The sequence below is a fragment of the Rhinopithecus bieti genome, unplaced genomic scaffold, assembly GCF_001698545.2.
Source record: "Rhinopithecus bieti isolate Rb0 unplaced genomic scaffold, ASM169854v2 scaffold_34281, whole genome shotgun sequence".
Classification (NCBI taxonomy): Eukaryota; Metazoa; Chordata; class Mammalia; order Primates; family Cercopithecidae; genus Rhinopithecus; species Rhinopithecus bieti.
In genome coordinates, this window is record NW_016814762.1 from 1,390,072 (window position 1) to 1,446,771 (window position 56,700).

The 56,700-nt window shown below is 51.8% G+C and overlaps 4 protein-coding genes across 16 annotated transcripts in view; 2 read left to right on the top strand and 2 right to left on the bottom strand.

Moving 5' to 3' along the window:
- The window catches only part of HSD11B2 (hydroxysteroid 11-beta dehydrogenase 2), an 11,201-nt gene extending 10,263 nt beyond the window's left edge, over positions 1-938 (bottom strand). Inside the window, exons 1-2 of the mRNA XM_017852192.1 lie at positions 858-938; positions 146-333 (exon numbers count right to left, since the gene is read on the bottom strand). Coding sequence (XP_017707681.1) covers positions 146-333; positions 858-938 — 269 coding nt within the window. The remainder of the gene's footprint in view (positions 1-145; positions 334-857) is intronic.
- A 13,875-nt stretch (positions 939-14,813) lies between these two features.
- Positions 14,814-37,181, top strand: ZDHHC1 (zDHHC palmitoyltransferase 1). 9 transcript variants are annotated; one of them, XM_017852333.1, is made up of 14 exons: positions 14,819-15,108; positions 22,131-22,273; positions 23,586-23,632; positions 23,955-24,063; positions 24,971-25,216; positions 28,124-28,365; positions 32,139-32,240; positions 32,651-32,775; positions 32,864-33,022; positions 33,271-33,383; positions 36,050-36,132; positions 36,322-36,415; positions 36,540-36,600; positions 36,707-37,181. In XM_017852333.1, exons 5-14 carry the CDS (start codon positions 24,971-24,973, stop codon positions 36,988-36,990), a joined length of 1,509 nt encoding a protein of 502 aa, XP_017707822.1. In that variant the 5' UTR covers positions 14,819-15,108; positions 22,131-22,273; positions 23,586-23,632; positions 23,955-24,063; the 3' UTR covers positions 36,991-37,181. The 9 variants fall into 9 exon arrangements, with proteins under 9 accessions (XP_017707823.1, XP_017707827.1, XP_017707825.1 ...); XM_017852336.1 differs by lacking the exon at positions 23,955-24,063 and having other exon boundaries at positions 14,818-15,108; positions 36,520-36,600; XM_017852332.1 differs by lacking the exon at positions 23,955-24,063.
- Positions 37,182-38,053: 872 nt separating this feature from the next.
- On the top strand, positions 38,054-41,807 carry TPPP3 (tubulin polymerization promoting protein family member 3). Of its 2 annotated transcripts, none has more exons than XM_017852341.1 (4): positions 38,054-38,209; positions 40,504-40,696; positions 40,984-41,137; positions 41,254-41,807. In XM_017852341.1, the coding sequence occupies exons 2-4, from the start codon at positions 40,509-40,511 to the stop codon at positions 41,440-41,442; spliced, it is 531 nt and encodes a 176-aa protein (XP_017707830.1). In that variant the 5' UTR covers positions 38,054-38,209; positions 40,504-40,508; the 3' UTR covers positions 41,443-41,807. The 2 variants fall into 2 exon arrangements, with proteins under 2 accessions (XP_017707830.1, XP_017707831.1); XM_017852342.1 differs by lacking the exon at positions 38,054-38,209 and adding an exon at positions 40,307-40,425.
- Positions 41,808-46,961: 5,154 nt separating this feature from the next.
- LRRC36 (leucine rich repeat containing 36) overlaps positions 46,962-56,700 on the bottom strand; it is a 59,147-nt gene continuing 49,408 nt past the window's right edge. The window contains exons 10-14 of one of the 4 annotated variants that reach the window (XM_017852300.1): positions 56,411-56,576; positions 54,949-55,094; positions 53,078-53,201; positions 49,844-49,958; positions 46,962-47,298 (exon numbers count right to left, since the gene is read on the bottom strand). In XM_017852300.1, coding sequence (XP_017707789.1) covers positions 47,073-47,298; positions 49,844-49,958; positions 53,078-53,201; positions 54,949-55,094; positions 56,411-56,576 — 777 coding nt within the window. In that variant the 3' untranslated portion in view covers positions 46,962-47,072. The remainder of the gene's footprint in view (positions 47,299-49,843; positions 49,959-53,077; positions 53,202-54,948; positions 55,095-56,410; positions 56,577-56,700) is intronic. The other 3 variants (XM_017852303.1, XM_017852302.1, XM_017852301.1) reach the window with 3 other exon arrangements.

Consider the following 56,700-nt stretch of genomic DNA (forward strand, 5'->3'; position numbering starts at 1 on the left):
CCGCCCCGCCCCCTCGACCAGATTCGATTTGGAAAAAGCCGGAACAAAGTCCCAAAGTTGCTGCGCTCGAGGAGCCGCCTGGCTGCAGCACCCACGCGCCCGGGGCTGGCAAGCCGCCGAGCTCAGGTGAGCACATGCCACTCACGCTTGTTCGGGACACCTGAGGACACGCACAACGGGCATCCCAGTGCCCTTTGCTGATCGCACCGCCGCGGCCGCCAAGCCTGCAGGAACACCGCGGGGAACCAGCCGGTGCTCACCTGGTCTCCGCTGCCGCTGCCGCCAGCGCCCGTACACGCGCCGCACTCCCACGTGGTCCGCGGCGCCAGGTCCCTGGCGCACACACCCTAAGGTGCGCTCACCCCTGAGCAGCTCGCGGCCACAAAACCCGCCTGGGACAGGGGCTAGCGGGGAAGCAGGACGACAGCTCCAGGTTCTTGGAGTCTCTGCCCCATCTTTCCCTTTCCTTCCAGGGCTTAGCCCTGGGGTCGCACGACCCCACTTCCTGCCTCACAAATGTATGTGTGTGGGGGTCAGTGGGGGGTGGGGTGTCAGAGGAAGCACCTAGGTCTCCCATTACCTATGGCCCACCCCCGCCAACCCCAACAGTCAGACCAGAGGGGCGTCAGTGAAGAAGGCAGCCTCTAGGACAGGGTGTTCCCTGCCTTGCTCCCCTGAACCCCGGGGGGTAAAATAAGTGGTATGAGTGTGGGTGGATTTTTCTGCCTGCCTGTGTGAAGGTCTCCATGCTTGTGTGTGGCCCAGTGGCCCCCCACCCTGCCCACCCCCGTGTCTGGCACCCTGTGCCTAGCATCCATGCCAGGGCTCTGCCAGGCACTGGGAGTTGGTGCCAGTACCTGGCTGCAGGCTTGATGATGAGAGGAGTAGGTGCAGCCCTCGGCAGACGGCTCCCTGCTTCCCGTGGGCCTCCAGGCCATGCTCAGTGCCTCATCCCTGTCCTCCCAAGGCCCTGGGAGGCTGCGGACTCCCTGTCACACCTCCTAGTCCTGTTGCTCATTCTCTCTTAGGTGCCCAGGCTCTGCCAGGGTTTCAGGGCGATGCCTCCTCCAGTGCCCTCTCTGCCACCAGACACAGCCCCCTGGTGGGCCAGGGAAATCTCAGGGGGGTGCTGGGAGCCAGACCCACCTAAAGGGAGAGGCTCTGGGTGGAGGACCAATTTGCCCCAAGTCACTCCTGTGCCTCCACCTATCCATCCTCCTAAGGACGGATGACAGGCAAGCCCTGGCCCTGGGAGGCAGGACTTGAATGAAGAGGGTGCGTGTGCCTGACCTTGGGTACACGACCTTGTGTGCCTGTGTTTGTAAGCACTTGTGTCCATGGGACTCTGTGGCTTGTCCAGGCCATTTGGTTGTGTCACTCCCTATGCTGTGACCCTGTGTGTGCAAGTGAGTACGTTTGTGTGTGTTGGGTGTGTTTCTGGTAACTCTCTGTCCTTCAATCTGGGTCATCCTGCCTCTAGAAACTCAGGAAAACATTCCTTTTCCAAAGTCGCTGACTCCTGTTGGGGTGAATGTATGGCCCAGGCTCAGGGACAGACACAGCGCTCCTGGCCTGACTTCCTGATTTGAGCTGTAGAGCTTGGATTGGCCAGACCCCCCAGCTTTAGCCACCCCACCAAGAGTCTGGCTGTGGTTTCTCCAGCCTCAGTCCATTGGAGTCTTCCCCTTGGAGTGGGGAAGGGAGTAGAAGCTGAGATGAGGGTCCTGGGGAGCCTTCAAGGTCAAGGCGACACAGATAGAACCAGCACTTGCTAAAGCAGGAGTTGAAGAGAAGGGGGATGGGGCAGGAAGGCAAAATAAGGGCAGAGACAGAAGCAGGGTCCTACACTGTCCTGGGAAGGAACCGCAAAGGCCACGATGGGGAGAGAGACTTGCTGGGAGGCGATGTTGGGATTTGCGTTTAGCTGAAGAGTATAACGTGGTTAGGATGAGGAAGGGGGTGTTTCCAGCTCAGCTTCTGGAACCTCATGCCACCTCAAGCAGAGCCATTAGTCTTACAGGATTTGGGTCTTGGTGGGACTAGACCATCTGCCATATTTTTATGTAAACTCCCCCCACCCATTCATCCTACTTCCTAGCCCAGACCTCCTCCTTCTCAGAACCTATGCTCCAACTCCCGTGGCCTCCTCAGCCACTGACCCCTTATCCCTCATTAGGTGGAGACGTTCTAGAAGTACAAGGTGGTTAGGGCAGTCATGGCTGGGAGAAGCTGGCCCAGCCCTGTCTGAGGCCTGGTGCCAAGTTGTGCCTGCCTAGGGGCAGAAAACCAGCCTCTGCTAGAACCAGGAGTCTAGGCTGTCAGGGGCTTCCAGGGAAGTGAAGCGGAGAGGGGCAGTGGGCAGGAGCCTCAACAGATAAAGCAGAGTCTGGCAGGGCAGAGGAATGAAGGGTGACCAGGAGCAGAGCCCCTGAGCCACTCAGCCCCTAAGCCCTCAGCCCACAGACTCCCTTAGTCCTTTGTCCTAGCCTCCACCCCACCTTGGTCAGAAACCTGGTTAACCAAACCCTTAGCACGCCCCAGGCTCTGGAGGACAGAGGGGTGGGCAGGCTGGCTCTGGTCTCCTCCCTCGCAGTCCAGCAGCTCACTGGCACCCTCTGCTGGCCGTGTAGGGAGAGCACGGCTCTGAAGGAGATAAAGACCAGGTAATCGACTGACTGCTGGATTGAGGAGAGGGGAACAGATGTCTAGAGTAGGGGGTACCAAGTGGCAGACTCCAGGAGCCCTCACGCTCTGTCCTCTGACTGTACTTGGGTTCCTGGAGCAGAGCACTCAGCACTGACTTGTCACCTCCTCCTCCCTTTGCAGCTCAGAGGCTGCAGATTTCCAAGGAGCCCCTGCCCTGCACTCTGCTTCACGCCTTCACTCCCACCACGCCTCCTCTTGGCAGAATGGCAGAGGGTCCCTCTTCCTGCCAGTGGCCAGGGTCCTAGACCCCATTGCTCCCTGTCCTCAAAAACAGCAAACTTGTGTTGAGTTCCTACTGCGTGCCAGGCCCTGTGCTGGGCACCACAGATATAGCAACTGATTACTGGCCCTAGCAGCAAGTGTACTGGTGCTAGCCTCACCCATTGGAAACCTCAAGCCCGTATCCCTTTGCACAAGCATCTCTCTTGTGGCTGGGCACGGTGGCTCACGCTTGTAATCCCAGCACTTTGGGAGGCCGAGGCAGGCGGATCACCTAAGGTCAGGAGTTCAAGACCAACCTGGCCAACATGGCGAAACCCCGCCTCTACTAAAAATCCAAAAATTAACCAGGTGTGGTGACACATGCCTGTAGTCCCAGCTACTCATGAGACTGAGGCAGGAGAATCTCTTGAATCTGGGAGGCAGAGACTGAGATTGCATCACTGTACTTCAGCCTGGGTGACAGAGCAAGACTCTGTTTCAAAAAAAAAAAAAAGCGTCTCTCTTGTGTTTTCTCGTGTTTTCAGCTGCATTTCTCTAAAGTTGTCCATAATCACCATCACCATTCTCCCCTCCCGACCTTTGCCTGGGACCAGCTCCCCCTCCTAATCCCCTAGTTCCCAAATCCCATAGACCCATCTCTGGCTTCAGCTAATTTGGCCTCTTCAAAGCCTTGGCCCTGCTGGCATCTCTTTCTCCTGCCCCAAGCCCTGTCTCCCTTGGGTGCCTGCAAAGCCATGGCTGCCGGGTTTCCTCCTACCTCACTGCCTCTCCTTCTCAGCCTCCTTCTCCAGCTTCTCTTCCTTGTGGGTGAAGCTGTGGCTGTGGAGGCCTCACTCTTGGCCCTCCCCACACAATGAGCTCATCTTTCTATTCACATGCTGGCGACCTCCCTGCTTGCTTTCTGGCCAAGCCCTCCCTTTTGACCACAGGCCCACATGTCCAGCTGCCCCTGGACACTTCCCTTGGACACACATAGGCCTCTCAGCCTCAGCATGTCTAACGCTGGTGCTGGCAGTCATTGTGCCCCACCACATCCTCAAACTTCATGCCATGCAATGGCCTCCAAATCTCTTGCTGTGTCCCAAGCCCTGGGTTGGGTGCAGATACCTCATCATAGCCTTTATAGTAGTTGCCATTATCACTATTTTACATTCAAGGGAACTGAGGCTTCCAGAGGCGAAGGGAATTGCTCAAGCTCTCAAGCTCAAGTCCATTTGCATTGGAGTCTTGGACCAGCCCCAAGATTCAAACTCAGGTGTACCTGAAGCCAAAGTCTGGGCTCTTGAGAACTGTGTTAATACGGGGCTGTGTTGGTCACCCATAGCACCTTAGACTTCATCCTGAGGGCAAAGGAGAGCTTGGAATGGTTTTGAGCAAATGATCCATTTCCCAGGTGGTCAGGAAATGGATCTGGGGAAGAATGGAGGCTGACTAAATTATTATCACTTTTAAATTTTATTATGATTATTACTTTATTATTATTATTACTTTTAGTTAGCGATGGGGTCTTGCTCTGTTACCCAGGCTGGAGTACAGTGGCACAATCACGGCTCACTGCAGCCTTGAAGTCCTGGGCTCAAGCAATCCTGCCATCTTAGGCCTCCATAGTAGCTGGGACTACAGGTGCTCACCACCACACCTGGCTATTGTTTTTTAAATTTTTTGTAGAGACAGGGGTCTCACTGTGTTGCCCAGGCTGGTCTTGAACTGCTGGCTTCAAGTGATCCTTGAGGCTGGTAGTCTGCATCCAGATGACGGACAGAGTAGAGGTCTGTTCAAACAAACTGAGCTCGAGGCGCCCCTGAACATGCAAAGGCTGAGCCCCAAGACACGTGGAAGCCTGTGGGCTCCAGCACGTTGCTCCCGTAGCATGGGAGCCCTGGAGGTTGCCGACTCCCCTCTGAATACCCTAGGCATGAACTGAACTCCCCCTGTCCCCACCATTTTTCAGAGCTATCCCACCTGGGCTGGGCACCTGGAAACCAGGCCCTTCAGTTAAGGAACTGAAGGAAACCTCCCCTCCGGTTACCAGAGAGAGGGGCCAGTAAGACACAGAAAGCCAGGAGCATCACTTGTGTTTTCAGCCTGTGTCTGGCACCCTCCTCCGAACTTCTACTGTCTCCAGGGTTAAAGGCAGATGTTTGGGGATTAGGGTCCTTGAGTTTGCGAAACAGAGAGAGTGTGCTCTGCAGGGCTTTCTGGACCAGTCTCAGAGGGAAAGCAAGCCCCAGCTGAGAGCATGTGGAGGGAGAGCTTGATTGACTCTGGATGAAATCCTTCTAGGATCTGTCTTGTATCCTCCAGTGTGACTGTGTGTTTGTGGCATGCCAGCCCTTGTGCTTAGCTTGCTTGGTCTTTATTTTATTTACTATCCTCACATCATCACTATGAAGTAGGTACTATCATTATCCTTATCCTATACATAAGGATAAGGCTACTGACCTTTTACTATTTGCTGCTCGATTAAAAACAAGTGTCCCAACGATGGAATTAAGGCAACTTGGTTGTTAAATCTCATTCCAAAGCTTGTCTCCTTACAGCTTCCATCACCCCGATTCAGGCCTTTTCTTGGCAGAACAACTGCAAAAGATACAAAAATTAGTTGCTGTTGGCTGACTGTTTTAATTTATTTGCATATACATAATTCAGCCCCACCCCTGGTGGCTAATACGCCCCCTGGGGAAGCTGTGGCTGTCTTCGGATTGCTGTTGGGGAGGCCTGTGTGTGTTGTTTTTTTTAAATAAACTGAAACCAGATGGAGGGGGGTTTTGTTCACAGCCTTGCCTACAATTTTCTCCAGCGAATTCCTTGAAAAGTCAACCACCTATGAGTGGTGCCTCTGCTCCGTGGAGGTCCCTCACTGCTGGTATGCAAATACCGAGCAGGGTTGATATTTCTCAAAGAAGAAGAAAAAGAGCTTCTTGGCCTGAGGGCTTTCCAGAATGTGGGGTCATCTCCTGGTTGCCCCCAATTTTAGGTCTGTACTTACAGTTATTGTCCTCGCTTTCCTTCCCCCTCATGTTGGGAGTGGGCTGGGGTAGGGGAGCCTTGGGCCGGGCTTGAGTCAAATCACTTAGACAAACCACTTGGTATAAAAATGTGAATTCCAGACCCCCACCTACACCCCATTTGCAGCACTGACCTCTGGCATGAGACCCCAACTCTCCAGTTTGTTTAATTTTTGCAGTCAGTGGAGGGGTTACTCTCCTAAAGGGGCCCGAGCCACTCCTGCTTCCATCCTGGGAAACCAGAAGCTGGAGGTGGTTATCGAAATATTTTTAACTGCCAGCCACGTCCAAGGCTTTGTAATGCCCCGGGAGCCCTCATTAAGCGATTCCTTGTTCAGAGAAATGAGGTGAGTATACCCACTGGTCACCCTGCCAGAGGTTTAGTATTTTTTCTTTGGAATGTGAATTGGGCATTGTCGTAGTGAAGTGTGACCCAGTCCCCAGGCAGGGGAGAGCACTTTTTTCCCAGCTCTGACCTTCATTCCTAGCCCAGAACACCTTTCTTTTGGATCCCAAGCTTTTTCAGATAATTGTGTCAGGTTACATAAGGCTCTGAGACATGAACACTCAAAGGAAATTCCGGTGAGAGCAGGTCTGAGAGGTTCCGGCACATAATTTGCTTTAAAGTATTCGAGGAAAAACTCAGGTGTCTGAGGCCAGCCCATTTTTGAAGTAAAATAAGAGCAGCCAACAACTTTGCATGGATGTGCCATTCCCCACAGAAATGAGCGAGCAAAAAGACAGATTTCATATTGAAAGGAAATACCCCTCCCCAGGGAGCCTCCGCAGGGGCAGGAGGGGCCTGGTGGGGAGATGGGGAGTCAGTTGCAAGAGAACAGCTTGGACCAGGCTGCCTTTGGAATGGAAATCTTCACCAGCCAGGATCACTTTTTTCCCCCCTTTCTGCATCTTAGGTGACACGTGGTAAATACAATACTTCAGTTTTCCAAGAAACATAAAATAAAAACTGAATTACTGGCAGAGACGCTTAAAAATCTTTGGTTCCTAGGACTCCGCGGGCACATTTTCCACACACCATGATTTTTATTTCATTTGCCTCTGAGGGGCGGCCCTCCAGCAGTTCTGTTGCATAAGGTACTGTTTCCAAACACCTTGTCCCCAACTGGTGACACAGAGTAAGTTTTATCTAGGTCTGAGAAGAGTTCTGGAAGAGTGACATCGTGTTCCAAGTCGCACCGGTTACAATCAACAGTAGGAAGGTTGCCAAAGATCTCACCAAGGAAGCTGAGAGAGTATTTTAAATACTAAAGGGCGCTTCTTTCTTAAAGCGTGAAGTGGTCGTAAAACCACTTAACGGAAGAATATTAATGGAAGGAGAATGCCTCGAATGCAGCAAATTTTGCAAAAAGCTTTACAAGGGACATGGAAAAAATAGATTTACTATGTTGAAGACGTGGGAAAGTCCATTTTACACAAAATAATTTGGCTATTTACACAAGGCTGCACAGAATTCCTATAAGTAGCACTATCCTTTTTTATTCTTCATGTGTTTGACACACATTTCTTTCTTTATGATTATTATTTTTAGAGACAGAATCTTGCTTTGTTGCCCAGGCTACAGTGGTGCAGTCACTTATAGGTCACTGTAGCCGCGAACTCCTGGGCTCCAGGGATCCTTCCCTTCTCAGCCTCCTGAGTAGCTTGGACTGCAGGCATGCGTCATCATGCACCGCTATTTTAAAAATTTTTTGTAAAAGATCTTGCTATGTTGCCCAGGCTGGTGTTAAACTCCTGGGCTCAAACAATCCTCCCACCTTGGCCTCCGAAAGTGCTGGGATTACAGCGGGAGGCACCGTACCCGGCCTCAATACACATTTCTTGAGTGCTTAGTGTGTTCTGGGCTCTGTGCTAAGGAAGCAATAGTAAACAATACAAACATTATTCCTCCCCTGTGGGAGGAATAATAATTCCCTCCTCTTCTGTCTGACTGGAGGGACAGGCCCTTATCAGATCATTACACAATCAAGGAGACCCGGACAGAACGAGAAAGCAGAGTCCCATGATGCTATGGGAGTGATGGCCTCTATTCTGGGGACCAGAGAGGGCTTTCCCAGAGGAAGTAAGTTTCCAGGTAGTGTGAGCTTCAAATGAGAAGGCCGTGGGATAGACAAAGCTGCAGTCAGCCTGAGCCAGGGCACATGCAAGGTCTTGGAGACTGCAGTGGCCACAGTGAGGAGGAGGTTTCTATTCCAATTTCATGGTATATGGAAATACCTCTCCCTAAGGAGTGGGGAGTGTTGTTGAGGGTTGTAAGCAGGAAGTAAAAGAATCAACTTGGTGTGGGTTTTTTAAATTTTGTTTTTGTTCTAAGACAGCCACAAGTTGTAAGGAGAATGGACTGACAGGGGTGGGGACGGGGATAGGGAGGGCCCCAGTCGAAATCAAGAACCAGTCAGGAGGCCAGGGCAAGAGATGCTGGTGGCCATGAAGACAAGTCAAGTGGATGGGCTGAGTCATCCAGGGCCCATCGGAGAGGGTACTGTGACTCAGACGAAGTGGGCCCAGACAGCGAGAGCTGTGGCTGATAATCTCCCACCCAGTCTAATTTAATTAAATTTAATTCCACTCGTTGATGATTTGGACAGCATCGTTTCCTGGTAGAAAGACAAGGACGTTCTGGATGGGAGGCACCCATGATTGCTACCCATCGAGCAGTCTTTGGGTACTCTATATGCATGGTCACATTTTCAGGCCTCATCACAGCCCTAGGCAGTAGCTATTGTTACCTCCACTTCACATACAAGCAAATTGAGATTATTAAAGTTGAAGAATTTATGGCCAGGTGCAGTGGCTCACACCTGTAATCCCCAGCACTTTCGGAGGCGGAGGTGGGTGCATCGCTTGAGGCCAGGAGTTGGAGACCAGCTTGGCCAACATGGTGAAACCCTGTCTCTACTGGAAAAAAAAAAAAAAAAAAAAAAGCAAAACAAAACAAACAAACAAAATTAGCCAAGCATGGTGGTGAGCACCTGTAATCTCAGCTGCTCAGGAGGCTGAGGCAGGAGAATCGCTTGAACCTGGGAGGTGGAGGTTGCAGTGAACTGAGATTGTGCCACTGCACTCCAGCCGGGGCTACAGAGCAAGATGCCGCCTCAAAAAAAAAAAAAAAAATTATCCAAGGTCACCATCTTATAACTGGCACCATTGAGATTGAACCACTAACCTGCCCTGGGACAGGTGAAAAATGCCCAGAACCCTGGGGTCACACTGGCTCTAATTATGGACGTATCTGTCAGTTCAGGCCCAGGGTGGGATGAGCCAGCTTTGCCCCTGTGGAGTCTCCTCTGGCAGCTCCCAGGAGCCCTGTAAGTAAGTCAGCTCACACGTGTGTATGCATACCTGGAAAACCACAGTTGGCCTTTTTCTCCCTGTGGCTCTGGGCTGTTCTATCCTGGGCAGACCTGCCTTGCGAATCACTGGCTGCAGCTCTGGCTAGGAACAAGTCCTGCCCAAGGGGCTGACTTCTATCAAATGTGTCTCAAGTTTTCATAGAAATTGGCCAGGTTGGGGGAGGGGGTGTTGTTGGGAGGAGCTGGAACAACACAAGGTAAAGAGAACCCTGTGGGAAGAGGCCTGAGGGTGAAAACAGATGTTGCCGGTTCCAGGAGCTGCAGAATTGTCACAGAGGACAGGAAGGGGCGCCACATACCAGAAGCCTGCCCAGCAGGGCATTGGAAGCCACACTTTGTCATTTCAGTTGATCCTAAAGGCAAAAGGGAGCCTGGAATCTCTTAAGCAAGGTTGATGAGGTGGTGGTTTCACATTAGAAAGATTTCTCTGGCACCTGCCAGGCAACGTGTGGCTTTCCTCAGTCGGTGATGTCCTGCACAATGTCAGCTTCTGGACTGGGGACCACACAAGGATGACAGACTCAGAAAGAGCATGATCAGCTTGAGGTCAGGAGTTTGATACCAGCATGGTCAACCTGGTGAAACCCCAACTCTACTAAAAATACAAAAATTAGCTGGGTGTGGTGGTGCACGCCTGTAATCCCAGCTACTCAGGAGGCCGAGGCAGGAGAATTGCTTGAACCTGGGAGGTGGAGGTTGCAGTGAGCCAAGATTGCACCACTGCACTCCAGCCTGGGTGACTCTGTCTCAAAAAAACAAATGAACAAACAAACAAACAAACAAACCAAAAAGCATGATCAAACTGCCTGTGCTTTTCAAAAGCAGATTTGGGGTGAGAGAGTCATCTTCTCACAGAGCCTGGCCTGGAGTCACGCACAAAGACGCCAAGGGAGGCCAGGCGCCATGGTTCACGCCTGTAATCCCAGGATTTTGGGAGGCTGAGGCGGGTGGATGGCTTGAGCTCAGGAGTTTGAGATCAGCCTGGGCAACATAGCAAGACCCTGTCTGTACCAAAAGTACAAGCAAACAAACAAATAAAAACGAGCTAGGTTGATGGTGTATGTCTGTAGTCCCCAGCTACTCAGGAGGCTGAGGTGGGAGGATTGTTTGAGCCCAGGAGGCGGAGGCTGCAGTCAGCCAAGATCACAGCACTGTGTTCTAGGCTGGGTGACAGAGAGAGAACTCATCCCCCTGTCCCCCCAACCCCACTCCCCGCTCAAAAAAAAAAAAAATGTCAAAGGAATCTGAGCTGTCACTCGGATTTTTGTTTCAATTGAAAACAGCTTTCACTGGGCATATATATGTGCATTTAACCCTGTTTGCAAATCACTGTATCCATTTTGTATTGCTGCTGAAACAAATGACTGCCAATGTGTCATCTTGACAGTTCTTGAGGTCAGAAGTTGAAAATGGGTACCCCTGGGCTAGAGTTGAGGTAACAGCAGGCTGATTCCTTCTGGAAGCTCTAAAGGAGGGTCTGCTCCCTAGCCTTTTCCAGCATCTAGAGGCTGCCTGCGTTCCTTGGCTCAGGCCCCTTCCTCCATCTTCAAAGCCCGCAAGTGTAGCACCTTCAAATCTCTCTGACCTCTGTCATTACGTGGTCCTTCTCCCATCCGACCCTCCTGCCTCCCTCTTATAAGGGAGACCTTTGTGACTACATTGAGCTCACTCAGATAACCTGGGATAATCTCTTCCATCTTGAGATCTTCATCTCATCTGCAAAATCCCCTTTGATATATCATGTAACACATTCAAAGTTTCCAGGAATTAGGGCGATGACATCTTTGTGGCGCTATTATTCAGACTACCACCTCCTCTAACAAATAAAGAGAAGGAAGGATAGGAAGGATAAAGAGAAGGCAACTGAGAGGAGGATGGGCCGAAAGTAGGCAGGCTGATGTTAGGGAGAACTGGAGGCTGCTGCAGGCTCAGCAAGGAAGATGCCGGTGGTCTGGGCTGGGGTGGAGAGGAAGGAATGGACACAGGATGTGTTTCAGAGGGAGGGCAGCCTGGTTATGGGCACTATCTGGTTTAAGTGGGCAAGGACTAGCAGGAGAGACATGGGAAGATAAGCCTGAGTGTACAGATGGGCTGACTGGGTAGATGTTGGTGACCTTCAGAGGGCCAAAGGGGAGGAGCAGTTTTGCAGCAAGGACAAAGAGGGCATGAGGGGATGTGTTACATCCCAGACACCGATGAGACATCCAGGAGAGAAGCTCCTGAGTCAAGTGGATCCAGGGCCTTTTGGGTCCCTCCCCTTATTATGAGAATATATGGACTCATCTTTCACTTTGTTTTTAAATTTTTATTTGTATTTGCATTTATTTATTTATTTAGAGACAGAGTCTTGCTCTGTCGCCTAGGCTGGAGTGCAGTGGCACAATCTCAGCTCACTGCCACCTCTGCCTCCTGGGTTCAAGTGATCCTCCCATCTCAGCCTCCTGAGTAGCTGGGATTACAGGCATGGATCACCATGCCCAGCCAAGTTTTGTATTTTTGGTAGAGACAGGGTTTCGTCATGTTGCCCAGGCTGGTCTCAAACTCCTGACCTCAAGTGATCTGCCTGCCTCAGCCTCCCAAAGTGCTCAGATTACAGGTGTGAGCCACCGTGCCTGGCCCCGCCTTGTTTTTAAAAATATTTATGTATTATTATTTTATTTTATTTTATTTTTTTGAGACGGAGTCTCGCTCTGTCGCCCAGGCTGGAGCGCAGTGGCTGGATCTCAGCTCACTGCAAGCTCTGCCTCCCGGGTTTACGCCATTCTCCTGCCTCAGCCTCCTCAGTAGCTAGGACTACAGGCCACCCGCCACCTTACCCGGCTAGTTTTTTTGTATTTTTTTTTAGTAGAGACGGGGTTTTCACATGGGTTAGCCAGGATGTCTTGAATCCTGACCTCCGTGCATCTGCCTGCTGGCCTCCCCAAAGTGGCCTGTAATTACCAGGCTTGAGCCAGCCGCCGCCGCCGTATTATTATTTTTTTTTAAAGAGAATGAATCTGACCGGGCACAGTGGCTCACGCTGGCAATCCCACACTTTGGGAGGCTGAGTGGGCGGATCACCTGAAGTTCCAGGAGTTTAAGACCTAGCCCGGCCAACATGATGAAACCCTGTCTCTACCAAATAACAAAAATTAGCCTGGGGCATGGTGGCAGGCGACTGTAATCCCAGCTACTTGGGAGAATGAAGCAGGAAGAATCACCTGAACCCAGGAGGTGGAGGTTGCAGTGAGCTGAGATCGTGCCACTGCAACTCAAAGCCTGGGAGACCAAAGCGAGACTCTGTCCTCCAAAAAAAACAAAAACAAAAAAAGAGAGAGAGAGATTAAGAATTTTTTTTTTTTTTTTTTTTTTTTTTTTTTTTTTTTGTGACAGAGTCTCACTCTGTCACCCAGGCTGGAGTGCAGTGGTGCGATCTCGGGTCACTGCAACCTCCGCCTACTAGGTTCAAGCCATTCTCCTGCCTCAGTCTCCCGAGTAGCTGGGACTACAGGTGCGTGCCATCACACCTGGCTTATTTTTGTACTTTTAGTAGAGACGGGGTTTCACCACGTTAGCCAGGATGGTCTTGATCTCTTGACCTTGTGATCCGCCTGCCTCGGCCTCCCAAAGTGTTGGGATTACAGGCGTGAGCCACTGAGACCAGTTGAGAGATAAGATCTTACTCTGTCACCCAGTCTGGAGTACCGTGGCATGATCTTAATTCACCACAATCTCAAACTCCCGAACTCAAGTGATTCTATTCTCCTGCCCCAGCCTTGTAAGTAGCTGGGACTATAGGCACAGGCCAGCAGGCCTGCCTATTTTTTTCATCTTTTGTAGAGATGGGAGTCTCTCTATGTTTCCCAGGCTGGTCTCAAACTCCTGGCCTCAAGTAATTTTCCTGCCTCAGCCTCCTTAAAGTGCTGGGATTACAGGTGTGAGCCACTGCGTCCAGCCTCATCCTCCATCTTGATTTCTGGGTCATGACCTCTGTTTGACCCGAAGTTTTCCAATTCCAGATAAGAGTTAAGGAGTTAGCTTGTATTCTGAAGCCAGAACAGCATTGATATTTATCCCACATTGAGTTTGAGTTTATCAATCTTAAAAACAAGAATTTAAGTAATAGGTTATGTCACTTGCACAAGGACCCACGCACCTGTCATGTGACAGAGCAGTAGTTATGTTGCCTAATAAAACATACAATAAGTATGCTTGTGACTTATACATTTTAGAGATAAGGATGTTTTCTCTCCCTATCTGTCATATCTGCCTTGGAGATGTGCACAGGACAGATAGCAGAAAACAAAGTGTCTTCCTGTCTTTTGAGAAAGCCTGAGCTCATAGAAGATTCCATTCTGAGTGTCCCCAAGGAGAAGGGGAGAGGGGACTTTTAGGGAAACCAAGTTAGCAGGGAAGTCTCCCAGGTAAAGAAAGGGAAGGGAGGCTGCAGGTCCTGGAGCAGAGGAAGCAGGTGTCTGTCCCTGGCAGCCCCAGGGAGAGGCAGGGGCCTCATCAGGGATGGCCTCATAGAGCCCAAACCTGAAAATCTTTGTGGATGGGGGCAATGGCTGTGGCCTCAGTACCAGACAAAACTCTGACCAGAGGGTTTTTTGCTTGTTTTTGGTTGTTGTTTTTTTGCTGTAGGAAAACATGAATCCTTTGGAATTACCTAGCTAAGAGGAGTCCAGTGGAAACTGAGACTGAATTTCCCGGCCAGGCAGGGGCTCACGCCTGTAATCCCAGCACTTTTGGAGGCTGAGATGGTGGGTCGCTTGAGTTCAGGAGTTCGAGACCAGCCTGGGCAACATGGCAAAACCCCGTCTCTACAAAAAAATGCGAAAATTAGTCGGGCGTGGTGGTGCTCGCCTGTAGTCCCAGCTACTCTGGAGGCTGAGGCAGGAGGATCGCCTGAGCCCAGGAGTTCGAGGCTGCAGAGAGCCGTGATTGTGCCACTGCACTCCAGCCTTGGCAACAGAGACCAGTTTGAAAAATAAAAAAAGACTGAATTTCCCATTGGTCTGGAAGATTGAGGCTTGATTTTTGCTTGATTTAAAGGCAATAAATAAATGAGATATTTTGTGCTACTTATTTTAAGTTCTTACCCTTCTTGCTTTATATTCTGGGGTACCTGCATTTTTAGTGGTGTAATTTATTTGTCTAGATCTGTTTGCCCCTTAACCTGTAAACTCCCGGAAGGATCAGGATATCATGGATGTTCCAGCACATACGCTCATCGAAGTGTAAAGGTTGATTGGGGCTGGGGGAGGTCTCTTCTTGAGAGCGATGGTCTCAGGATAGAAACTGGAAGGGGGCGCGTTTGAGATGTTAGGATTTCAGGAAGACAAGCTGTGACTCGGGAGTAGGGAAAAGTGGATTTTCTAGACGAAAGGTTAGGCAGAATCTGGGAATGGGCCGACTGGGGCACCAAGGGGGTCTCTGGCAAGCCCCGCCCCGGCCGGGGGACCGGCGCGGAGTGACGCAGCGCGGTTTGGCCGCTGTGGGGCGCCGTAGCCCGCGCCGTTGTCAGGGGAACGGGCCCAGCGCCGGACGAGGCCCAGCCAGTCTGGGCCTGGCCTGGCCGCCCCGCAAGCCTGCTGGAACCGGAGCCGAAGCCAGAGCCAGAGCCCGAGGACTCGCCGGCCCAGTCTCCGTCCGGGATGGGGCCCCGCTCCCGGGCGCGTTGCCGCCCAGTCCCGGGGACCGTCCCTACCGCGAGGGTCTGAAGCGCGGCTGTCCCGGGGAGGGTGGAAGGCCAGGCGTGGGGCCTGAACCTCTGGCTGACCTTGGCAGGGCCCATCTGGCACGGCCGCCGCGGCGCGCAGGTGAGGAGTCCCCGCCCGGTTTCTCACCTCGGAGCCTGGCTTGAGCCACGGGGTCGCGGATGCTGCCGCCTGGCCAGCTTTGGGCTCACTTCCGCCTGGAGCTGGTGGCCTGAGTTCCAGGGCCTGGGCAGAGCGCGGGGCTTCGTTTTACCATGCATCAAGTTCACAGATCTTCTTTGAGCGCTTACTCTTTGCCAGGCTCTGTGCCAGGCGTGGGCACAGAGGACTCCGAACAGACGTGGCCCGTCTCCAGAACCCAGAGCATTAAGGAAGGTGGCTGGGAAGCAGGTGTCATACATGACTAAAGTGATTTTAGGTCGGGTTAGGCTCTCTGGTATTGAAATCGAGGGGTTGGTCATGGAGGGTCTGTTTTAAAAGGAAACCATGGGAAGAGTTTTTAATTTTTTCCTTTTTTTCCTTTGAGACGGAGTTTTGCTCTTGTCGTCCAGGCTGGAGTGCAGTAGCATGATCATGGGTCATTGCAGCCTTCGCCTCCCGGGTTTAAACGATTCTCCTGCCTCAGCCTCCCGAGTCTGGTGTTACAGGTGCCTGCCACCACACCCAGCTAATTTTTGTATTTTTGGTAGAAACGGGGTTTCAACATGTTGGCTAGGCTGGACTTGAACTCCTGACCTCAGGTGATCCACCCTCCTCGGCCTCCCAAAGAAGAGTTTGGTTGAGTTTCACATTTGAAAAGCTCACTTCACTCTGGCTGCTGAGCAGCATGGTTGTGACAGGACATACTGGGAAGTCAGCTGAGGGCCATCCTAGTTCTGCCAATCTAGCTCTGCCTCCTAAAATAACTCATTTAGTGTCTCTGAGCCTCAGTGTTCTCATGATGGGGGTGGATGTTGTGCATGTTTTTTATGAGAAAGTGAGAGGCCAGTCACATCTGAAATCAGTGACTACAGGGATCTACAAGAACGGTTGGAAATGATAGGACCTTCCTTAGAGCTCTGTGAGAATTGAATGAGTGAATTCCATTGAAGCAGTGCCTGGCACAGAATAAGTGCCCTCTAAATGCTGGTGTTGGTTATTATCATGCAAACACTGTAGGAGAGCAATGCTGTAGGTTTGGATTGGGGTAATGGCAGCAGAGATGGTAAAAAAGTGGCTTGACTTCCTTTACTGAAGGAGAGCTGGGTTCAGACCTGGGCTGAGGGGTGGTCTCTGCTTTTGTGGAACCGTTGGTTCACTGTGGGAGACGGGTTTATAAACAGATAATCACCATGAGATGCAGTAAAAGCAACAGTGGTCCTTAATTAGCCAGATTGTTTTGTTTTGTTCTTGTTTTTCTTTCTTTGTTCTGTCACAACTTTGTTCTTAATGACTGTTGTGGTGGGTGTTCCCCAAGGCTGGCTCCTGCAGTCATATGAGTTGATTTCCTGGTTGAAATCAACAACCTTGGCCTCTCTTCATTGGCCTTGTTTCTATTCTGTGTTACTCCCTCCTTCTTGTCCCCTTTCCTTGGCTTCGTTTGTATCCCAATTTGCAATGGTTGCTTCAGGAGGAGAATGGCACAGAAAATGTTTGCAAACCATGTCGACTCAGGAATAATTGGGGTTTCAAGCTTTTCTTGCCATGGCATCAGACCTTTTTTTTTTTTTGACGGAATCTCGCTCTGTTGCCCAGGCTGGAGTGCAATGGCGTGATCCCGGCTCACTGCAAGCTCGACCTCCTGGGTTCAAGAGATTCTCCTGCCTCAGCCTCCCGGGTAGCTGGGATTACAGGTGCCCACGACCATGCCCAGCTAATTTTTGTATTTTTAGTAGAGACGGGGTTTCACCATGTTCGCCAGGCTGTTCTCTAACTCCTGACCTAAGGTGATCCGCCTGCCTCAGCTTCCCAAAGTGCTGGGATTACAGGCATGAGCCACTGCGTCCGACCAGCATCAGACTTCTGCCTGTTATGAGAGAGAAAGCGAGGGCCCAGCTACCTCTGAGACCAGAGACTGGAGAGGTCTTTGAGAACAGCTTGAAGTTCCAGTTTAATTTTCGGTAGTTGTATGATGTGCATCCGTTAGTTGAACCAGAGCTGCTTCTCAGAATTTTAAGGTCAGAGACTTCTCTGGCACCTGTGGGGAATTTTAATAAACAAAGTACTCATCCCTAAATCTTTTGTAAATGACTTTTGTGCTATAAAACACTGTGTACCGTGAAATGTTTTCTGTCTAGCTTCTCTTTAGGTAGTTCAACTGGGCATCTGTTAAATCTCAGTGAAAATTATTTCAAAAGCAGATCCTAGGGGAAACAGAAAGTTCATTTAGGAATACTCATAGATAGAAAATCTCCCGACTGCACGGTGGTTTATACCTGTAATCCCAGTACTTTGGGAGGCCAAGGTGGGAGGCTTGCATAAACCCATGAGTTTGAGGTTACAGTGAACGATGATCATACCACTGAGCTCCAGCAGCTTGGGCGACAAAGAAGGATCCTGTCTCTAAAAAAAAAAAAAAAAAAGGTAGGCTGGGCGCAGTGGCTAAGAGGCCGAGGCGGGTGGATCACCTGAGGTCAGGAGTTCGAGACCAGCCCAGCCTACATGGTAGACTCCCATCTCTACTAAAAAAAAATTTAAAAAGTAGCCGGGCGTGGCGGCTGGTGCTACTCGGGAGGCTGAGGCAGGAGAATCACTTGAATCCAGGAGGCGGAGGCTGTAGTGAACCAAGATTGCACCACTGCACTCCAGCCCGGGCAACAAGAGTGAAACTCCGTCTTAAAAAAAAAAAAAAGTGAAGAAAAGAGAAGAAAATCTCTCACACTGGCCAGGCATGGTGGCTCACCGGCTGGGCGCAGTGGCTCACACCTGTAATCCCAGCACTTTGGGAGGCCGAAGCGGGCAGATCATGAGGTCAGGAGATCGAGACCATCCTGGCGAACACAATGAAACCCGTCTCTACTAAAAATACAAAAAAATTAGCTGGGCATGGTGGTGGGCGCCTGTAGTCCCAGCTCCTCGGGAGGCTGAGGCAGGAGAATGGCTTTAACCCAGGAGGTGGAGCTTGCAGTGAACCGAGATCGCGCCACNCCGAAGCGGGCAGATCATGAGGTCAGGAGATCGAGACCATCCTGGCGAACACAATGAAACCCGTCTCTACTAAAAATACAAAAAAATTAGCTGGGCATGGTGGTGGGCGCCTGTAGTCCCAGCTCCTCGGGAGGCTGAGGCAGGAGAATGGCTTTAACCCAGGAGGTGGAGCTTGCAGTGAACCGAGATCGCGCCACTGCACTCCAGCCTGGGCGACAGAGCCAGACTCCTCAAAAAAAAAAAAAAGAAAAGAAAGAAAAAAGAAAATCTCTCACATGGAAACCACAAATCCTCTAGCAAAAGGACAAGATGCATGGGAACAAAAGTTTCCTGTGGAGTGCACTTTCCCTTTGGGTTCTGGGAGTCTCTGGTAGCTGAGTTGGCTCTGGCCAAGGATGAAGCAGGTCCTGCCTAGCAGCTCCTCTGTTGTGCTGTCTGGTTGTGTGATTCCAGCTTTGACAAGAACCCTAACAGCTCATAGGAAGTTCTATGGCTTTTCCTCATAGCTCTGTAGCTGAGCGTCTTAGAATTGCTTTCAAGAGTGAGAAAACATTTCACTAAAACCAAGCACCCTTGTTAGGTAGGAATTCTTTGTCTGGCATGATAACAGGGCGCTAGATCACACAAGTGTGTTTCGTCCACAAGGCAGCTCAGTGGGGCCAGAAGGGCAGGAGGTGACATCCCCCAATCATTTATTATTTGACATACTTTTTGTTTTCAAAAGCAGTACATGCTCATGATAAAAAAAATTATATATATATATATATATATTTGAACATACGAAGGAGTACCAGGAAATGCTATTTCTGTCTTACAGCTCTTGGACCACTAGATCTCCTTCCTAGGGGCTGCTCCTGTGTTTGGTTTCTTGCATTTCATTCTGGAGAGAATCTATGCATATAGGAATGTAGATGTTTATGCATCTGCCCCCCCCCGCCCCTTTTTTTTTTTTTTTTTTTTTTGAGACAGAGTCTCGCTCTGTCACCCGGGCTGGAGTACAGTGGCGCGATCTCGGCTCACTGCAAGCTCCGCCTCCCGGGTTCACGCCATTCTCCTGCCTCAGCCTCCCGAGTAGCTGGGACTACAGGCGCCCGCCACCTAGCCCGGCTAGATGTTTTTTGTATTTTTTAGTAGAGACGGGGTTTCACAGTGTTAGCCAGGATGGTCTCGATCTCCTGACCTCGTGATCCGCCCTCCTCGACCTCCCAAAGTGTTGGGATTACAGGCATGAGCCACCGCGCCCGGCCCCCTTTGTTTTTATTCACTTGGTAGCTCCATCTACAAGTGTTCTTCGTCTTGCTTTTTTCACTTAATTGTGTATCAAAGATTACTTCATCCATTTTTTTTCTTTTTTTATCCCTTATTTTTGATGCTGCCTAGCATTTTATTGTGTGGATGTGCCATAGTTTATTTATATTGTCTTTTGTCCTTTATTATTTCAAACAATGCTGCAATAAATCTTTGTGAGTATATGTATAAGATAAATACCTAGGAATGGAATGTCTGGGTCAAAGGGCATCTATGTTCTAAAGTTTCGCCAGACTTGGACATTGCGAAATTGCTTCACTGAACTTTGTTGAAAGATGAGTATAGAAGAGATCCAAAGAAGTGGATCTGTGAAATTTGCCTCAATGTTCCTCAGTCTGTGAGTGGCAACTCGGGAACCAGAAAAGGGCTCTACTCCAGGCTTAGCCCTCTTCCTTTGGTCCCACCTGTATCTCCCCATTGGTAGTGCAGGGACCTCCAAGTGCCTGCTTCATCCCTGTCCCTTTCTCCTCTGACCCCATCACCCTGCCCTCCCAGTTCCTTGTCCTCTCCTGGAAAACCCTCTTTAGTAATTGACTTGATTCTGAAGCCCTCAGGTAGCTTGCAGCAATCCAGGGATGCCCACAGTCTCTCCGGGGCTGGTACTTTTCACCTTGGTGTGGTTCCTTTGAGAGTGCTAGGCAAGAATTTCAGAACAACATTCCTAAATGTTTTTTTTGTTGGGAGCAGAGGTGGGCAGGAGGAAAGTGGTCACTCATGTAACTATAATGTAGTTCATAATGAGAACTTAAAATGTTAAGATTTCCTTCCTTTGACTTAAATTAAGTCAAATGAATTATATAAATTAAGATACCCAAATGAAGTATAAATTAAGGTACCCAGGCAGGGCATGGTGGCTCACGCCTGTAATCCCAGCACTTTGGGAGGCCGAGCCAGGTGGGTCATCTGAAGTCAGGAGTTCTTGAGACCAGCCTGGCCAACATGGTGAAACTCTGTCTCTACTAAAAATATAAAAATTAGCTGGATGTGGTGGTGCGTGACTGTAATCCCAGCTGCTTGGGAGGCTGAGGCAGGAGAATTGCCTGAACCTGGGAGGTGGAGGTTGCAGTGAGCTGAGATTGAGCCACTGTACTCCAGCCTGAGCGACAGAGTGAGATTCAGTCTTAAAATAATGATAATAATAATAATATAATAATAAATTAAGGTAGCCTAACCTTATACTGAAAACACCATCTAAGGCTTTTCGCAAGTGAATGTTAACATGAACAGATTACTGTCATCCTGCCAATGGCTTCCGTCTTGCGCGGGACAAGGGAGGGGCCTTCACAGCCCCTCCTGCCTGCCTCAGTAGCCAGGTGGGTCCTTGGCTTACCCAGGCCACAGGACCCCCTCCTTCCTGTCTTCCCTTTATCACCACCAGCCTGACTCTGTATGGTTTGTTCTGTGGCAGTAGAAGGTACATGAAGAATGTTTTCCCAAGGCCGTGTACCTCTGAACCCTGCAAAGATGCATCTGGGGGTAGCCAGGTGGGCAGCAGGGAGCTTGTGGGCTTCACCACCACCTTCTGACCAGCTTCTCCCAAAGCACAGAGCTGCTGGGCTCCCTGCTGGGCTGCTGTGGTACCACTTCCCCCATGCCCTTCTCCCCACTGGCTAGAAAGTTTTCCAAAGCACCCTGAGCCATTGGGTCACTCTCATGCCTTAAGCTTACTTTGCCTCCCTGTGGCTCTTCCAGCAGTGTCCATGTGTCCTCACCTGGCCTTCTAGGCCCCCTGAGATCTGAGCCCCACAACTTCTTCGGTCCCATCTCTCACTGGGTCCTGCCCTCCCCTCCCTCCTTCCCCTAGCCCCCGCCCCCGCAACCTGTCCACCCTGTGTTCTGCCACATTGGATGGCTGGCCCTTGCATGGGCTGCCAAAATGCCCATTCACCACTGCCCTGGTTTCTGTTTGTGTCTGTCCAGGTCCCAGAAAAGAAGCCCCTGAGGGCATGCACCCGGTCTCATCTGTGTTTACATCCTAAGTACGCAGGCTGGGCCCCGATAAGTGCTGACTGGCCAAGGTCAGAGGGTGCCAGCTGGCCACGTTGTCGGGGAACAGAGCCACATGTCTTTCAATCTGGTCTTCTAGAGAAGTGCTGAGAGGGGAGCAACAGCCAGAGAAGTCCCAGGGTCTGGTGACAGTGTTTGGTCCCATCCATGGTCTGGGAGCCCCATATTGGATTCTCTCCGACCTCCCAGCCCTTTTAATCAAAATCTTTTGGGCCGAAGGAATTTGTGGCCACCAGCTCTGCAGGAGAAAATCTCAGTGGGCCGGGCGCGGTGGCTCACGCCTGTAATTCCAGCACTTTGGGAAGCCGAGGCGGGTGGATCATAAGGTCAGGAGATCGAGACCATCCTGGCTAACACGATGAAACCCCGTCTCTACTAAAAATACAAAAAATTAGCCAGGCATGGTGGCAGGCACCTGTAGTCCCAGCTACTTGGGAGGCTGAGGTAGGAGAATGGCGTGAACCTGGGAGGCGGAGCTTGTAGTGAGCCGAGATCGCACCACTGCACTCCAGCCTTGGCAACAGAGCGAGACTCCGTCTCAAAAAGAAAAAAAAAAAAAGAAAATTTTGTCAGTGAAGAGTAGGCTGGCCTGGGCATGCCTGTGGGCCAGCCTGGGCATCTATTCCGGAATGCTGCCTCTGCCGAGGGAGGTCTGCCTGGCAGCACCATCCCTATTTCCACAGCCTCAAACAAGTGCTCGCTTCCTGGACCAAGGGAGTATCCTGATTTGGAGTCAGAGGCATCCCCAAGGCTGTATGTGGCGGGTGCCTGGCTGCAGATGGTGACTTCTCCTGCCTCAGGAGTCCGGGATACAGCAGCGCTGGGGGTACGTGTGGCCACTGCCAGGCAGTGGGGCCCTATCAGCCGCATGCCTCTGTTTTGCTCTTTGGAAACTCCTGCAAGGTGTAGGGTTGTTTAGGTTTGGGGATGACAAAAGGAGAGCCAGACTTTAGGAATTCCAAATTCATGGATTCCTTTCAAAGTAGTTGCCCTGGTGATGGTGTCCCTGGAGAGCTGATGTGCAAGCCACAGGGATTGGCCCCAGAGAAGAACCATCCAGCCCAACCGTATTCACAGGGCTTGACCTGATGACCTTTGACATTTCCACAATACAAGGACAAAGATTTGCTATCTTTGGGGGACTTGCAAAAGAAAGTGAGGGCTGGGATACTGGGTCATGCATGTAATCTCAGTGCTTTGGGAGGATAAGGTGGGAAGATCGCTTGAGCCCAGGAGTTGGAGACCAGCCTGGGCAACATAGTGAGACTGTCTCTGCAAAAATAAAAAATAAATAGCTAGGCATAGCAACACGCTGCTCTAGTTCTAGCTACTCAGGAGGCTGAGGCAGGAGGATCACTTGAGTCCAGGAAATTGAAGCTTCAGTGAGCTATCATTGTGCCATGACACTCCAGCCTGGGTGACAGCGCAAGACCCTGTTTCAAAAACAAAAAACAAAACAAAACAAAGCAAGGCCAGGCATGGTGGCTCACGCCTATAATCCCAGCACTTTGGGAGGCCAAGGCTGACAGATCTCTTGAGTCCGGAGTCCAGGAGTTGGAGACCACCCTGGGCAACATAGTGGGACCCGGTCTTTACAATTAAAATAAAATAAAATAAAATAATTAGCCAGGTACGTGCCTGTAGTTCCAGCTACTCTGGAGGCTGAGGTGGGAGGATCACTTGAGCCCAGGAGGTCAAGGTTACAGTGAGCTGTGATGGTGCCACTGCACTCCAGCCTGGGCAACAGAGCAAGATCCTGTCTCAGGAGAAAAAAAACCCTAAACCCAAAACCAAAAAACCACCAGCTGAATCCCTGGGGAAAAACTTAAGTCCACCATTTAGTTTTGAGACCTCTGGGGGACTACTCAGAGGTCACTTCAAATAATGCTAGGCTTGGCCTGCAGGAAGCTCTGAGCCACAGGTTGGCTGAAGGGCAGGGTGGCTAGGAGTGAGTGTCTGGCAGTCAGGGTGGTAGCCAGCCAGCAGAGGGAGATGGGCTGCGAAGAGGCATGGGTTCACGACCCTGCAGAAAGGGGGCAGGGCTGGATGGATGGAAGGCAGGGGAAAGCGGGCCAGATGGCTTAGGGTGGACCAGGATTCCACACCATTTACTATGCCCACGTTTCCTTTTATTTCAGATGTTTTCAAGTCAGCAAACATTTACTGAGGATCTACTGTGTACAAGGTACAATTCTGGGTGCCTGGGGGAAGGGACATAGGGGACAGAGATGAATAAACCCCACCCAGCACATTTGCTGCCTTTGGGGAAAGCTGTCCTAACAGGGGCAGACATGGGGATTGCAAAGCATCCCAAATGGCAAAGTAATTTGCCCAACAATGACTTAGCATAAGGGCCCCCTGACTCAGGGCGTCAGGGAAAGCTTCCTGGATGAGGCAGTGCTTGCAGTTGGCTCTGAAGATCAAGCCTCATTCTGTGGACTGAGAAGTGAGAAAGGTGATCCAGGCAGATGCGCTGAGTCGGGGTCTGTGGCACCCTTTCTGCTTAGGTTCCCTGTCTCATGGGCAGAGGCTCCTGAAAGGAGAGTTTAGCTACCAGGGTTTTAGCCCCAGCTCCTGGCTTTCCCACCACGAGCGCAGAGCTGGCCTGTCTCCCAGGTATGGCGCTGCCTGCCTGGGCTGTCGTCCCATCTTGGGCCCAGATCCTGGGGATGGGGGTCTTCCTTCTGTAGCCCACCCCTTCCTGCCCGGCATTCATCTCTGGCCACTGGGCCAGCTGTCTGGCTAGAGAGTGGCGGGTGGAGGGGGTGGTTGATGCCATCTGGTGGTCTGCCTCTGAGTCCAAGAGCATTAGCCCAGCTTTCTGTACAAAACTGTACACCAGGCCCAGATTTACTTAGAGAAACATGGTCATTTCTGCTGCTGAAGGGAACTAAAGAGGAATCCTTCCCTCCGTCTCGTGAGCTGGTCCCTCCCCAGCCGAGAACCCTCAGGCAGCATGGGGCAGAGCTTCAGGCTCCCCCAGTCCTAAAGGGATTTTGTATCCACTGTGGGGCAGAGGGCAGATCCTCCTTCTGGGCGCCCCATTCCCTGTTTCCCTGAGCAAAGGATAGCGGGGGTGTCTGACACTTGGATTTGGACCTTAGGAAGGAGGTGACTAATCCTAACAGAATCAGCATGTGTTCTCATCACTCTGGCCCCAGCCTGATATTGTTACCAGATGAGAACATGTCTTATTGGGTTTAACTGCAATGGCTGTGGAGACAGCACTTTGAGTAACAGGCAGCAGCACTGTGTCCTGAATAAACCCTGGGTCCTCCTACCTTGTCCTGGCCAGGCCGGGGCCAGGGTTTGCTTTGGGCTTTGAGACAGCAGCCCACTCCCACCCTTTCCCCACTGCCTGTCTCTATCATGCTAGGATGCCAGTATCCCCGGCAGAGTAGCTGGGCGATGGTTTTGTGTCGCAGCCTACTCCCCCCTGCTGAAACCTGGCTGCAGACATGGGCCCTGGGCTCCAGCCCGGCCTCTTGGGCTAATGCTCTCTCTACTGTTTCTCCCTCCGGAGATGAACATCTGCAACAAGCCCTCCAACAAGACTGCCCCTGAGAAGAGTGTGTGGACAGCGCCGCCGGCACAGCCCAGCGGACCCTCCCCTGAGCTGCAGGGCCAGCGATCCCGCCGGAATGGGTGGAGCTGGCCCCCTCACCCGCTCCAGATTGTGGCCTGGCTGCTGTACCTTTTCTTTGCTGTGATCGGCTTTGGGGTCCTTGTTCCCCTCCTGCCTCACCACTGGGTGCCTGCTGGCTACGCTGTATCCTTGGGAAAGCATGGGGCTGGTGTGTGGAAGTGGGGAGGCAAAGGATGGCCGGCACAGCGGAGGCCCAAAGCCAGGTTTGGAGCCTCAGGGAGCACAGTCAGGGGAGCAGAGCAGGGTGGGCCCAGTCCTGGGGACCTGCTGCTTCCCAGCCTGGCCTCCAGCCTCCACCTGACCTCTCCCCCTGATAGGGTGTGTGGGCATGCCTAAAATACCTAGGAGCATGTCAAGCCCTGCAAGGATGTGAATCCTGTCCGCGGAGGCACCACAGGAGCAGTCGTAGAAGGAGGAGCCTCAAACCATCCTGACACTAATTGTGTTCAAAGCTGAACAAAGGGCGAAGTAGGGAGTAATTAGTCCATTTATCAAAGAATTTTTCACTTTTCAAAGAGTCACCATAGAATTATTTTACATGGTAAGTGTCCTGGTGCCTTTAAAATATGGTTTTATTTATGGACAGACTGTGCCCAGGACTGTTTATGGGCACATTGATTCTGTAAATCATACCCTTTTAGAGTGAGGTTGAATGTGACAAGAGACAGGATGGAGATACCCCAGAGGCTCCTGGGAATAGTGACAAACCCAGACTTGCCTGAGCCCAGTGGTGTGATTGCCCCGTCCCTGGCCACAGCCCCCAGGAGCAGAGGATGTGGCTGCAAAGCCAGGGGATTGCAGTGAAGCAGGCATCTCTGTGCTCCTTTCTGGAGAGTTCCTATTTGAGTGTCCTTCACGAAGATGACTCCTGTGGGGAAGGTGAGGGCGGCCTAAGGGTGGTTGGCAGGGATAAGCCTGAAAGCCTGGGACATCGGGCCTGTGGTGAGCTCTGTCCCTACTCAGCACCTTCAGAGCTGCACAGGACCGAGCAACTCCTGCCAGCTCTGTGGGTCTTAGCCTCATCTTCTGTCTGATGGGAAGGCTCCTACCAGGAGCACTTTAAGATATATGTGAGCACTAGAATTCATTAAGCCACAAACGTGAACATGCTCTTTTAGGAAACCACAAAGCCCTGGGCTGGTGAGTGACAGGGTAGGTGTGTGGAGGGGGACCCTAGAGGAGGTTGTCTTCCTTAGACATAGCAGTGCCATCTGGGGGCTTCTTGTTCACTAGAGCCCAGGGGCTGGTCATCAGTTCTGTGAATGGAAAACTGGACTTTCCCTGAGGTGACCAACAGGCCTTAGTGCTGTTAAGTCATGGGACATGGGAATGCATCATGGGACATTCCTCCTGTGATCTGGAATGGACACGCCCCTCACTAGGGATCACCTGAGTTTCTGCCATCAGGATACCTGGGAAACCAGATTAACCAGATAAACAACCCCATGGCTTGGACAAGTAGAAGCAAAGCAAATCATGATAAACAGAAGGCAGTAGCATTTATTGAACCCTTACATGTGCCAGGCCCTGCGTCAGCCGCTTTACATGAATGATCTCATTTGATCCTCATAGTAATCCTGTAAGGAGGTATTCTCCCCATTTCCTAGTGAAGAAGCTGGGCACAGAGGTTCCGTGACTTCCTGAGATCACATAGCAGGCACCCAGTGAGGCCAGATGGGCTGCCCAGGAAGCCTGACTGTCATGAGAGGGACGGTTTGAGGGCTCTGTCTCCGCATTCAAGGTTTGTCTGCTCTGGGCAATGCAGAAGCTCACAGAGCTACCTGGTTTGCGCCTGACCAGCCTGTATGCTCTCCTTCCTTCCATCAGAGCCTTCTCCTTTCTGCAGGCTCTCTCAGGTCCCCTGAGGAGTGAGGTAGAATCATAGTGGGTACCAGGTACCCACCTTGGGCCTGGAACTGGCCTGGGCCTTAGGGATGCAAGCTGAGCCCTAGGGTGCTGGGCCCCTGGCTGAAGGGAAGGCTGGTGCACTGGAGATGGTGATCACGCCACATGGTGAGTTCAGCAGATTGTGAGGGCAGGCGGAAGCCACCTACAGCATCACCGCGTGTCCACAGGTACACTTGAGGCCTGTGGCTCCCCTCCTCCCCCACCTCAGTTCTCCCTACATGTTCTTGGCTCCTCCCCCTTCCTTCCTCACTTAAATCCAGTCAGTCATCCAGCCCTGTTGATTTTGGCTCCTAAATAGACATTGAATTGGTTCCCGGTTTCTGCCACTGCCAGCTGCCTCTCTTCCCTGGATGACCGCTGAGTTTCTAAACGGGTCCCCCACACATGCTCTCACCTCGGCCAACCCATCTGCATTCCTGCCCTTTCCAAAAACCAAATCTGATAATGTTGCGCCCCAGCTCCAGGCTTTCTAATGGTTTCTTCCTGCCTTAAGCAGTGAGGCCCAAGGCCCGGTGCGATGGTTCACACCTGTAATCCCAGCATTTTTGGAAGGCAGAGGCGGATGGATCACCTGAGGTCAGGAGTTCCAGACCAGCCTGGCCAACATGCAAAACTCCATCTATACTAAAAATACAAAAATTAGCCAGGCGTGGTGGCACACGCCTGTAATCCCAGCTACTTGGGAGGCTGAGGCTGGAGAATCACTTGAACCCGGGGGGTGAAGGCTACAGTGAGCCGAGATAGTGCCATTGCACTCCAGCCTGGGCAACAGAGAGAGACTCTGTCTCAAAAAAGATAAAGAAAAGAAATGTGGCTCAACATGGCATCAAGGCTCCGCATTCTGGACTCTGCCTCTCTCCCCCATTTCCTCTGATGTGATTTTCCCTGTCCTCTTCTGTTTCCACGGCACTGGTCTTTGCCTGGAATGCCCTTGCCTCTCTCCCTGCTCCCAACACCTAACTAAATTAGAGGTCGAGAACTAGAAGCCCATGGGTGAGTTCAGCCTGCAGATTTGTTTTTTTGAATTGAAGGATAGTTAACAAAGAAAATGCACAGGTCTTAATGTTCTTTCTATAGGCATGTTTTTAAAATTATTTATTTCCTTAACATTTAAACACTGAGAGATCTCATAAAAACCCAGACTTCTGGTTCCTTTTGAGAAGCCAGAAATTGGCCACACAGACCCTCATTCTTGCATTTGTGCAAGACAGCCGTGAGCTGGAGGCACACTTCAGCCAAACTGCTGGTTGGCACTCCACATGTTCCCCACAGCCACAGTCCCTAGCCAGGCCCCCTTTCCTCTACCTGCCAGGTCCCTGGAATCCATTCTTCTCTAAGTCTCAGCTGAGACAATACTTCCTCAGGTAAGCCTTCTGGACCCCTTCAGACTAGATGAGGTCACTTGGTTACAAACTGGCATATCCATGAACTTTCTTCATTGTAATTAACCCATTATTTGATTGATATCCATGTTTTTGGGTGGGAGTGGGGGCCTGTAATCCCTGCACTTTGGGATGCCAAGGCGGGCAGATCACCTGAGGTCAGGAGTTCGAGACCAGCCTTGGCCAACATGGTGAAATCTTGACTCTACTAAAAATACAAAAATTAGCCAGGTGTGGTGGCAAGTGTCTGTAATCCCAGCTACTCAGGAGGCTGAGGCAGGAGAATCACTTGAACCTGGGAGACAGAGGTTGCAGTGAGCCGAGATTACGCCATTACACTTCAGCCTGGGCAACAGAGCAAGACTCCGTCAAAAAAAAAAAAAAATCCCTATCCTGGCTAACACGGTGAAACCCCGTCTCTACTAAAAATACAAAAACTAGCCGGGCGAAGTGGCGGGCGCCTGTAGTCCCAGCTACTCGGGAGGCTGAGGCAGGAGAATGGCGTAAACCCGGGAGGCGGAGCTTGCAGTGAGCTCCGGCCACTGCACTCCAGCCCCGGCGACAGAGTGAGACTCTGCCTCAAAAAAAAAAAAAAAAAAAAAAAAAAAAATTCCATGTTTTCCACCAGACTGCAGTCTCTTCAGTGCTGGGGACTCTTGCCCCTGCCATATCCCTCAGTGCCTGTCACAACAAAAGACCTCAGTAGACAGCTGAATGAATGACCCCAGGAGTGAGGCAGGAGAAGAGTTGGGGCAGGCAGGGAGTAAGTGTTTGCCCTCATTCAGTGTCTGAAGAGTGGATGGCATGGTGAGCACAGTAGCTGGTGATAGCAGAGAGGTTTGGGAGGAGCCAGAGGGAAAGGGACCTTGGCACTGAGCAGAGGAGTGAATTTCAGCCAGAGAGCTGTTGAGACCCACTGTAGGAGTGCAAGCAAGCAGAGAGGGCTTTGGGTCTGAGCTTTTAAAAACTTACTCTGTGACCGTGTGAAGCATAGACTCAAGGGAACTCAGACAGGAGTGGCAGAGTTGGGAAGCTATAGCGTGGCACAGGCAAGAGATGAAGACTTGGCCATAGGGATAGAAGGGGCGGTGATGGCCACGGGATTGTCTCTCTTAGCTGTGCTGTGGCACACTAGGGCGGAGCCTGGTTTATCCGGATATCTAGAGAAATTTGGCTGCTGGGAGGAGAAGGAAGGGAGGAAAAGAGATTGGACAGCTGATGAATGAAGGATGGCAGATGGATGATGGGTAGAGCATGAATGATAGAGGGATGATGTCTGCCTGGCTAGCAAGAGGACGAGTGCAATTTTGGGCTGAAGCAGGTGGGATCGAGGGAGAGTGGATGGCTGCCTGGGTGGAATCTACGGCTGAATTTTTACACATTAGACTTTGTAGCAAATTGTCAGCAAACTTGTCTCCTGCATTTGGCCCAGTCATTGAGCAGATAGGTCCTGGAAGAGCTGTGTTTCAGCTTCAGAGACTAGCCATGCTGCCCCTGGCCAGGCCCTGAACATAGCAGGCCATCCCAGACACTCAGCCTAGGACTCCAAGTGCCTAGATTTTTGGTAGGGGAGGTAGCAAGTGTCCAAGCCCCTGTCTGCAAGGGGTTCTCCATCTGGCCCAGCTACTGAAAAGGGGGATGGCTGCATCCCTCTTGGAGGTGACTTCCTATGAAAGCAAGATAAGCAAGCTTTAAACTTCAGGTTCTTGGGCCTTAGGTGGGGTTGATCTCTTTCAGTCTCACATCATCATTTGGAATCTGAAACCAGAAACCAGCCTGAGGTCAGACCATCTAGGGCCTGCACCAGGCCTGGAGCAGTGAGGCCAGGACCCTGCGATTGGGCACCTAGGTGGCGACAGCAGGCACTGCTGGCTGGCTGTGGACTCCTTTCCTAGATGGCCCCTCCCCCTTTCCGTTTGGGGCACAGGGGTCACCTGGAGAGGTCTGATGAGGAGGCTCTGGGGGACTGGAGGTAGGAGGTGGCACAGGCAGAGAATCTGCACAAAGCAGGCTGGCATGGCAGTGGGGAGTTCTTTGGCTGCAAGGAGTGGGGTAGGACTCCCAGCTGGCAGAGTGTGGAGTGAGTCTTTAACCTGCTGGGCCAGTGCATGGGCGCCATCTTTGCCGGCCACCTTGTGGTGCACCTGACCGCTGTCTCCATCGATCCAGCAGATGCCAACGTGCGGGATAAGAGCTATGCAGGGCCCCTGCCCATCTTCAACCGAAGCCAGCACGCACATGTCATTGAAGACCTGCACTGCAACTTGTGCGACGTGGATGTGTGAGTGTGTGTGGGTGCGTGTGGCTGCCGAGTGTGCTGTGGGGTGCACGGTGGAGAGGGGGTGCTAGGGCTTCACAGCCATCCCTGATGCCTCAGAACCCTCATGTTTTATGCAGTCAAGAACCTTGATGGCGTGACAGAGAATTGGGTTCCTGAGAAGGTGAAGAGAAGGTGATTGGAAACAGAATATGAGGAGTAGTATTCCAGCAGTTACAGGAGGAAACATTTGGCCCTGCCCAAACATTTCTAATGAGCAGCTCTGCCAGTGATAGCCCCACATTTCTCACCAGTATTCCCATTTAGGGGTGGGCAGGGGCATTGATGCCTGAGACTGTGTGCTGAGCTCTTCCTGCAGCCACCCTGCATGGTTTTCTCACTTCATGGAGGAGGAAGAGCCCAGCACTTAGAAAGGCTGATAGGCCAGACATAGCCACTGATAGCAGAGCCAGATTTACACCTGGGCGGCCAGGCCCCCCAAGCAGATACTGGTGTCCTGGCCTACCCAGGAGGAGTCTGAGGCCCAGGGGGGCCAGGTGGCTTGCTAAGGTCCCTCTGCTAACATGGAGGAGTCAGTATGTGCTGCACCCCTACCCCCTTGGCTGGTCCCAGCTGCCTCTCTAGGGGTCCCTTTCCACCCTTCTGGAGCCCCGCCGTCTCCAGGTCTCTGGTGGGGGATCAGGGATGGGGACATGGCCCAAGGCCAGCCCCCGCAGGAAGCCTGTTGAAGGGGTCTGCAGACTGAGCAAGCCCCTAGCCTTAAGGCGCCAAGGACTTCCTGCCATTCACTGGGCACCCGCCAGCACACTTTCCAAGCGGCTGCTCCAGCAGCTGCTGCCCATTGCAGGGCTCTGCCCTGTTCTGGGGGAGGGGTTGTGCCTTTGGGCCTTCCCCCGTGCCTCCCTGGGCTGGGAGACTACCCTGAGCCCCTGTGGTGAGCATGCTCACACGGATGGCGGCCTGCACTTCTTTTGCCTCTTTTCTCTTAGTCCACACAGACTGAAGTTTCTGGAAAAATGCCAGTACCATTCCCATAGAATGGCAAGGAAACAGGGACCCACTGCCGGAGGTGTCCGGAAGGGCAGTGCAGGCCCTGGGCCCCACACCTTGCTGTCTGGAGCTCCCTGGGCCCACACCTGCATCTTCTGCCTTCTCTCAGGGTTCTTTGCCTGGAAAGGACGCCCATTTTCCGTTTCATGGCGCATCAGCTAGGCGCACAGTCCCGGAGCAGGAGGGGTGCACCTCCTTACCCCTTTTGCGGCTCCTGGGGTCCCCCAGCTCTTGGGAGCGCTGCCTCCTCCAGGGGCCCCACCCCGCAGCGCCTGCAGAGGGCGCGCGCGCTCCTCGTCGCCTCGCTCCGGGCTATCTCAGGCCTGGCGCTTCGTCCTTCCACGGACCCCACTCAACCGCCCCGACCGGCCGGGCCACAAAGCAGGGAATAAGCCGGCCGACTGCGCTGTGCCCCCTCTCCCTGCAGGAGCGCTCGCTCCAAGCACTGCAGCGCCTGCAACAAGTGCGTGTGCGGTTTCGACCATCACTGCAAGTGGCTCAACAACTGTGTGGGCGAGCGGAACTACCGGTGAGGACAGCCTGGCCGCACGGGGGCCTGGGGATGCACTGTCTGAGGGTGGGAGCCACAGACCTTGCAGCCCGCATGGCAGGCTGGCAGGGATGGGGATACTTAGAGGACCTGTGCCCATTTTATGCGGGGGTGCTGCCCAGAGAGAGATGCTCCTGGGTGCCGGCTGAGATGGCCAAGTGTGGGCCTGGAATCTTCCACCAAGCTGGCCCAGAGAAAGGTGGGCTGCCTGATGGGGTGGCCACCCGTCTTCAGTTTTGCTGTATGTCTTTGGCTTCTGAGGAGTTGGGGCTGTGGGGTCACCTTCAGCCCTCTGAGCCCGTAGCAATGACCCTACAGCCCCAACTCCTATGAGCCCTCCGAGGCGCTGGAGCTCCCAGGAGCTGACAGCTACACATGGCTGGGCCCAGGCTCTTTCTACATAGTGTTGCATCCGCTTTCCTGGGTGTCCTGCTCCTGGTGCTGGTGGCCACATATGTCTTTGTGGAGTTCTTTGTCAACCCCATGCGGCTGCGCACCAACCGACACTTTGAAGGTCAGTTTAGGCTCCGGGCCTATTCTCACCCCCAACCCTGGTCACCTGTCACGTCCCCAGCTGAGAACACGCTGTCTGTGCCTTGCAGTGCTGAAGAATCACACGGATGTGTGGTTCGTGTTCCTGCCCGCTGCCCCCGTGGAGACCCAGGCTCCTGCCATCCTGGCCTTGGCTGCCTTGCTCATCCTTCTGGGCCTGCTGTCCATAGCCCTCTTGGGGCACCTGCTCTGCTTCCACATTTATCTCAGTAAGTGCTTCCCGCACCTGCCTTCCAGAGCGCAGAGGTCCTCAGATTGCAGGAAGGTGTCCAGTTGGATGGTGGACCCTGAAACCATGCCCCTGCCCAGTATGGGCTCACTATGGTGGCCAGGTCTCACCCAATGGCTTCGTGTATTTGGGGACACTGGTTTCAGCCTGGGGCTGGTTGTTCTCCCTCCTGTTCTGAGCTCCAGGGTCCCCTTTCCACCACACTGAGCCCTCTCTTCCCCCAACCAGTGTGGCACAAGCTCACCACCTATGAGTACATCGTGCAGCACCGCCCACCACAGGAGGCCAAGGGGGTTCACAGGGAGCTTGAGTCATGTCCTCCCAAGATGCGGCCCATTCAGGTATAGAGGATGAGGGGTGGGAGGGGGCCTGGGTGTGGGGGGTGTTGGGCTGTGCACCAAGCAGCCAGTGAGGAGACAGGGCAAGGGAAGCAAGCCTGGAACAGCTGCTGGGGCGGGGTGCTGGGGTTGGGGGTGCTGGGGGCAGCAGGGACCAGGCTTGTGTTGAGCGTGTGCCTGCTCGCCCAAGCGTGGGCACAGCCAGAGGGAGCCCTGTGTTTCCCGGACCCCACGTACACGCCTGCCCAGGCGCCAAGCATGCGCGGACGGCATGGGATGTGGGAGCCTGGAAGTAAGCAGGTTGGGGCTGCAGCAGGAGAGAGAGAGGGATGGACCAGCGACGGGGTCAGTGATGGGTGGCCAGGATGGAGCCATCACTTCTCATCCATGACCTTGAGCATTTATACCCATTACCCTAATTTATGCTTAGAACAGCCTCTGTTGCAGATGTGCATACTGAGGCCTAGAAGGTTAACCACAAGCTGGGTCTGGGAAGAGTTAAGGTCTCCACGCTCTGGCCAGCCTGGCCAGGCCAGTGGCTGAGCAGCCTATCCCCATTCCCACGCCCCATGGCTTCCTGAGGTCAGCAGCTGGGGTAGGGGTGATCCAGTCCTCAGAGGAGGCCCTAGGGACTAGGAAGGCGGGGCCCAGGCAGGCTTTGCTGGGGGAAGGCTGAGCCCTGGATCCCGAGGCCTCATGGCAACTGGATACAAACAGAGGCTGGTGGGTGGGTTGGGGAGGGCCTAGGACCCCGCCTCTCCTGTTCTTGTCGCCAGGGCTGGACACTGCTTGTGGGCCAGGCTGCCAGGACTGGGCAGGCCTGGGCCTGGGGCGTGCTGGCTGTGGGTGGCAACTCTGCTGTTACACCACCGTATCCTGCCCCGGTGCTGGGCTCTGATGGTGGCAGCTGTGCTGGGGAGAGGGTACTGTCTCCAGCCCCACATCAAGAGGAGACGGAGGCCCAGATAATTAGGCAGGAGACTTTCTCAAGCCTCACAGGTAGCACCCACTGAGGCAGGGCAGGCTCTTCGGCCCTGCCCTGCCAAGGCTTTGGGACCAAATGTAGCCATAGCAAAGACATTTAATTTCTGTTCTGTCCATCTGCAGTGACTCGAGGGAGGCGAACCCGGGGGACAGGAGTGATGTTCTTGTCCCTTTTTACAAAGCAGAGAGCTGAGGCTGAGGGCCCAGTACCATTCAGGAATGTACAGGGTTTTGAAGGTCTCTGAGGAAGGATCCTCTGGACAGCCATGGCGAGAGAGGACAGGGCTCTGAGTGGGGACTCACTGGGGACGCTTTCAGACTTCCGGAGCTGGCTAGGGCCTGGCGCCTGTCCCATCCTGGCCCCTCAGCTTCTGAGACCTCCTCTACTGCTGCCCCCTCATCTGCTCCCCTGTCTGGAGCCCAGGGCCCCCCAGTGGGCTTTGCCCCTCTGCTGGCCCTAGAGGGTCACTGAGTCCACACTGGGGCAGAGAAGAGGTGTGGGGGAGAGTGATCTTGAGGTCCCCAGTCCCTGTGACTGGCCTCTAACCCCTGACCCCGTGCCCCTCAGCCCAGGCTGGCGCTCCCACACCCCTCTCCAGAGCAGCAGCCAGGGCAGAGGTTGGGCGGGGCCGCTGGCTGGGCTCCTCCCCCAGATCTGTCAGGGCCCTGCAGGCAGCCACCCCACCCCCACCCCAGCAGGAATGCAGGAGGGGCCCCTCTCTGGAGCCGTTGCCCCCAAACATAGGCTTGTTTTAGAGACGGCCTTGCTGTTACAGTGTCCTCTCTGCATTAGTCAGGACGCCTCCGTCTCCATGGAAACGGCTGCTGAACCCTGCGACAGCTGTCCGGGTGCTCCCGGCAAACCCTCCCACCTCCGACCCCGCCCTGGACCCGCCCCCATCCCACACCACACCCTTTCTGGGCTTGCTTTCCCCCAGCTTTTGTTTCCTCACCTGGAATCCTCCCTGGCAAAGCTGGGGCGAGTCCTGCGGGCCAGGGGTGCAGGACTAGGCCACTCCTGCAACCCCCTGGCCTCAAGGCCCCTTTGCTTTCAGGGGTCGTGTCTGCACCCTCAGGGTTGCTATGAAGATCAGGGCTTACCTGCAAGCCTGGTGCCCAGTGGGGCTGTGGCTCTGTTTATTCCACCACCTACTACCTTCCCTTTCGGCATAGTGCAGGGAGACCACCGCACATGCATTTACGCAGCCCCTTCTCGGCAGCCAGGATCGTGGCTGGTCCTTTGTGAGGGCGAGGGGTGCGCCCAGGACTCAGCTCTGCGGGAGCTGGTGGATGCACACTTAGGCCTGTTTCTCAGCCAGGGGAAAATAATTGGTTCAGAGGCTGGAACACTGGGGATGCCAGGAGCAGGTGCGGGCCGCTCTGAGCTTCCCACTACTCCCTGGCTGAGCCTCTCTAGGCCTATAGATCCATGGGGGCTGGGAGCCTTCCAGCAGGAGGCAGAGGCTGAATAAATGAGGTAAGGACCTGGGGATGAGGCAAGGGCCAGAAATGGGTGTTTTAAGCCTTACCCTACAGAGGGGTTTTCCCAGCATGGCTGGGAGTCTGGCATGAGGCCTGAGATGTCCCACAGAGGCCAGTGAGGGCAGGACTGCATGAGATCAGGGCTCAGGAGGCTCGGGAGCCACACCTGGCCTCCCAGCCTCCTTGACTCCCACCTTCCCCAGGAGATGGAGTTCTACATGCGGACCTTCAGCCATGTGCGCCCAGAGCCCCCTGGACAGGCCAGGCCAGCAGCAGTGAATGCCAAGTGAGTGTGACCTGGGCATCTCCAGTTAGCGTGGCAGGGCCATCGAGGCAGGAGAAGGGGATAGGCTAAGGTTGGGGCATGGGTCTGGCCCTTCTCTGAGCTAACAGTAAGGGAAGCTTCTCTCAGCACCTCCAGTTGGGAGGGATTTGGGGAACAGAGCCCAGGCTTACCCTCCTGCTTCCCCCTCAGCCCCTCCCAGTTTCTTGCCACCCGTGGCCAAGCGGAACCTCCACCACCCTCTTCCCCAGACACTCTCGCCCTGCCTCCCCGGATCCGACCCCAGGTAGGAGGGATTGTGCTGGGCCTCCGGTCCAGGTGGAGTGGGATAAAAATAAGCCTTTACCCTGGCGCTCACCTCTGCTTCTTTTGGCGATGTGGGGCCCTCAGTCTCCCCCGTGTCTCTGCAGAAAAAGAGGAAGAGGCGCGTGTATAAAGTGCAGACGTCTGAAACCTCGGATCGGGCGTCGGGTGAGCCTCTCCCTGTCCGGGTCCTGCTCTGGGAACTCGAGGGAGGGGAAGGCAGAGTCACAAGTGAGCCGCAGCCACTGGGCTCATGTTCCCTTCCCCTGTGCAGGGCCCAGGACTCCCGGCCGCCGCTCCAGCTCGTCGACGGATTCCGCGGGCGCCAGCCCTGTGCACGCTGCTGGCCCTGCTGGCGCCTACCACTCGGCGTCGGCAGAGTCCGTGGACGAGATACCAGTGGCGCAGACGCGCCTGGGCAGCGCCGCTCTGGCCGCCCCACGTGGCCAGGGCCGAGAGCCCACGCTGGCGCTGCAGGCGCGTGCGCCCGCCGTTTTCGTGAGTCCGAGTAGCGGCGAGCCCGGGGCGCCGGGCGGGCGGGAGGCTGGTCTGGCTTAGCTGGGCCGAGAGGCCGGAGGGCCGAGTTGGAGCGGCCGGCCCGACTCTCTATGCAACACCCCATCCTTGCCGCACCGAGTGCACTTTAGGGGCCCCTACGGCCGGCGGGATCGGCCTCCCTCCCCCACGACTCAGCAATACCCGCCCCACCGGCTGTGATGCTCCAATAAACTTTTTTATGCTTTTGCGGACGTCGTGCTTACTTTCTTAATGACAGGAGCCATGGACCATCCAGAAGCCCAACCCTGGCCGGTCGACCGGGGGCGGGGAGGGGGTCCCTGTACAGTAGTAGGTGGCCACCCAGGCTGCCCTGTGGAGGTGCTCAGGTGCGTCTCGTGGTTAGGAAAGGCCTTAGATGGCGGCCTGGAGGAGGTTATTTTTTTTAAAGATGGGCTTTGCACTGGGAGGCCGAGAGAAAGTAGGCTTTGGACTCCGAAAGAAGCAATGGGCGCTGAGGCTGCGAGGTCGCGGGGAGGTGGCGGCGAAAGGAGGGAGCCGAGCCCGGTGGTCCCTGCAGCTTTTCCCTGCAGCAGGGCTGCCGTCGAATGCCGGCAGGCTGGGGCTGGGCGAGTGCGATTCGCTCGTGGGGAGTCCCCTCCCTTCTTCCCCACTGCTCCAGACTCTGAATCCTACCCAGGAGAGCACGGGAGTTGTGGCCTAGGGGTGCCACCCGTTCAGTAGATGGCAGTGCTCTTGAGCCAACCGTAGACCCCTGTCACTGAGGGAGAGCTCCTTCCCGATTCCCCAAACCCCACCAATGCCGCGCTGCAGCCCCCGAATGGCCTCTGGTTGACTCTGGGGAGCTGCATCTCCCCTGGAGATTGGGGCGGCTTAGAGATTTAGGCAGATCCCAGGATGGGAGGCTGTTTCCTGAGGGGGCCCCAAACTGCAGAGCGCTGGTCTGGCCGCCGCGAGGACCGAGGAGTTGCGGGGGAGGGGCGGGATGCGGCTCCCGGAGCGGCGCGGGGAGGGCGGAGCCTCGTGGGCGGGGCCGGCGTGACCTTGGTCACTCTCCCGCCGAGACAGCCTCGGGGGTGGGACTCGCCGTCTCTATGGAGACCGAGAAACAGGGGATAATACGGCGGAGCCGCCTGGGCTGCAGTCCCACCCGGGAGCCGGCAGGGAGCGGAGCTGCGGAGCCGCCTGGTCTCCCGCGTCCATCGGTCCATTCCTGCGTCCTTCTGTCCATCCGAACGCGCACTTCAGCAGCAGTCGCGAGGTAGAAGCCCATAGGAAACCCAGATGCCCGCCACCCCAATCAGTATCCTGCACCATGAGGGTTGGGGGGAGCAGCCTGGAAAGGGTCCCAACCTCCGGCGGTCCCAGCCGAGGAGCCAGCTGAGCGGCCCTGCCCTGGCCCCAAGCATTCCACCTCACAGCCCCCACCTCCTGGTCCGGCTGATTGATGACTCCAGCTGTCCCAGTGGGAGTGGGACGGGTGGCCCCAGTTCATGGGTGTGGCCACTCCATCCATGGCCTGCAAATCCATGGGGCTGTGGCCTGCAACCCAGCGCCACTTGACCACGCTGAGATGACCAATAATCCATCTTTCCATGGACAGGAGTGAGCACTGCACGCAGGATCTACCCAGTGCTTGGGCCAAGCACCCTGTGGCATCCAAGCTCCCCTGGACATTACCCTTGATGAACCAAGTGTGGGTCTTCGGGTCCCTGGTGGGAGGTTGTACCCAGGGAAAGGGAAGGGGTGTGCAGTGTGGACTGGGGTTGTGGTCCCTGTAACATAGGAGCCACCGGTGCTCACAGTCCCAGAAACTGCCACTTAGGGATGGGAGTGTGGTCACTGGGGAGGAGTTTTCAGTGGAAGATGGGGCAGCCGGACGGAGCCCAGGCTGTGGTCACTGGAGGCCCTAGTGTAAAAGGCAGAGCTAGAAGATGGTTGCTGAGACTGAGGGTGTGGTCAGGAGGTGGCAGTGGAGGAGGGGGAGTGCTGGTGGGGTCTCTACACAGGGGATCTCCGCATAGTACCTGGGAGTCTCATAATGTTAGTGTGTGGATGTGGACTGGGGCCTTCAGTGCAGGTTGAGGGTGTGGCCAGAGGGCTGTGGGTGTGTGGACAAAGGGGTGCTGATGGTCAGGGGGCCTTGATAAAGGGCTGTGGGTATTGGAGGGGGTGAGGGGCTGAGGCTGTGGTTAGGGGTCTCAGGAAGGGATGCAGGTTTGTGGCCAGGGGCCTCAGCCCCAGGGCTGCGGGTGTGGAGATGGAGGAGGCTGCTGTGCAGGCTCAGGGTGTGGCCAGGGGTCTGCAGCAGAGGGCTGTGGGTGTGGGGGGCACTTTAGTGCAGAGCTGTGGGTATTACTGGGGTCGGCACAGGCTTGTTAGTATATATGTGGGGGCTGGTGGCCGAGGGCTGTGATGGTGGGTGTGAGGATGGAGGAGGCTGCAGTACAGGGCTGAAGGTATGGCCAGGGGTATAAGGCCCAAGGGGTGGCAGGCCAGTGCTGAATGCACAGGGTCGCCGAGAATGTGGGCTGGTGTGTGGCTGAGTTCAGGGTGTGGCCAGGGGTGGTCTGAGGTGTAGACATGAGGAAGTGTGTTTCAGCCACAGCCCCACATGCCAGCACGACTCTTGGGGTTCGTAACTCTACAGCCCCCACCCCAACTAGCCCCCAAACTCCTGCTCCCCCAAAACTCCACAGTGGGAGGTTACAGCCCCAGTCAGTGGTGAGGGGCCAGGAAGCTACGGTTATGCCCCAGGCGCAGGGAGTGCTGGTGTGCCCCACCCGTGGGCCCAAGCTCCCCAGTCCAGCCCAGCCCAGCCCCTCAGCACTGGGAGCTTCTCCCTGAGCCGCCCTGACACCATCCTGCCCTTAGCAACATTCTCCAAGCAGCACCACCCTCCCTTAGCAACCGTCTCCAGGCTTCACAAACTGTGGCCAGGCCAGCCCCAAGCTCCCGCTCCCCTCATGTTTTTGTTTAACAGCAAATAGTAACAAGGCCTTGCTGGGCCAGCTGCACCCCTGCCCAGGGCATGCACCCGTGCCCAGACTGGCTCTTGCTGGGTCCTCATGACCCTTACTAAGATGCCGGCCTCACTAAATGCCTGCCCGACCAGCAGCCTGGCCCTGGCCCCAACCCAACTTGGCATGGAGCTTCGAGGGAGGGGGCCTGCTCTGCCACCCTCACTTCCACCGAAGGAGGCCTTGTGCCAGGGCCAGACAAAGCCAGGGCCCCAGCTGCTGCCCTCACAGTCTTTCTGGACAGTGCCACTCTGTTCCCAGCCTGCTGTGGGTATCATGATTTCATCTGCTGAACCCTGCTCAGAGCCAGGGCTGGCATTAGTGACAAGACCGTGCCTCCCGGGGCTCTTCCTCGGGGCTCTGTGGCCCAGGGCAACAGTGACTGGCCCCTCTCCCCAGGCAGCTCCAGCTCCAACTCTGTCTGTAGCAGAACCTGCCCAGGTCTTGCAGGTTTGAGGTAGAGGCTGGGATGTTCTGGGCTTGGGGGAGGGGAAGGGCAGATTGGCTGGGAGATGACCCAGGTGGGTCTCTACAGGTGGCATGGCAGCAAGCACAGACATCGCTGGACTGGAGGAGAGCTTCCGCAAGTTTGCCATCCATGGTGACCCCAAGGCCAGTGGGCAAGAGATGAATGGCAAGAACTGGGCCAAGTTGTGCAAGGACTGCAAGGTGGCTGACGGAAAGGCCGTGACAGGGACCGATGTGGACATCGTCTTCTCCAAAGTCAAGTGAGCCCCAGGCAGCCCCTGCTTCTCATGTTCCCAGGAGGTGGGGAACTGGGGGGCTGGAACCAGGGAAGACATTGAGAAAGGGTTGGGAAACACTATGATCACGAAGGTTGTTCTTCCAGGGCAAACCTTATCTATTGCCCTCCAGAGGTGCTGACCCCCGCGATTTCCCAAATGTGGGAAAGAAACGCAATTGCCTAATTTGTGGCGGCAGCGACTGCGTTTGTGCTTTCCCCTGGGGGAGAAAAAAGAAAGGGGAACACTCATGGTGCCCACATGCCTGGCAGGGGGAAGTCTGCTCGGGTCATCAACTATGAGGAGTTCAAGAAGGCCCTGGAAGAGCTGGCGACCAAGCGATTCAAGGGGAAGAGCAAAGAGGAGGCCTTCGATGCCATCTGCCAGCTGGTGGCAGGCAAAGAGCCAGCCAATGTGGGCGTCACCGTAAGTGCCCTGCTGGTCTCGGGTGGCCATGGAATGGGGTGTGGGGAATCATGGCTGTGGGTGGGAAGGGCTGGGCTCCCTCACCAGGTGCCCCTGGGGAAACTCTGTCCAAACAGAAAGCAAAAACAGGGGGTGCTGTAGACCGGCTGACGGACACCAGCAGGTACACGGGCTCCCACAAGGAGCGCTTCGATGAGAGCGGCAAGGGCAAGGGCATTGCAGGACGGCAGGACATCCTGGACGACAGTGGCTACGTGAGTGCCTACAAGAATGCAGGCACCTATGACACCAAGGTGAAGAAGTAAGGCTTGGGAAGACTGCCCCGCCAAGTGCGGCTGCCCCTGCCAGAGGCTCAGGCCTGGATCTAAGGGGCATGTGGAGCAAGAGATCCTGGTTCCCTCCCTGCTGGACTTGCCACCCAGAGCTTCCTGCCTAGTCCCATGGGGCCGGCCTACCAGGCCTCTGACCCAGGCTGCTCTGCGGCCCCTTCCTCCTCCTCTTCCCCCTCCGACTTCTGTCCACCTGGGGACAGTCTGTGCCTGTAGCCTCATGACCCCAACCCAGCCCCAGGCATGGCTAACCCCTGCCTGCTTGCCTCATATTTAAGCTGCTGCTCTGGCCAAGTGCCTAATTTTAACCCAGACCTCAATAAAGACACCTTTTGTACCAATATGACCTGGTTGATGATGATGGGGGAATGACCTTCACACCCCAGTGACCCCCTCAGTGTCATCACCCCACTGCATGCCATACACTGCTAATCTCTCCCCTTCCCCTGGCAGCCTTGCCCAGAAAAAGGCACTCAGGAGTCCCCTTCTGTTAGCACAGAGCCATTCTGTCTGAGGAGACTCCTGAGGAAGTCCAAAGCCTTTTAGCTGGGCCTGATGGGAGTCCTGACATCGAAGCTTGCCTTCCTGTGATCAGTGCCTTGGGTTTGGAGAGTTGGCCCCCCTCCACTTTCCCAGCAGGAGGGATGAAACAGCTGACTTGGCCTGGGCCAAGCATTGGCAGAGGCCTCAGAGCCAGGCCTCAGCTCTCCGTCTGCGAACAGGGGCTACCGAGGCAAGTCATTTTGGGCTTTGGCTCAGAATATCAGAAAATGCAGGGCCAGGCAGAACCTTAGACTAGAGTAGCTCATCCAGGTCGGGCGTCGTGGCTCACGCCTGTAATCCCAGCACTTTGGGAGGCCGAGGGGGATGGATCAGGGGGCAGGAGTCCAAGACCAGCCTGGCCAACATAGTGAAACCTCGTCTCGATTAAAAATACAAAAATTAGCCGGGCATGGTGGTGCCTGCCCGTAGTCCCAGCTACTCAGGAGGCTGAGGCAGGAGAATCACTTGAATCCGGGAATTAGAGGTTGCAGTGAGCTGAGATCGTGTCACTGCACTCCAGTGTGGGCAACAGACACTTTGTCTCAGAAAAAAAAAGGAGTAGCTCATCTGAGTCTGTAATTTCATAGCCAAGGAAATACCCTTGCAGGGCTTTTCCTCCAAGAGGGGAGGGGCTTCTGCAGACTAGAGGCCAGACCATGCCTCTTGCCTCCCAGGCCAGGCTCTTTCTAGCAAGCCCCAACATTGACTTCCAAAACTGGGACAGGCTGACCGGTGATAGGGCTTGGCACCCAACACTAGCCTGTGGTGGGGGGCAGGGAATCCCTCAGTGAAGGGGCCTCCTCTTTGATGTCCTCCCATCTATTCCACATCCCTGGTGGGGGGAAGGGGAGCCTCTCTGGTCCTGAGGATGCCTGGGCGTTTCCAGATCATCTCATGGAAGCTCTGGGTGTTTGACAGAGCTATTCTCAAGTCAAGGCTTTCAGGCCACCTCTCCTTCTTTCCTTGCTGTGAAAATGGGGCTGGATGGGACTTTAGGGTCTACCCAGGAAAGGGTGGCTCCCAAAGGGGCTAGAAAAGGTATAAAAGGGCCCGTTCCCAAATGCCTGCTTTCCCCACCCAGATCACAAGACAAAGCAGCACCATTGTCTATCCTCTCATCCCACAGGCTATTGGGGGATGCTCCTGCCCAGGTGGCCCCACATCCCTTAAGCCCAGCTTTCCTTGGGGACAGGGGTGTAGCAGAATAGTACGGCTTGAGACAGGGATGTCAGGGGGGAATCGGCAAGCAGCAGATGGGCATGTGGCCATAGCAGAGCCTTGTCTCACAGCATGGCTCCTCCTGACCCGAATGACCGTGTCTCCTTGAGTGGCCCAGGGAAGAGCTTCAGAGACCTTTAGGCAGGTCATCCTACCAGTAAATGTTAAGAGGTAGAATGCAAGGCGTTTAATGAAAAAACAAAAATGCAGAGGAACAATTCCTCTAGCCCTGGAAAATTCATTTGATTTGCAAGCTAAAAATGAGCATAATAGGAGTGAAACCCAAACCCTCTGGCTTTCACCAAAACAGCCTCACAGGGAAGCATATTTAACTGTATTCCAAATTGGGCCAGGCTCCCACTATTCTGCTGCAGGTGACAGTACCATCCAATGGCAGGGGGCCCAGTAGCTTCTCCATACCTGTGACTAGCAGTATGGCTTGGAAGAACACAGAGAGAATAGCTAAGCCTCCAAACCCCACCTCATAGGAGTAAAGCCCCCTCTTCTCGAAATGCCGTTATGAAGCCTGAGGGAATTTAAGGCCCACTCAGGGCCAGGAGGACCCTAAGACCAAATGGGTCTGGCAGAATCTGGCACAGGGCAGCCATTGCCCAGCGATGCCACTGCTCCTCCCCTAAAGCCTCCTTGTGGTCGACAGCTTTGGATACCCTTACTAGCAAAATCAGGCTGGACAAACAAGAGGTTAGGATCAGAGGGACAGAGCCTTTAAAACCTGCTCTGCATGGCTGGGACTAGCCCACAGGCTAGTGGTGGGTGCCAAGCCCTATCACCGGTCAGCTTGTCCCAGTTTTGGAAGTCAATGTTGGGGCTTGCTAGAAAGAGCCTGGCCTGGGAGGCAAGAGGCATGGTCTGGCCTCTAGTCTGCAGAAGCCCCTCCACTCTTGGAGGAAAAGCCCTCCAAGGGTGTTTCCTTGGCTATAAAATTACAGAGTCAGATGAGCTACTCTTTTTATTTTATTTTTTTTGAGACAACCTGAGAGTGGCTCTGCCCCTCCCTCTGGACACAGAACCTCCCTGAGGACCAGTCTCCATACCAGACCTGTTTGCTTTCTGGCGGTAGTTCCAGGCCTAGGCCGTGGGATTCTGCTCCACGGGTTTTCTGCTTGTTTCAAGGGTCCTCCGCTTTCCATGATGAGTCCAGTTAGCCCCTCAGGGCAATAACTCTTTAGCTCTCTCTTTGACATGGTAACCCCTACCCCTGCCCTGTAGACCAAGTGCCATACAGGGAAAAATCAGAAACACAAATGACTTCCCCAGGCATGGCCAGCAACCCTACCAGGTGCCTGGCCTGGGACAGCATCAGCCACTTTCAATGACAATGGAAAATGGGGTGGAGGGTGGCACGGGCTGGGCCAGGTTCTTTGTTCCCCTTAGGAGGTGTCCTGAGCAGATTCTGGGGCTGGCACCATCAGATGTTCATGGAGGAGGCAGGAAGGGCTGGGGTGGAGGAAAGCAGTGCATTATTCCTCCCTGCCCCCTGGTGTGTCCATTAGGTTGGCCTGTGCACTGGGCTGGGACCCTGAAATATAACAACGCAGGGATGCAATGCCACTGGTTGATGCTCCCCTACCTGGGCAAGACACTTTGGACGTCTCTCAGTCAGACAAAGACAGGCCCAGGAAAGTGGCAGCGGGGGTGCAGGGAGGCTGCTCTTACTGACATTTCCACAGAGCACAAGCTTGCTCAAGATCCCTCAGAGCCTTGCAGCTCAAAGAAACTTCTGGCTCCTCTGTACAAGCTGCTTTTGGGAAGCCACTTAAAATCCAGAAGTCTGTGGATTTATAACTTAGAAACTTGTGACCGTCACGTCTCATTAGTATGGCGGTGGCTCTCCTTCCCTGCACAGCACGGAATCAGGGGTACAAGTAAGTTATCTAATCCTTCCACCTGTCTCTCTCTCTCTGACGTGGCCCTGAAGGTGAAAAGAAATACCATGTGGCATTAGGTTGAAAATCCTTCACCTTCTACACACTCTCTGGCAACATTAGCACCCTGGGAGGCCATTGCAGCAGAAACATACCTAGAACCACTTACATCATCTTTCCCCATTGATTTTTTTAAATGCCCAATCAGGATTTTTTTTTTTTTTTTTTTGAGAAGGAGTCTTACTCTGCCCCCCAGGCTGGAGTGCAGTGGCGCCATCTCAGCTCACTGCAAGCTCTGCCTCCCGGGTTCACGCCATTCTCCTGCCTCAGCCTCCCAAGTAGCTGGGACTACAGGCACCCGCCACCTTGCCCGGCTAGTTTTTTGTATTTTTTTAGTAGAGACGGGGTTTCACAATGTTAGCCAGGATGGTCTCGATCTCCTGACCTTGTGATCCGCCCGTCTCGGCCTCCCAAAGTGCTGGGATTACAGGCTTGAGCCACCGCGCCCAGCCCCAATCAGATTAAAAGTACAGGGCACCTACATGTAAACTGGATGCTAAGCCCAAAGCTAACATATTCAGAAGCAGCGTATCTAGTCTGGCCTGCCTCTGCCTCTTCTTTGGGCTGTCTAGCTCCCCTTTGGTCCTCCCCTACTTCACACTATGATCAACCCATTCTCTTCTCTCCTTCTACTTCTTCCTCTTTCTTTTTTTTCAGAGACAGAGTTCGGCTCTGTTGCCCAGGCTGGAGTGCAGTGGTGCACTGCAGCCTTGAACTCTCGGGCTCAAGCGATCCTCATGCCTCAGCCTTCCTAGTAGTTGGGCCCACAGGTATGCACCACTGTGCCTGGCTAACTTTTAAATTTTTTTGTAGAGATGAAGTCTCACTATGTTGCCCAGGCTGGTCTCAAGCAATCCTCCCAACTTGATCTCCCTAAGTACTGGGATTATAAGTGTGAGCCCCTGTGCTTGGTCCTGAGAAAGCTTCTCAAACACAATCTGTCACTCCTCTGCCTTCCCAATCTAAAATCTTCAAGGAGCGGTGTAATCTTGCTCCTGCTTACCTCCTCTCAGCCCTCAGCTCTCTGAAGAAACCACGTCCCTTTCCATTTCCCAGCCTTCACACACGCTGCTGCTCTCTGCAGCTTCTCCCCATTTCTCTTGCCCTCAGCCACATGCTTTGCCTGGTAACTTCTTCATGTCTCCCCCTTCATGAAAGATCACTTGCTCTGGGGACATTCTCATGACATTACACCTCTTCCATGTCCCACACTTCTGTCCCTGTCCCACTATCTCCCTGTGGTGTTCCAGACTGTTCTCTGTACTCTTGGCCTGGGAGGCTCTGCATCCCCTCTACCTGCTACCGTTCTTACTCATTCTGCAGCGTCCATTCAAATAAGCCTCACTGACGCCTTCTCCAATCCTACAGTGGCCATTACTCACTCTTTCTCCCTCTTCAGGGCATCTGCAGGCTTTTGTTTAGACCTATTTAGTACCAATTCCAAGCTTTGGGCCCCATTACACGAGTTTGCTTTTTTCCCTGACTAAATTGTTAGCTGCTCCAGGGCAGACACCAGATGTTGTCAGCTTTTCACCATGGCAGGAGGTAATCAAACCCTGTTTGATGAATCTGGCGGATGTTCTTTTTTAACTTTCTATCACACAGTTTCAAATGACATAGGGGAAAAATGTCTAGTGTTTTTATTCCTTTCAACATTTTCAGCCAAATGTCTCCATGCAATGTCTATACAATAGCTGGGACTAAGTGCCAACTATTTCTGTGGGCAGAAGGAAAGAATGACTCAATAGGGGGAGATAAATAGAGAAATAAAAAGAAGGACCAATACAATCTAATCAGAATACATTTCTTTCTTAATCTTTGTGAGTACATACCACCATACTGGTGGCAATGGTGGTGAGAGCCTCTGTGGACCAGGGAAGCTGTGGTGTGAGTTCCATGCTAGCTCCATAAGCCAGGCTCTGGGGCAGCATCCGAGACGCTCTGTATTAGATACTGACCGGTGTCATGTGCCACTGGTGAGGAGGAAGACAATGTGCTTTTCCCAAAGGGCGATGATCTCCCCAGATGATGACCCTTCTCAGGAGGCAGGAGCGCTTTCCCAGAATAACCTTTTGGCTCCTTATTCAGCTGCTGCAGCAGATACTCATTAGTTACCACCAGGGATCTGAGGCCCGGGGGAAAAAGGCAGTCAGGAAATCATAAAAGCAAGAGATACCATGCAGACCCAAAATGTTTCCCAAAGACAAATGTGAAATGAAGTCACATCTTTAAATAGAAGGAACTGTCCAATTTATGATTGAGTTATTTTAAAAGCAGACCCACAGTTTCTTCATTACAATTCTGTTTGATTATGTTCCAGACTTACTGAAGCAATAATACATTTCCCATTTTATATATAGCTAGCGGTTGTTCTGTTCTCTCCAAAGCACTTTGATGATGCGGTAAGTAGAAGCCTTGGGTCACTGGCACCTGATCAGGCCTCTAATTTCTACCCCAAATCGTAACATCTACTTCTATCCTGCCACTACAATTCACTAATGGTGCTAGTAGTGGCTGCATTGAACTCTGTATTACCATCTAATTTTTTTTTTTTTTTTTTTTGAGACAGAGTTTCACTTTTGTTGCCCAGGCTAGAGTGCAATGGCAGGATCTTGGCTCACTGCAACCTCCGCCTCCCAGATTCAAGCAATTCTCCTGCCTCAGACTCCCAAGTAGCTGGGATTACAGGTGTGCACCACCACACCCAGTTAATTTTGTATTTTTAGTATAGACAAGGTTTCACCACGTTGGCCAGGTTGGTCTCAAACTCCTGACCTCAAGTGATCCACCTGCCTCGGCCTTCCAAAGTGCTCGGATTACAGGCTCGAGCCACCGCACCTGGCCTGTATTACCATCTAATGTTAAAAGCCATCCACACACTGGTCAAAAAAAAAAAATGTATGCACGATACTACTCATTATAGCACTATTTTTAATGGCAAAATATGTTAAACTAAATGTCCATCAATAGAGGACTAATTAAATAAGTGGTATATCATCCACACAACTGAGCACTATGCAGTTAGAAAAAGGAATGAGAACTAACTCTATACATCACTATGAATGGATTTTCAAGATGAAATGTTAAAGCAACACTGTGTCTTCTTATGTAATAATGGGGGAATACAAATATACACCCACACCTACAATAGCAGGATGGTGGGAGGGAAGGAAAGGACAGCAAAGACAGGAAAGGAAGCTGGATTTTTCCGGATTTATCTTATTTCTATAAAATAACTCTATAAGTTGACATTGGGACTGTGTAAATGTTTTACATAATTATGAAAACAAGATTAAATCAAAATTATTTTAAAAATTCCCTAAGAATTCAAGGCAAAATAAAACAAGTGAACCTGTATGGTTTCAGAAGGATTATTTCTGGTTAATTTAAAAGAGAGTATTTTGACTGTACATCACTAAAGCAATATATCCTAATGTTTTCAAAGTGTGGTCCCCAGACCAGCAGCAATAGCATCACCCAGCAGCTAATTAGAAATGCAGATGTTCAGTTCCCAACCCAGACCTGCTGACTTAAAAACTGTGGGATAAGGCCCAGTAATTTGCATTTCAACACGCCCTTTGAGTTAATTTGGAGGCATACCCAAGTTTGAGAACCGTATTATGCTATTTTCTTTACTTTTGTAATGTTTGAAATAATTATAATGAAAAGCTTTTCAGACAAATCCAGAATGGTTCTGGGTCTAATCCTCCGAATATAAAGCTAACCAAATGAAAATCAGGAAGTGAAGTAGGAGGTTGAAGGTTTGGGGATGGAGTGCTTATATTTAAACTGCAGCAAAAGTCCTCGTAAATGTATATTATCGGCAAGCCAAAATCTGAAGGACTTCTCTAAATGTAGCCATAGTCTTGAGGTCTCTTCTAATTTTTTTTTGCCTGGCCTGTATCCTGGGGGTGCTTTTTTTTTTTTTTTTTTTGAGACAGAGTCTCGCTCTGTCAACAGGCTGGAGTGCAATGGCACGATCTCGGCTTGCTGCTACCTCCATCTCCTGAGTTCAAGTGATTCTCCTGTCTCAGCCTCCCCAGTAGCTGGGACTACAGGCGTGCGCCACCACGCCCAGCTGATTTTTGTATTTTTAGTAGAGACGGAGTTTCACCATGTTGGCCAGGACAGTCTCAATCTCTTGACCTCATGATCCGCCTGCCTTGGCCTCCCAAAGTGCTGGGATTACAGGCGTGAGCCACCACACTTGGCCGGGGGTGCTGTTCTTTAAGGACTGATGCTGTTGAGCTCCTCTGAAGGAAACAACACACTTTGGGTTCTTCCCCATCACTCCCTGCCAAGTGCTCTTGATGTCTTCTGTGACCAACAGCAGGCATTTTCCAGAGGAGCCAGATGGCCGATTTTAGGGGTATGTACTGACCTCCCAGAAAAGTTAACTGACCCAAACAAAGGTCCCATCAGATCCAGTGAGAAGCTAATTATCGAGGTGTTGCAATCCACCAATGCCAACAAAGACGATTAGTCCCTGATGTGTCCTGGGAAGCAGTAATTTTTATGATCCCTGAGCTAACTGGCCAGATACAGGAGGTTTACACACAGAATGGAGTTCATTTGCAAAGTGCATAGATATTAACTTTCCAAGCAAAACAAAGGAGACAAAAGGAGTAAATATCTGCTTCTAGAAGCAAGCTAGATAGACCCTCTCCTACCTCTGACTTTCATGGAGAATGGCAACTGTCTCCTCCAGCTTTTTCAGCTGGGCAAGCTCCTGGTTCAGGCAAGCCACCTGCATGGTCAGCTGTTGGTTTTTGTGCAGAAGATCATCTACAAAGGGCACAGTAGCCAGGGGTGAAAAGGATTCCAAGCTGCTAGTCTTTGAGCAGAATATAAGTATTCAGATGGACATCTTGAGAACTGGGGGCCCCATGGCACCCAACTTCATACTCCATTTCCTTACTTGAATATAGGAGATAAGGTGGTAAGAATACAGGGGTTGGCAACAGATCTGAGTTAAAATCCAGCCACTTAATATTGCATGTGTTGGTTCATTTTTCTGACTTTTATTAGAGCTAATAACCTTGCTCCTTAGCACTGTTATGAGGATTCAGTGAGACACCTACCCTCACTTAGCATAGGCAGTCAATAGATATTGGGTCTCAACCCATATTCTCCATTTTAGTTTGTTTTGTACATCCTTCACTCCCTACGTAGTACATGGAAACATCTAGAATGGTGTCAGGCACATAGTAATAACTCAATTAATACTTGTAGAAACTGAATTTGTGGCTAAGACACTCATACCTAGCTTCCCCAATATGCTACCATTACCTGCAATAATAAGGAGTTAAAAGAACAGGAACTCTGGTTGTAATGATGCCAATTTTCTATAATAGTGCTTCTTAAACTTTTTTTTTTTTTTTTTTCTGAGGCGGAGTTTCGCTCTTGTTGCCCAGGCTGGAGTGCAATGGCTTGATCTCAGCTCACTGCAACCTCCACCTCCTAGGTTCAAGCAATTCTCCTGCCTCAGCCTCCCGAGTAGCTGGGATTATAGGCACATGCCACCACGCCCTGCTAATTTTTGTATTTTTAGTAGAGATGGGGTTTCACCATGTTGGCCAGGCCGGTCTCGAACTCCTGACCTCAGGTGATCCAACCGCCTCAGCCTCCCAAAGAGTTGGGATTACAAGCGTGAGCCACTGCGCCCAGCCTTAAACTTTAATATGCTTACAAATCACCTGGGGATCTTGCTAAAAATATATTCTAATGCAGTAGGCCTGAGGTGAGGCCCCCCCTTGTTTAGCAAGCTCCCAGGTGATACTAATGTGGATCACATCTTGAGTAAGAGGGTTCTAGAAGGTGAAAAACAAGGCCACAAAAGCTTGTTTATCACCAGTAAGCCAAAATACTATACTGGGTCTCCTGGCTGAATGAAAGTAAGTATCTAGTGGACAAATACCTACTTTTAATTTCAAAGTAGGTAAGTGGAGACTGATATCTTAATTATTCAGGCTTGTGAGTATCAGATAGTGCTGAGAATTATTTATTTATTTATTTAGAGCCGAGATTCAACAATGGAAATTCAGTGCTTCCATAGCAGAACTTCGAAATCAAGTTCCTCCTATAAATCCATGTACCCATAATTTGTTAGGGGTGCTGAGCTAGTCTGTCAAGGGCAAACTGTATCTAAAATACTGACCTAAACTATGCTGATAATATAAAGTAGTACAATTAAGACTTAAATAGGATATTATTTTTCACTTATCACAATGGCAAATTTTGAAAAAATGCCCAGTGTCGGCAGAGTGGAGTGAAAGGGGTATTCAAGTACACTGCTGAGGTGGGTGTAAACTGAAACAACTTTCTTGGAAGTGATTTATGTAACAAAAGCCTCAAAAATATCCCATCCTTTGACTCACTAATTCTACTTCTAGGACTGTCTCCTAGGAAAATAGTCTGAAATGTACACAAAGATTTCTGTACACAGACATTAATAGCAGTATTATTTATAATAGTATAAATATTAAATATTAGGGCTCTCAGCTCCATCAAAAGGGAAGAAGGTTAATCTCAGAAAAGCATTTGATTCTAGGGTCTTTTCTTTCATTTCAGGTCTTTCTTTTGAATGTTTAGAAATAATTTAAAATCATTTTATTCTAAATATATAACCATTATAAAAACAACTAGAGGACTAAATAGATAAATATGGTATATTCTTGTGATATTGTAGAAATGCCTATACTATGAAATTAATAACATTAGGATGTAGAAATCAGGTCTGTGATTATTTGAGGTCAAGAGTAGGGGAAACTGACTACAAAAAGGTATGAAGAAACTTTCTAGAAATGTTCTGTATTTTGATTGAGATCAAACTTAAAATGTGTGCATCTAATTATATGTAAATTATTTTTTTAAAACCAGGACACAGTTTTATTATTATTTATTATTATTATTATTTGAGAGGGAGTCTTGCTCTGTTGCCCAGGCTGGAGTGCTCAGCTCACTGCAACCTCTGCCTCCTGGGTTCAAGCAATTCTCCTACCTCAGCCTCCTGAGTAGCTGGGATTACAGGCACCTGTCACCAAGCCCAGCTAATTTTTGTATTTTTAGTAGAGACAGGGTTTCACCATGTTGGCCAGGCTGGTCTTGAACTCCTGAGCTCAAGTGATCCGCCCACCTTGGCCTCCCAAAGTGCTGGAATTACAGGAATGAGCCACCGCACCTGGCCTATTTTTATTATTATTTTTCTTGAGACAGGGTGTCTCACTTGCCCAGGCTGGATTGCAGTGGCATGATCAAGGCTTACTCTAACCTTGAACTACTGGGCTCAAGTGATCCTTCTGCCTCAGCCTCTTTGGCTCTACAGGTCCACACCACCATACCTGGCTAAGTTCTTATTTTTTGTAGAGACGGGTTCTATGTTTCCCAGACTGGTCTCAGACTCCTGGACTCAGTCAATCCTCCTGCTTTGTCCTCCCAAAGTGCTGGGATTATAGGTGTGAGCCACTGCACCTGCCCATCCACAATTTTTAATTTGGAGTTAAAAACATACAGAGAAGTGAGGTAGAAGAAAATATACCAAAAACACGAATGGAAGTTATTGCTGGATCATGGGGTTATATTTTCCTTGTATTTTCCAAACTTTCTATAAAGAACATGTTCTTAGTGTTAAAATCACAAAAGCATGTGTCATTCTCAAAATTAATGGCAATAGTAATATTTTAACACGCTTTCCGCTGACAAGAGCTTCATCTGGTAACTCAAGCCACCTGCATTACAATTCTCTGAGGCAAGATGATTGTTTCTGTTAACTGCCAGGAAAACGGATGACCAAGTAGGCCAAAGGCAGCCACGTGAGCTAACATGATGAAGGTTACTAAATTGGTCATCTATAAACAAACAGTTGTCTTGCGAGGCCCCATATATCATGGCTTTCCTCAACTTACCATAAGTATGTGATTGTTGCCCACTCACAATTGAGATAGCAGCACCTTCCTCCAACTGTTGAATTTTTTCTGACAAAATGAGGTTTTCCTCCAGTACTCTGACCAGTTTTTGCTTCAAACTCTCCTTTAGATTAGAAAACAAAATACAAATACATTAAGAATCTGACATTCTAGGTTGGATGTGATGGCTCACGCCTGTAATCATAGCACTTTGGCTGAGGTGGGTGGATTGCCTGAGCTCAGGAGATCGAGACCAGCCTGGGCAACACGGTGAAACCCCGTCTCTACTAAAATACAAAAAATTAGCTGGGCATGGTGGTGTGTGCCCGTAACCCCAGCTACTCGGGAGGCTGAGACAGGAGAATTGCTTGAATCTGGGAGGCAGAGGTTGCAGTGAGCTGAGATAGCGCCATTGCACTCCAGCCCGGGCGACAGAGTGAGAATCCATCTCAAAAAATAAAAAATAAAAGAATCTGACATGCTGAGGTGTGTTTAGAGAACTGGAAGATCTTTTCCTCTATTTAGTGATAAAATGATTGGAAGTCAGCATCTTTTTCTCACCAGAATTTTAATTCATTGGTAAATACAGCTCAAATAGAGTAAACAAATTTATTACATGGACTAGCAATCTTTCTTATGAGTTATCTACTACTCTTGCAGAACAAATGGTCATTTTGACAAGTGGCCAGCATTCTTAGTCATCTATCATCTATCTAAAGTTTCTAGAACTGAACTTGGTGTTTGAAAATCCTCTAACGTTAAGAAAAGGCGGCTGAGGCAGGGTGCAGTGGCTCACGCCTGTAATCTCGGCACGTTGGGAGGCTGAGGCAGGCGGATCATGAGGTCAAGAGATCAAGACCATTCTGGCCAACATGGTGAAACCCCGTCTCTACTAAAAATACAAAAATTAGCTGGGCATGGTGGCGTGTGCCTATAGTCCCAGCAACTTGGGAGGCTGTGGCAGGAGAATCGCTTGAACCTGGGAGGCAGAGATTGCAGTGAGCCAAGATCGCACCATTGCACTCCAGCCTGGCGACAGAGTGAGACTCCATCTCAAAAAAAAAAAAAAAAAAGAAAGAAAGAAAGAAAAAGCCTGGCTAGATACAGTGGCTCATGCCTGTAATCCCAGCACTTTGGGAGGCTAAGGTGGGCGGATCACCTAAGGTCAGGAGTTTGAGACCACCTCCGCCAACATGGCGAAACCCCGTCTCTACAAATACAAAAATTAGCCGGGTGTGGTGGTGGGTACCTGTAATCCCAGCTACTCGGGAGGCTGAGGCAGGGAGAATTGCTTGAACCCGGGAGGCAGAGGCTGCAGTGAGCCGAGATTGTGCCACTGCACTCGAGGCTGGGTAACAGAGCAAGACTCTGCCTTACGAAAAGAAAAGAGAAGAGAAGAGAAGAGAAGAGAAGAGAAAAAGGAAAAAAACATGAGGATACGAGTTGCTTCCTCTTCTCCTAGAGCCAGCAGGCTGATGCTCTAGAATGGTCCCCGGCCCCTGGCCCCTGGTTCAGGGCTCTCAGCTCCCTTAGAAGAGAGGAAAGACAATCCGAGATACATTCACTGGGATCAAACCATAACCTTCAAGAACATTATCCTAAACATTTCCACCTAGAGTTTTTTGGAATTTTTGTTTGTTTCTTCTCATTTCAAGTCTTTCTTTAGAATTTTTGGATTAGGGTTAGGATGACGGAGTCAGCCCTGCAGAACCTCCAAGTTGTCCCTGTCCTAGCAAGTTTTGTATTCCTGCTGTGCCCAGACTTTTTCCATATTTTGGTTAGGTGTTCATGGTGATGCTGATCATTAGGGCACAGAGATGTTGTAGTCCTGCTGCTCTGTCCTTTTCTAAAGGGAGATGAGAGGGGCATACCATGTCATTAGGGACCAGCTGCGCAGCCTCCTTCAGTTCAAGCTCCCTCCTGCAGAAGGCTTTCGTCGTGTCTTCAGGATGTGAGCGACACCTCGGCTGAGAAGGAGCCGGGACTACCAAAGACAGAAGCAAATCTCGGGCAGGACCTGCCAAAAATTCAGGATGGGCACACAGGCCAATCTTAAAAGCTAAAGCACAGCATTCCTAGTCAGTAACTACAAGCTCTCTGGATCAAATAGGGTAATCTAGTATCTCCTTTTTACCAGAACTTAGTAAGTGGCAGAAAGAGGTGTTTTTAAGAGGACAAGAAATTATATCCTACATCCTCTGTGGAGAAACAACAGCAGCCCCTTGTGAGTGCATGATTCCTTAGTCATTGATTAGTGGTCCTGGGGATAATTTCCTACAAATGGGAGCAATAGGTCAACATGAGAAGGAAAATAACTGTGTTAGGATTTCTTCTTCTGGATATCCCTTTAGACATTTTTTAAAAAGTTTTTTTTAACCCCAAACCACTTTCAAGTTTCTAGTTTTTTTGTTTTTTTTCGTTTGTTTGTTTTTTTCCGAGACAGAGTCTTGCTCTGTTGCCCAGGCTGGAGTGCCATGGCACAATCTTGGCTCACTGCAAACTCCACCTCCCAGGTTCAAGCAACTCTCCTACCTCAGCCTCCCAAGTAGCTGGGATTACAGGTGCACACCACCATGCCCAGCTAATTTGTGTATTTTTAGTAAGGATGGGATCTCATCATGTTGGCCAGGCTGGTCTCCAACTCCTGACCTCATGATCCACCCACCTCGGCCTACCAAAGTGCTGGGATTACAGGCATTAGTCACCGTACCCAGCCAAGTTTCTAGTTTTTACTTAAACTTTTACCACCAACAAAATTTCCTTAATTATTCTTCTATTAAATAGCCAATAAACATGTTAAGGATCAAACAGAAAATAACAACAAATAAATGCATGATGCCAACATTTGCAAAACTGTTTTCTCCCTTGTTTCTAAAAAACGAACCCTAAAGAGAGTCCAGGTCATTTACTCATTCGAGTTTTTCAAATCATAACATTCTAACAGTCATCTCAAAACTCTGATGATCAAACCCAATTTCTGTTGTATTCATTATTGGCACTTTCCCAAGGATCACAAAATCTTTAAAAAAATTAATATAGTCATTAATTTACATATCTGGTTACTCTATATATTACCAAAGACTACCAAATATTCACAGGAGGAACAAAACAATCGTTACAAAACAATTAGAAAAGGTGCTGCTTTTAAAAAATAATGAAGAAGAATATGAGAAAAATGCAGATTTGTTAACTATGGTGTTTCTGAGATGTTTTAGGATGTGATCATGAGAACAACTTTCCTTGCAAGTGAAGTGGGCTAAGTGGTTTTTAGCAGAACACAGAGCAGAGGCAAAGTCCAGCTCCTCTCTAGGGACAGAGAATGCATTCACTCACCAAGAAACTTCTTGTTCAGGAGGAGGGAGCCAGAGCCATTCCAGTGCTTATCCACAAGCTCCAGGAGCTGTCTGAGGACAGTGGCCACATGGGGGGTTCTGGCAGAGATTGGGGGACTGTGGTTTCCAGGCAAACCGTGCAAACTACCCAGGTCACTAGAGAGAGGCTCAAGAGAAAAAAAAGCAAAAACAAACAAAAAACCCAACCATTTGTCATTCTTACACAATAAGGGAAGTAAGAATGTAGACATTTAGACTTTTTTTTTTTTTTTTTTTTTTTTTTTTTTTTTT

Excerpts from the sequence above, each read along its gene's own strand:
- ZDHHC1 (XM_017852334.1), top strand. The coding sequence starts at position 24,971 with ATGAACATCTGCAACAAGCCCTCCAACAAGACTGCCCCTGAGAAGAGT. Across the intron at positions 25,217-28,123 it reads GGGTGCCTGCTGGCTACGCT|AGATCTCATAAAAACCCAGA; the intron begins GTATCCTTGGGA and ends TTAAACACTGAG. Across the intron at positions 28,366-32,138 it reads CTGAGACAATACTTCCTCAG|GAGCGCTCGCTCCAAGCACT; the intron begins GTAAGCCTTCTG and ends CTCTCCCTGCAG.
- TPPP3 (XM_017852341.1), top strand. The coding sequence starts at position 40,509 with ATGGCAGCAAGCACAGACATCGCTGGACTGGAGGAGAGCTTCCGCAAG. Across the intron at positions 40,697-40,983 it reads ATCGTCTTCTCCAAAGTCAA|GGGGAAGTCTGCTCGGGTCA; the intron begins GTGAGCCCCAGG and ends CATGCCTGGCAG. Across the intron at positions 41,138-41,253 it reads CAGCCAATGTGGGCGTCACC|AAAGCAAAAACAGGGGGTGC; the intron begins GTAAGTGCCCTG and ends CTGTCCAAACAG.